We start from the raw sequence: 71,084 nt of genomic DNA on the forward strand, positions 1-71,084 counted from the left end.
GAGTTCATATTGTAACATCAACTTTTTATAACTATATGTAATTTGATAAAATCTGCATGGTCAAGCACATCCAAATTATATTTTTCTCTCGAGCTTCTACTCAAGTGAGAAAAACTATTTGAACTCCAAAGGAATTGATTACAAGGAAGAAATTGAAGGTTGGCTTTTGTCATATTGCCATTGTTACTTATCCCTTCTTCTTAAATAAGTTTAACGGATGATTATCTTCTCATCATCTCAACCATTTAAAAAATAGTAGGACCCCAAAATGACTAACACTCTTGTAGTCTGAAATTTTACGTGTGTTTGACTATATTTTTAACTCATCGTGTTGTAATACCACTGAGTTGGCTAAACTCGATTGGATTTGAAGTGACTCACCCACCCAACCTGATGTAATAAACTTTTTGAGCCAATTAGTATGAGTTGGTTCCCTCTTATTCGACTCAATGGAGATCTAACTTGAATGGAGTTATGAGTTTTAAAAAATGGGAAAATTTTTTAGAGACTCTGGCAGAGGGATTTTTTTCTAAATTACTTAAAAACTGTATCTGATTGATTGTTTATAGTAAGTAGTAATTATATAAGAGTTATGCTGGGGTGACATTAGATTTACTACGATATTTACACTTCTGACATAGCCTACACACATAACTATAGACGCATTTCCTCGAGACACAAGTAAAAGTATCTACAATTATGTGGGCGCCTTGACGTCAAAAATGTAAAAAATCATAGTAAATCCAATGTCACCCCAGCATTAGTGAGCATATAACTACATTGAAAAGGTAAAATTGTCTTTTACTCATTTCTTATGGAAAATACTTTTTTTGAAGTAAATGGCCATTAGTCTTTTTGTAGGCAACTGGACCGTAGCACCCATGAGTTTGATAATTGGGAAAATGATGGTGAGCTGACACATCATCCTATTCATTTTCACTTGTATTGATTATACTTAAGAAGATTTCTTGTAAAATATCGGTGATATCTACTGTGTCTAGAATTTGACACTTTTCCATGCAAATCTTCTTGGTTTATTTTTCTTACAAAGTTGAGAGTTATTGATATGGTTGGATTTAAAAGGTTGATCAGAATATGAAACATTTTTATGTATCGTTTTCAGTGGTCGTCTTCTCTCTTCCTTGTCGTGCCAAACTACTACAAAGCCTCACATTTTTGTTCTAAACTGAAGAATTTGATGCACCAAGAGAAGCTATAGAGGTGAAAATTAAGGACTTGGAGGCATTAAATAGAGGCTGAAAAATACTAATCTGAAACTTCTAAACCCATCAAAAGTGATTTACAAATTATTGGTAAAAAATCAACAGTCCACATTCTAAATCACTTTTGATGGGGTTAGAAGTTTTAGGTTGAGCTGATTTTGAGGATGATCTCTATGATGAGAAGATCATCCTTAAAAAAATCAGCCCAATCTGAAACTTTTAACCCCATCAAAAGTGATTTAAAATGTAGACCATCGATTTTTTACCAATAATTTGCAAACTACTTTTGATGGATTTAGAAGTTTCAGATTGGCTGATTTTTTGTGAGGATGATCTTCTCATCATAGAGATCATCCTCACAAAAAATCAGCTCAATCCAAAACTTCTCATCATACGTATGTTTTTACTTAAGTCCCATGATCCACCCCCATATATATATCATGAGGAATTGGTGTATAAATCAAAGCAGTCTTTAAGTGCTTTAGGCCAGTTCACGATGTAGGGAATGGGAGAAGAGTAAGAAATGCACCAATCCTGTAATAAAATGAAAAATTACAAATGTTTAAGATATTGTATGTTTCGAATATTTTAGTATTGTTTCGGATTCTCAAGAAATCAAAACGAGATTTTAAATTATGAACAAGACCCATTTTAGTATAATCTAAACCTTCCATTCCAATCATGAATGTTGTTCAGACCCACAATATTTAACAAGGATCATTTTTTTCAATAGATCCTATGATAGGGATGTACATTTTACCTGAAACTCAAACAGAAAGATGGACTGAATCGAAATCGATAAATATCAGGTTGAGTCTGGGTTTGCCCCTCCAAAACCAGATTGAATCTGCTCTAAGGACTGAAACCCAAATCTAGAACCGATTTATTATATTAGGTTTATTTTTACTAGTTTTAACACAAACTAGTGCTTGGCGAGTTGGTAAGACACGGTGGCCATACCACATCCAAGGTTTGACTTCACTAAATCCCATTTTATTTAAAAATATTCAATACAAACCTTTGAGATTTGGTTCTACCTGGACCAAACCCAAACCTTAAAAATCCCAAAAAAAATTGGTTCGGTTTTGACCTTTAATATTTGAACCTAGACCGAAACCGAGATTTTCGGGTTGGTCTTGGTTTTAGCCATACCCAGACCGAACTCGAAAATTCGGTTCAGTCCGGTTTGGATTTACCCAAATGTACATCCCTATCCTATGATGCTGTGTTTGGTTACATGGACATGGATGTCCAACTCTAGGATGAAGGCCTGTCAACAATTAGAACTATGTAACGGACACTTATAAGGCCATGAAAATCCCTGAAAGGTCCAATTGTTTCCACTCTAAAGATATTTGAGGAATTCGCATATCTTTTTTGCGCGTAGCAAATCCCTGGTCGCCATTGAATCCTAAGATATCTTTTCTTCCTCAAAAAGAGCTTGCCCGTCTTATCCATGCACCCCTCTCCATCTAATTGTCTTGTCTCGTATCCTTTCACGAGACTTGGCATGGATTTCCCATTGAGATTAACTCCCAATTTATGATCTTAGATTACTCACTCCAAAACGGCTTCGATATCAACCAACCCCCACGAACATAGCAACCCCTTCCCCTCAAATGCAGTTCAGTCCCAAAACCCCCCTCAAACGGAGTTTAGTCCCAAAATTTGAATGAAACAAGGCCCATGTTAAGCTTTTACCATCCCTAAACCATATTATAATTATAATTAGCTGCTAAGGTAAACGATTTGGACTTAGAATTGGGGCAGGGGCCGCGCGAACGCGTACCCCCACAGCAACAAATAATGACGTAGACTCTCCCACTTGGGGAGATCTTAGGCGAGCACCCCTCCTAAGTGCAATGGAGGTCACTAACCTAGGCCATGGACCTTCTTGATCGCCCATTGACCCCGTCCAGGTAAGTATGTTTTACTGGTCGTCTTTAATTCTATTTTATACATCACCATATGCTTCTCTTTCCTCCTGTGTTAACGATGTGGGACTAAAACTAAAGCACCTACAACCTTTAACAAACCCCCAGTCACTCGCCACAACCGTAGGGTGTGATAAAAGAGAGCTGTTATAGGCACCCCACGTTTTACTGATTACAACCCGATTTGTTAAGTTATTTATCACAGGCCATTCCATTATTATAAAGTTTTGGCTTAAATTATTATCTCGTCATTATAAAACATTATGACACTCCTTCAAACCACTTTTGTAGTTGTTTATAAGTATGATTAGGCTAATATAAAATCTTAAACCCAAAAAATATAAGTCTAGAAAGAAAAAAAAAACTAGAGAGCTTATATATTTTAGACCATGAACTCTAGAGGATTGAGGTGAGATTTATGATATAGCTAAGTTCCCCATCTTTACAATAAATTAAAGAGTCGTGGTGACTTAGGGATTTTCAGCGATTCTCACATTTTTGACGTGGGGTATGCAAATAACCTTGTTTCCTCTAGATACTAGTAAAAAGCATCTACGGTTACGTGTGCACCTCCAAGTCAGAAATTTGATAATCGCAATAAATCCAATGTCACCCCAACATTAGTGTAAATTAAATTTTCATTAATGGTTTTCCTAACTTAATTCCCCATCTTTTGCATTAAAAATAAATTGTCATTATGGGTTTTAGTTGTTATATCTATCACTATTTTGTGTGTTAAAATTGGATAGGGGCCGCGTAAGTTGGCTTACTAGAAAATTTCCTAATATTATGTTATAGTCAGGTTAGAAATGCTGAAATGGGATCGGATTAGCTTAGTACATCTTTAAATGGATAGTTATCTTAATCTGGAATTTTACTTTTTTTTCACTTGTTCATAAACTTGAAACTCGGCTGAGTTGACAAAACTCGATTGGGTCAGGTTAGAAATGATGAAATCGGATTGGACTAGCTAAGTACAAGTTTAAATGGATAGTTATCTTAGTCTGTTTGTTTAACTGGAGATGTACATAATGACTGACAACCTTAAAATCTAGAACTTTATTTTTTTCACTCGTTCATGTACTAGAAACTCGGCTGAGTTGACTAAACTCAATTGGGCATGGAATGGACCCAAAACTTGATGAATTTACAAACTCTAAGTTAACTCATCTGAGTTAGTTAGAAAACTTAACCGAGCTATTTGGTTTTATAAAATATTTTTTATGGTGAACAAGAGATAAACTAATATATTTTTTGTTAGTTGATTAAAGAGTTTTTTTATTTGACTCAACTCATTGGATATTCTACTTAATATCACAATAAATTATAGAATGTTGATTTTATAACTCAACTTGACAGGGTGACTCAAAAACTCACCGACGTGGCATGGGCAAAGAACCATAGATTCTTTCCCTCGGGATACACAACCGACCTGACTAGGGATGTCAATGGATTGGTTCCGACTCAGTTCTAAAGGAACTTAGAACAATAACCATTATATTAGTTTGGTTCCAATTCTTATCAGTTCCAAAATAAATGGAACTAGAACTGGAACCGCACATCTTTTTCTTGTGTGTCCCGATGTAAACTATCTATGGTTATGTGCCTTTGCCACGTCAGCCGTACCCAACCATGTACCAAGACCACGTGCATTCATCACAACTCATAGTTTTAGGCAGCTTCATACAGTCAACATTTTCAATTGTTGCATAGGCACACAGCCCAGCCCACCTCTAAAACCATTCTCTAACATTCGCTTTTAAGATGTAAAATGAATTTTTAGCAATCTAAGCATCCAAGAAATAGTCAAGAAAAATGAGAAAAAAAAAAGAAATCCATACCACTTCACTTCACACATATAAAAAGTCTGTACATAACTTTACTTCAAAATGAAGGTCATTTTTTAAATGTTGGATTCCTTTGCATGGATTAGACACAAGATTTGAACTGATTTACTAATTAATTGAGAGGAGCTATTCTGCAATTTGTTGCGACGTATCCTGCAAGGATCTATCGACAATAAGACAACATGAAATTTCAGATTTCTCCAATCATTTAACAATAACACTATCCCCCTCAAGATGGAACAAGTTCACAAACAGACTAAACTAGAAATGGAATGAAACTAATAAAAATGTTCATGTTAATATTTTTCTTTCTAATGTTTCACCGAATTATAATATAAAGTTTGAGAATAAACAAAAAAAAAACAGAGAACTGTTTGCAAAGCGACAAGTTAGGGTTCTTGTTTAGGGTTTAGTAATCTTGTCTTGACAATTATGATGTTATTGCCGGTTCTTATCCTAACCAAGGTTGTCAAACAAAAAGGTGATTGATGAATATTAGAGATACCCCTCACTTCTTCAAATTGATAACATAACTTCCCTTGACTGTTGCTTCATCTAGTCTTTTGCTCCACAATTTATAATATTTGGAGGGAAAGAAATATGAGAATTTTCGATAATAAGAAGAGACCTTATTAGGTGTTTATGGAAGTAATTCAATCGGAGATTCATCGTCTTTAATGAAGTTGAGGGAAGTGCTGTTAGCAAGGTTTAATTTGGTTCTTGTATTTCGCCGGATTTTCAGATTATTGACGTATCTAATGTTCCTCGTGAACTTTCTCTAATTTTATTAGAGGATGGACATTGTAATTTCCTGGGGCATTAGCCTCCTTAATACATAGGGTGGGGCCCTTCATAGCCCCTGTTTAGCGATCAAAAACAATAATAATAATAATTTAGGAGAATCTGACTATCAGGATGGAAGACACCTGTCTTCCAAACTTAAGTATTTCTATACCCGTATGCACTATAGAATCTCACCTCTTTATACTAGGGTTGCAACTTGGTTCAGTTTGAGGCCAAATCGGAATCGAACCAACCTAGATAGGTTCCATTAAATGAGAATCGGAATCGAATCAAATTGCCATAAAATCCAATCAACCCGAACCGAGCTAAAGTCGATTTGGTTCAGCTCAATTCTATAGATTGCCAATATCTTAAAAATCTAATTAAATCAACATATTTTTAATAAAAATAAATAGATAATGAATTTGAAATCTCATATAATAAATCATTTATCTATCCATCAATAATAAAAAATCATGCATCCATTAAAAAAAGGGTTAATAATTTTTTCATCAATTAAAGAAAGTCACTAATACCATCTATCAAAATATATATATATATATATATATATCATTAATCTATCTATAAAATAAAAAAATCAATTTATCGATAAAAAATGGATTTAATTTATTAAATAGATTAATAATAATTATTTAGAATTTTTTTAATATAAAGGTTTGGTTCTCGATTTGATTCGATTCTTATAAAACATAAACCAAGAACCGAGCCAAATTGGTCGGTTCTCTATTCTGTTAGGTTCTCGGTTGAACCAGACCAAGTTGCTCCCCTACTTTATACTACGAACCAAGAAAACTGGATTAAATAAATTTCGTCCTCAAACACAACAAGAGAGAGAGAGAGAGTGAGCAATGGCTTTGCAACTCTCTCTCTATTCTCCTAGCAAGATAGTTTGTATCAGACGAGTCTATCTTACACATTTTTCCGGTGATCGGAAAGAGAGCTCTCCAAACATAATTTCTACGCAGGGGATATCTCCGGCTGAGGAATTCGGGCCATTAGCGTCAGTATTCCGGCGAAGATTTCTTGTTGGTGTCGGATCAGCTTCTCTGGTTGCTCTTGGTGCGAATTTCGCAGGAATCACAAGCTTCCTACTTGGATTCTCACCACAATTTGGTCGAAATCTGAAACTAGATGTTCTATATCCGATTGGAGGTTTCAATCGTTGCTTAGAAACAAACGAAGGATTTGGTGAGTCTTGAGTTACTTTTTTTTTTATTATTAAAATCTTCGAATAGATGATTTAGGTTTCGAAATTCGGACTAGTCATTGATGATGATGTTGTTGTTGTTGATGAAAAAACAGAATTGATTTATCCTGTAAATTGGGTGAGAGATCAAACAGTGTTTTATAGATCGGTTGGAAAAGCGGAGGCAGAGAGATCTTTGGATCTACCTCCATTGAAGAAGAACGAAGAGAACCGCCTTCGTCGCAATTTTAGTGACCCAGTTGTTGCATTTGGGCCTCCTGCCTCTAACGGAGAACTTAATGTTAGCGTTATTGTTTCTCCAGTTCCCGTCGATTTTTCGTTAGTTCCTCTCACTATTGCGCTATTTTTCTTACTTCTTTACTCGTATTTGTCCACTATAATACAACTTATCTAATATGAAAAATCACTTTTTAAAAATTAAATGAGATTATACTATTTATCCACACAAAAAAAAAAAAAAAAAAATTAAATGAGATTAATCTGAATGAATTTGGGAATAAAATGTATCGGATTTTACCCAATCCAAGTGATTTGAAATCCAAATTTAACGGGTTTAAACCTTTGGAGAAGGTCTGAATAAAACATGGATTGAATATGATTTAATGTCTTTTGATCTGAGAGGAATCTGAATCCATCCATTTATCCTCCAAGATCCGAATGATATATTATTTTAAAAATTATATTTATAAGTAATTTTCAAAATATCTTTTAATATAATATGAAATATTATAAAATAAAAAAATTATAATGATAAAACAAAATATAACTATTATATAGTAGAAAAAATGTTGAATGGTAAGGAATTATTCAACCTGACCTAAATCAACTAGTTTAGTCAAGTTTGATCAAGATCAAATAAAAGTAAAATGATTCGGATATGTATTATTTAGTAGGATTCAAGTCAAATTCGGATCCAGATAAATAAATAAAAAATCGGATCTAAATATGAATATACTCAAATCCAACTCGAGTTCGACCCATTTGCCCTAGAATAGTAGAATGAATTGTGCATTAATTCTCATTTTTTAATCTGTTTTGGTTAGAATTGAAGCTTTTGGAGGACCAAAGGAAGTGGGAGAAGCTGTGGTTAGAACAATTACAGGGTCTGGGCGACGACCGGATGTGAAGGCAACTCTAATAGAATCGACAATGAGGGAAGACAAAAACAAGAATCTGAATTACTATGAATTGGAATTTGAAGTGCAAAGCCCCTCGTTTCATCGTCACAATGTAGCTATTTGTTGCGCTCGTGGTGGGCGTTTATTTACGTTAAATGCACAGGCTCCGGAATCAGTCTGGCCGGCTATGAAGCAGGACTTCTATAAGATTGCTAATTCTTTCAATCTTACTTCATAATCTTGTAGAGAAACAGGTCTCATTATCAGCATTTATATGGGAACTTCATACTTTCAAGCTTTAACATAGTAGAGACAATATTGGGGTAGCGTTTGGATGTTTCCACAGAAGCCTTTAAAAGTTTCTAAAGTTAGAATTTTTGGTTTACCATCGAATGCAAAAGTTGAAAATGGATCATAAGCATAAAAATTTTAAATTTAAAAAAAAAAAAAAAAAACTATTTGAGACTTTTAAGACATGGTTCTCTAATACAAGAATTGCTGTACTTTTTTAAATGAATAATTTAAAGACAATGCAGTTTATTTAAGTGTATATTTGATTGCATGAAAAACCAAATTTCATCGAATTTAAATTCAAGGGAAAAAATGGGTGCTATCGATTCCATTGGTAGGGGAAAAAATGATTCCAAAAATAAACACTTCCGCTAGACGAACTGTGCTGCATTCCAAACGAGGCCATGCATTTAACAAGATAGCCAAGCCAAACCAAACCTAGGCAACCCAAGCTGGGGCTTGGGTTAAGTGTTATCTTGGGTTGAGCTTCGATTAAATATCTCACGCATGAGTTTACACTAGAGTGGGCAGTGATCTGAAATATAACCGGTGTCCAAATCAGTTCGAACCGTTCTGATCCAAAAACATGAAAATTGGCTTTGGGTGTACCCTAATCCGATCCGAACATATTTTTAATAATTATTTTATAATTATTATCATATAGACTCATATAGATAAAACATTTGTCTTTTTAGTTTCCCTCTATAATTGTAGTTGGAAAATAGATTTTTTTTTTAATTTTTCAATCATTGATAAATTGATAATAAGGCATGTGTTCGGATCATATCGATTTTGGATTAAGGATTAAATGAAATGAATCAGATTCAGTTCACATATTCATTAATCTGATCAGATCGAGTACCTACTTTAAAAAAATCCAGATAGGTATTGAAGTGGTGTTGATCCAGTACCGAACCGAACTGTTGCCAGCCCTAGACTTTAGGCTAGGCTTCCATCCTACTCAAGTTGCACAGCTCGTCAAAGATCTGCTATCAACTTTGTTGGATTGGACGATCGTTTTGGATACAAGCCATGTAGGATAATTCTCATCTCAAAGACTTGCAACACAATTACTGTGTCATTTTGAAATACTGATGTAGATACTCCGACATGAGGAGATCTTAGGCAAGCACCCCTCCTAGTGCAATGAAGGTCACCAACGTAGGCCATGGACCTTCTTGATCATCCATTGTCTCATTTTCTGATGTGGGACTAAAATAAAAGTATTTATAGTTAGGTATACCATTTAATCAAAATCAGAATCAAGAATCCCAGTTATGGTTCATTTTTTATTAGAACCTATTAGAGCCGGATTTAAAATGGAACTCAATTTTTCATTTTTTTTAATACTGTAGATAATTTAGTGTTTTCTTTCATTTTAAAGTTAATACATGTTATATAAAGCTCTTTAATTTTTCATATAAACAATGCATGGATCAAAATAGTATGGGTCATCTCTTCTAAAAATTTATACTTATAAAGAAAGTTATAAAAGGACTGGAGGACTTGATATACAAACAAAATCCATCAACAAAAGATGTATGTATCTTATTTTGCCTCTCATGCATGAGGACTTGATACATTACAAATCATACAGTGCATTCAATGTTTTTATTGTATCATCTTCGCTAGATATATTACAGTTTCATTAATTTTAGGACTCAAAAACAGTCAACCTTATAAACAAACAAACAAACCTAAAGCATAAGAAAATGAAATTTATAATTAAGACCAGTGTTTTCAAATCAAGACCGTTCAACTAATCAGGTGGACCAATGAACCTATCCTCAAAATGGTCCAGGTGTCAACTAGACCAAATCAATGGCCTAACCGAAAATGCTATTCAAAATAACTTATAACCAATTAAGTATGCCAATCTGCAACTTATGAGAGTCATCTATTAACATTGCCCAACTCTTTTATTTTCCTTTTTAGGTAGTAACAATATGTTATCAAGAATATATGACAAATAATTCTGAAAAAAGACGTCATACTCTTTCAAACACATAAAATAAAATAAAAACAAGATACATATATCGCAAACATGAAACATGGAAATAAAAGATAATAATATAAGAGATTATTTTTTAGCTCAAGTATGGTAATTGGAGACTCATCAAAGGTATCTCGAATTCGGGAAACACTCTTCACTATGTGTGCAGCTATACTCTACTAATAAACTTGAAAAGAGATCGACGACTTGGCTGCAATTTTTTTTTTTTTTTTTTTTACATTTTTCGTGTTTGTTGTACAGACCTCTGATGAGAAAACAATGTCATTGGAGATAAAAAAATCACAATTTACATGTTTCATCAAGAATGCCTACATCCATGTGCGTATCCAATCTACTTCAATATAAAATTTTGAATACGCTACAAGAAAAAAAAGAAAAAATCCCAAACCCAAACCTTAAACCCTTGTACACCCTCTCTCCCTGTCTCACACTCAACCCACAGTACACGTACACATAAAAAAAATTGCTCGTGTGTAATAAATATTTGTTACTTATTCTTCTTCGTGAGACCTTTAGCTCTTTTCGAATCTCGTTTTCTCACCTCTTCTTCACCTACAAAGCATGGCATGAAACAAGTCCATCAATAACATATAATTTCATTAATTTCATGATTAAAAAAACAGTTCCAATAATGAAACAATTATTCTTAATTATAAAATTGAAAAACCTAAAGCATAAGAAAATGAAAGTATTTACTATAATCTAAACGAATTGAATGTTTTGAAACCCAAACCGGCCATCTCAACAGGTGAACCAAACATATCATCAAAATGGTCCAGGTGCCGACTACGCTAGCCAGTTCAATGGCCAATCTAGTTTTGCAGACATTGACTAAATCAATTGAAATTAACATATAATCAGTTAAACTCACTATCATTTGAACATGCCGTGGTCCCTGTCCGTTGCCGTACTCTCTTGGTTGCCCTTTCCGGTAAGAGCAACAAACTATCCGGAAGAGGTGATAATAAACCACCAACCGGCAAGGACGTCGTATTCTGTCCAACACATAAACAAAATAGAGAAAACAGACAACATCAATAGGTATCCATCAATCACAAACATTGAAAGAAAAAAAAAAATAAGAATAATAATAAGAAAGTATGAAATGGTTTACCTGAATTATTATTGTAGGAGATTCATTATGCATATCTTCCGTTAATGATGATGGTGAGAGATCAAGTCCCAAACTGCGGTAAATTTCAGCATTTTTTATATTTTTCGACATCTTTTGCGGAGACTTTTTTTTAGAAGAACAATTTTGTCCACATTTTACTCCTGAAAAAAATAAATAAATTCCCGAATTGTCACATCCAATGTACTAAAAAACAATTATGTTGTTTGTCTAAGTTTAAATATACATAGGTTAATCATAAACCACATACCCAAATTCTTCGTAGAAATACCGCCTTCAAAATCTTTTTGAAAATGACCCAATAGGTTTTGAACATTTTGATCCTAAAAGATACATGAAACAGATACTCATTAGTCTAATTTATAGCATTGACTATAAAAGTATAAAGAACAAAAAATGCTGGGTATCACTACTTACTATATGAACAAGATGAACATCTGGATTAAATGTGTAAGAAACTTTCTTGGTCAATTTTAAATGAGAAGAAGGCCTCTTATAAGCCGGCAAAAACGATCCATATTCTCCAAATTTTGGCCCTAAAAATACAAATAAATTTCAAAACTGTCACATCGTCGTGTATTAAAAATACAATATTATATCAAAGTCTGAGTTATAAATCGTGTACCCAAATTCTCCATAGTAAGTGGACCTTCGAAATCTTTTCGAAAATGACCCAGTAAATCATCAACCTTTTGATCCTAAATCAAATAGAAAATAAACCCTTATTAGTCTGTAATATAATAAAATGTATGAAGAAAATTAAAAATGCATGTATAAAGATACTCAAAGTAACATATACTACTTACTATATAAGCAAGATCAACATCTGGATCGACATCAAAACTAGTATATTTTCTGTCATGATGATGATGATGATCTTGATCAAAATATCCAATCTCCCCTTCTTCAAGTTCCATCTTATTATCTCCTCCGCAGCAAATTAATCCTGAACTCCTTTCTCCTCGCATCATTACTTCTTCTTCTTCACCACACAAATATTATTACAGTCAGTCAAAAATAACTTTTTCTTTAAGAATTAAAAACAGTCATAAAGAAAATACTATATATACAATGCAAATGTAAGAGTTTAGGTGGTGAGGAAATTATCTAATGAATCTGCATAGACTTTCTTTCGAAATACCAAACTTTTTCTCTCCTTAAGATTAATGCATCCATGCGTAGTGACTGGTCAGATCAGGTGAACCTATATTTATATGTAAATATTTTTGAGAACTTTTCGTAGTAATTATTCTTGACCGTTCATTTCATGTGATTATCTTAATTTTTCATACGTGTCTCTCTTTAAAATTTCCTAATATTATATAACAGTCAAGTTATAAATGCTGGAATGGGATTGGATTGGCTTAGTACAAGTTTAAATGGATAGTTATCTTAATCTGGAATTTTACTTTTTTCACTCGTTCATATACTTGAAACTCAGCTGAGTTGACTAAACTCGATTGGGCCAAGTTAGAAATGTTGAAATGGGATCGGATTGGCTAAGTACAAGTTTAAATGGATAGTTATCTTAATCTGTTTGTTTAACTAGAGATGTACATAATGACTGACAACCTTAAAATCAGGAATTTTACTTTTTTCACTCGTTCATGTACTTGAAACTAGGCTGAGTTGACTAAACTCGATTGGATCAGGTTAGAAATGCTGAAATGGGATCGGATTGCTATGTACAAGTTTAAATGGATAGTTGTCTTAGGCAGTGTTTGTTTGCGCTATTTTTCAGCGCTTATTGCTGAAAAAAATTAAATTCAGCACTTTTTGTCAAAATAGCGTGTTTGTTTACTTATATTTTTAGCACTTATTGCTAAAAATAAGTGAAAAAAATTCAGCACTATTTTGATGCTGAAAAAAAGTGTTGAAACGGTAAGCACTTCGTTTTTTTCGATACGGACAAGTATGTCTTTCGTTTTTTTGTACATGGACAAGTATACCCTTATTCTTAAAAGGATATTATCTCTTATATCCAATGGATAAGTATATAAGCACCCCACAAATTAATAAATCCACACCATGACTAAATTATTTTGTCTTATATGGGTTAAAAGTTTTGGAATGAATTGATTTTTGGTGAGGATGATCTCCTCATTAGTATATAAGCACTCCACAAATTAATAAACCCACACCATGGCTAAATTATTTTGTTTTATATGGGTTAAAAGTTTTGGAATAAGTTGGTTTTTGATGAGAATGATCTCTACAATAAGGAGATCATCCTCACCAAAAATCAACACATCCTGAAACTTCTAACCCTATCAAAACAAGTTCAAGAACCATAAATCATCCCTTTTTAAAAAAAAAAAAAAAAATTATTTTTGACGAATTAGAAGTTTCAAAATGGACTGATTTTTGGTGAGGATGATCTCTAGACCATATAGACCATCCTCACTAAAAATTTGCTCATTCCAAAAACTTTAACCCCTATAAATAAATAAAAATTGGCTATGGTGTGGGTTGCCCTTATTAATTTATATGGTGCTTTTATAATTACACATCCTTCATTTCCATTAAAAAAATTTCATCCAAAATTAAGTTATTTTAATGTTGATTTTGAATTTTAGTGACTTGTATGACATTATTATTTTTAATTTGAAATTTGTGGGCTTTTATAAATAGAAATTATTATTTATAAATTGAAGATTTGAGTATTATTTATTATTTAAAAATGAATTGTATTTTAATTTTATAAGAAATAATATAATTTATTGTGTTTGATAAGAAATAGGCATTTGAAACATGCAAACAATGTATAATATGATTGTAAGGGTAACAAAGACAATTTACCAGCTTCAGCAATGTGTAACAAATATAATTCAGCATCTAAACAAACAACTTTTTCAGCATTTAAATTCAGCACTTATAAGTTTCAGTGCTTAATGCTATTCAACACTTATTTTTTTCAGTTTAACAAACAACACCTTAATCTGTTTGTTTAACTGGAGATGTACATAATGACTGACAACCTTAAAATCTGGAATTTTACCTTTTTTCACTTGTTCATGTACTTGAAACTCGGCTGAGTTGACTAAACTCGATAGGGTATGGAATGGACCCAAAATTTGATGAATTTATAAACTCCAAGTTAACGCATCTGAGTCAGTTAGAAAACTTACCCGAGCTATTTGGTTTTATAAATTATTTTTAATGGTGAACAAGAGATAAATTAATACATTTTTTTTAGTTGATTAAAGAGTTTTTTTGTTTGACTCAACTCATTGGATATTCTACTTAGGTTGACAATAAATTATAGTGTTGATTTTATAACTCGACCTAACAGGGTGACTCAAAAACTCACCAACATGGCATGGGCAAAGAACCGTAGATTCTTTCCCTCGGGATACACAACTGACCTAACTAGGGGTGTCAATAGATCGGTTCCGGTTCAGTTCCTAAAGGAACTTAGAATAATAACCATTACATTAGTTTGGTTCCGATTCTTGTCGGTTCCAAAATAAATGGAACCGAAACTGGAACAGCCAAAAATCACGGGTACCCATCGGTTCCGATTCTCAAGAATCGACTGAGAAAAAAGTATTTCAAATCGTTATCAAAAAATTTTGAAGAATTAACAAAATAAATTTGTTAAAAGTAATAATTTTTTATAAGAGTAACTCATTTTAAGTTTCAATCATTAATTTATATGAAAAATTGAAGAATTTTATATAACATGCATTTATTTTTTAAATAAAAAATACCTTAAATCATCTATAGTATGGAAAGAAATGAAAAAATAAATCGGTTTTGGATACCCACGGGTACCCATTGGATAGAACCTAACGATTCCGGTTCCTATCGGTTCGGTTCCATTTTAGGCCCGGCTCTAATCGGTTCCAATAAAAAAAGGATCCCGAACCGGGGGTATTTTCTTTCAATTCTGATTCGGTTTCGGTTAAATGGGTACCCATTGACACTCCTAGACCTGATCGACTGCCATCTGCAGTTGTGTGTGCTTGCCACGTCGGTGAGATTGTGAGTCACACTATTTCATTGAGTTACAAAATCATTACTTTAAATTATATTGTCCTCTTAAGAGCTTCTATTGCAATACCAAATTTTACTAAGAGCACCGAAAGATGTGTGCTAATTCTTTGATGATTTCATATGAATTAAGGTGCTCATGGCAAAAGTTAGAATGGCAATAAAATCTCTCTATTTTAATTAGAAACCAACTAGTTCCACATCAACTAAAACCGATTGCACTCCAATCTTAAAAATTGCTTATTTTTGCCTATAAAACAGAGAGACAAAGAAGATGTTATTCATATAATCAGAGAGGGGACAGAATAGAGAAGCACATAAAAATAGTTTTTGAATAATGATGAATGCACGCGGTCTTGGTACGTGGATGACGTAGCAAGTGCACAGAACCGGACATCTTTTTCTTGTATATCCTGATGAAAACGATCTATGGTTTTGTGCCCTTGCCACTTCAGCCACGTATCCAACCGTGTACCATGACCACGTGCATTCATCACGACTCCTAGTTTTAGGCAACTTCATATAGTCAACATTTTCAATTGTTGCATAGACACACAGCCCAGCCCACCGCTAAAACTATTCTCTAACATTCGCTTTTAAGATGCTTAACTAATTTTCAGCAATCTAACCATCCAAGAAATAGACAAAAGAAAATTAAGAAAAAAAGAAAAGAAATCCATACCACTTCACTTCACACATATAAAAAGTCCGTACCTATCGTTACTACAAAACGAAGGTCAGTTTTCAAATGTTGGATCCCTTTGCCTGGATAAGACACAAGATTTGAACTGATTTGCTAATTAATTGAGAGGAGCTATTCTGCAACTTGTTATGATGTATCCTCCAAGGATCTATCGACAATAAGACAATATGAAATTTCAGATTTCTCCAATCATTTAACAATAACACTATCCCCCTAAAGATGGAACAAGTTCGCAACAAGACTAAATTAGAAATTGAATGAAACTAATAAAAATGTTCATGTTAGTATTTTTCTTTCTGATGTTTCACCGAATTATAATATAAAGTTTGAGAATAAACAAAAAAAAAAAACAGAGAAATTGTTATTTAAGATTCTACTCTATTACCATCATAGAAATCTAAAAAATAACATAACCCTTTAATTACTAAGGGGGGGAATTAAAATACACTTGTTTCCATGAACTATATAGATCGTTAAGACTTTTGACAATGTCATACAATTGTTAGAGAAGTTACAAGTTAGGGTTCCTGTTTAGGGTTGAGTAATCTTGTATTGAGAATTATGATGTTATTGCTGGTTCTTATCCTAACCAAGGTTGTCAAACAATAGGTGATTGATGAATATCAGAGATACCCCTCACTTCTTCAAATTGGTAACATTCATTCCCTTGTAGAGCTCCAAGCAATTGAGGAGGGAATGAAGGTTGCAGCTGCTGAAGGTCATCAAGGTTGTTGATTTCAGCGGGTTCCTTATATGCAATTCAAATCATTAACTGTAAGATCTCAGCTTCATGGAAGCATGTTGAGATTCAATGGCAGAGCTAGTAAGGAGCTGGAGGGGGCAATTGCCCCCACAGAACTTTGAGACACCACACTATATTTTCAACTAATTACATACCCCATTTGTCCCCACTCTCTCACCTCTCTCCCCATTTGCCCCTACATCCTCATCTCCCTCTAATTTTTGCCCTCACACCCTCACCTCCCTCCAATCGTATTTATCAGCACAAATAACTTTCCCACCATTCAAATTCTTCAACTATACAACTAACCATAGTTTGCCCCCACTACAAGAAAATCCTGATTCCACCCCTAGATTCAATGCTTTGAGAAATCGTTTTGTGAACATCTCTTTCGAACTCTATTGAAGAGAAACAAATAGGACGACTAATTGGCTAGCTAGATCTGATTCTTGTATTTTGCCGGATTTTCAGATTATCGATGTATCTAATGTTCGAACTTTCTCTAATTTTATTGAGGATGAACATTATAATTTCTTGGGGGCATTAGTCTCCTGAATGCATAGGGTGGGGCCCTTCATAGCCCCTGCTTAGCATAAAAAATAATAAATATAATAATTTAGGAGAATCTGACTATCAGGATGGAGGGCACTTGTCAACCAACTCGGGTGTTTCTATACCCGTATGCACTACAGAATCTCACCTCTTTATACTAGGGGTGCAACTTGGCTCGATTTGGTTTGATTCAATTTGAGGTTAAATCGAAATCGAACTGACCTAAATCGATTCCATTAAATGAGAATCGGAATCAAATCAAATTGTCATAAAATCAAACCAACCCAAACCAATCTAAGGTCAGTTTGGTATGGTTCAGTTCTATGGATTGCCAATATTTTAAAAACTTAATTAAATCAACATATTTTTAATAAAAATAAATAAATATGAATATAAAATCTCAGTCAGTCATTTATCTATCCATCAATAAAAAAATCATATATCCGTTAAAAAAAAAAAATCAATAGTTTTTTCATGAATTCAGAAAGTCATTAATACCATCCTTCCAAAAAAAATGTCGTTATTCTATCCATAAAAAAAATAATAGTAATAATCAATTTATCCATAAAAACTGGATATACTTTATTAAATAGATTAATAATATTTATTTATAATTTTTTTAATATAAGGATTTGGTTCTCGATTTGGTTCGATTCTTATAAGACATGAACCAAGAACCGAACCAAAATGATGGGTCCTCTATTTTGTTAATCTAAAACCCAACCAAACCAATCTAAAGCTCTCGATTTGGCCGAAATCTGAAACTAGATGTTCTGTATCTGATTGGAGGTTTCAATCGTTTCTTAGAAGCAAACGAAGGATTTGATGAGTCTTGAGTTACTTTTTTATTTATTAAAATCTTCGAATAGATGATTTAGATTTCGAAATTCGGACGGGTCATTGATGATGTTGTTGTTGTTGTTGATTAAAAAACAAAATTGATTTATTCAGCAAATTGGGTGAGAGATCAAACTGTGTTTTATAGATCGGTTGGAAAAGTGGAGAGAGAGAGATCTTTGGATCCAAGAGAGCCGCCTTCGTCGCAATTTTAGTGAACCTGTTGTTGCATTTGGGCCTCCTGCCTCTAACGGAGAACTTAACGTTAGCGTTATTGTTTCTCCAGTTATCGTCGATTTTTCGTTAGTTCCTCTCACCATTGCGCTATTTTTCTTACTTCTTTACTCGTATTTGTCCGCTATAATACAACTTATCTAATATGAAAAAGGAAAATGCTGGAATGACTAAGGGCATTTATTGCGATTCTCACAATTCTGACGTGGGATGTGCACATAACCATAGATGTGTTTCCTCCCGATACGAGTAAAAATCATCTACGGTTATGTATGAGAAATCACTTTTTTAAAATTAAATGAGATTAATCTGAATGAATTTGGGCATAAAATGTGTCGGATTTTTCCCAATCCAAGTGATTTGAAATCCAAATTTAACAGTTTGGGCCCTTCAAGAAGGTCTGAATAAAAAATGGATTGAATATGATTTAATTTCTCTTGATCCGAGTGGAATCCGAATCCATCTCTTTATCTTTCAAGATCCGAATGATATATTACTTTGAAAATTATATTTATAAGTAATTTTCAAAATATCTTTTAATATAACATTGAAATATTATATTATAAGATAAAAGGATTATAATGGTAAAATAAAATATAACTATTATGTAGTAGAAAAAATGTTGAATGGCACGGAATTATTCAACTTGACCTGAATCAAGCAGTTTAGTCAAGTTTGATCTTGATCAAATAAAAGCAAAATGATTCAGATATGTTTTATTTAGTGGGATCCGAGTCACATTCGGATGATAAATAAATAAAAAATAGGATCTAAATATGGATATACTTAAATCCAACTCGAGTTCGACCCATTTTAAGCCCTAGAATAATAGAATCAATTGTGCATTAATTCTCTCTCTTTTTTTTCTTTTTTTAATCTGTTTTTGTTAGAATTGAAGCTTTTGGAGGACCAAAGGAAGTAGGAGAAGCTGTGGTTAGAACAATTACTGGGTATGGGCGACGACCGGATGTGAAGGCCACTCTAATAAAATCAACAATGAGGGAAGACAAAAACAAGAATCTGAATTACTATGAATTGGAATTTGAAGTGCAAAGCCCCTCGTTTCATCGTCACAATGTAGCTATTTGTTGCACTCATAGCGGGTGTTTATTTACGTTAAATGCACAGGCTCCGGAATCAAGACTTCTATAAGATTGCTAGTTCTTTCAATCTTAATTCATAATCTTGAAGAGAAAGATGTCTCACTATAAGCATTTATATGGGAACTTCATACTTTCAAGCTTTAACATAGTAGAGGCAATATTGGGGTAGCGTTTGGAAGTTTCCACAGAAGCCTTTAAAAGTTTCTGGAGTAAGAATTTTGGGTTTACCATCAAATGCAAAAGTTGAAAATGGACCATAAGCATAAAAATTATAATAATAATAAATAAATAACTATTTGAGACTTTTAATTCATGGTTCTCTGATACAAGAATTGCTGAACTTTTTTAAATGAATGATTGAAAGACACCATATAGTGTATTTAAGTGTTCATTTGATTGCATGAAAAATCAAATTTCATCTATTTTAAATTCAATGGAAAAAATGGGCACTATTGATTCCACTGTTAGGGGAAAAAACGATTCCAAAAATAAACACTTCCACTAGACGTACCGTTCTACATTCCAAACGAAGCCATGCATTTAACGAGACAGCCAAACCAACCCTAGGCAACCCGAGCTGGGCTTGGGTTTAGTCTTATCTTGGGTTGAACTTCGATTAAATATCTCAAGCATGAGTTTACACTAGAGTTGGCAATAATCTGAAATATAGCTGGTGTCCGAATCAGTCCAAACCGATCTGATCCGAAAAATATGAAAATTGGCTTTGGGTGTATCTTAATCCGATCCAAACATATTTTTTATAATTTTTTATTATTATTATTATCATATACACTCGTATAGATAAAACATTTGTCTTTTTGATTTCCCTCTATGACTGTAGTTGGAAAGTAGATTTTTTTTTAATTTTATATTTTTTAAAATTTTTCAAACATTGATAAATTGATAATAAAGCATGTGTTCAGATCAGATGGGTTTCGGATTAAGAATTAAATGAAACGGATCAGATTCAGTTCACATATTCATTAATCTGATCAGAGTACCTACTTAAAAAAAATCCGGATAGGTATTAAAATGGTATTGATCCAATACCGAACCGTTCCGTTGCCAGCCCTAGACTTTTGGCTAGGTTTCCATCCCGCTCAAGTTGCACAGCTCATCAAAGATCTTCTATCAACTTTGTTGGATTGGAAGATCGTTTTGGATACAAGCCATGTAGGATAAAATCTCATAAAAAAGACTTGCAACACAATTATTGTGTGATTTTGATATACCCTCCAAAATTGATGAAAATTAGAAATAACCCCATCTTTTTAACCGATGAAATGTCCCTCAACTTCATTCCCCCTACGAGTAATTAGAAAAATTAGAAGAAAAAAAAATCATCTTCAACTTATTACACCATCAAAAACGAAAATCAAAATGTAATCAAATAAATTATGAAGGCTTGCTTCTCCAAAGGAGAAGGTCCAGGGTCAACCTCAAGAACATTTTTCCCCTTTTTTTAACAGAGAGATCAGTATTTAAATCCCAGTACTTCCAAGGGTAGTTCTGAAATATTCTCACAGTTAAGTCCTTTCTCATAAAAAATAGAGGCAGACATTTGAAAAGCTGGTAAGTTTGGTTAGTTCTCCTTTTTTCAGGTCAGAAATATCTCCACCTCTCTAACACCCTTAAAAAAAATGGATTCAAAATGAATAATCACAGCTCTTTTGCTCTACTATGATGACCAATGAATAATATACACTCAGTGCCTTCGGTCACGCCACCTTCTACTCTCGTAGGACCTATAATCTCTACGGCCAGAATCCCATCTCCTTGATCGATCACTTCTAGAATTCTGACCAGAATCCTTTCTTGATTCTGGAAAATTCCGTCCATATCGGTAGTCCGGAGACCTCTCTCGACTCCTCTCTGGACTCCACGTTTCAAACTCTGGCTCACGTACAGACTCCTTTTTCTCCCAATGAGAATGAGCCCGCACCGCTCCTCCAGGCAAATTATTGAAGTTCTGGTTATCCTGGGACCAGGTATTTGAGACACAACCCTCATGGACCTGTCTACTACTACCACTACTGGAATCAAACAATGGGTTCTGTCTTCCAGTACAAATTCTGTTCCATTGTGTATTGGAGTGCAAAGGTTGTAACAAAGGAGGGTCAGGTAAAAGAGGTGGTTCTGGCCTTAATGGGTACGAGGGCAATGTAATCGAGGATCCATCATTCGGGAGATTCAGAACAATTGATACAGGCGCAGGTTTCACATTTTGAGTTCGTCCGAAATTTCTTGTTTCTGTCTGCAGTGACATAAGCCCCGCAGGCAGAATACTTTGTTGCAATGGACTAATGGATGGTGAAGATTGATTTGCAGCATAATGTATTCTTTCTGGGAAAGAAGGGGCCACCATTGAAGGTGGATTCAATCCTGTAGGAAGGATTTCTGAGTTGATGATTAGATGCGGTTGAGTCAAGGTGACATTGGCTGGTAAATGTGGTGGCAAAGCATAGCTGGCTGTCAGTGTTTGAGGTTGCACCAAACCAGTTGCAGGAAGCTTTTCTTGCAAAAGTGGGTGTTCTCCATTGCCAACTGAGAATGGCTGCGAAAATGAGTCCTTGGCAACTTCTGCTCTCCATCCATTCTGCAAATTATGAGATTCTTCGTTAAAGCGAGACCAAAATTTATTTTAATGAAAATGAACAAAATTGGGACGATTTGATATCAAATGTACCCATCCATTTTTCAGAATTATTTGATATCAAATTTAAATTACACACCATTACGGGTTCGGATGGAGTTGGTGATGGTAGAGATGTCATCACTTCGGTGCTCTTGATATTGCCCTCCACCCGATTTAAACTGATCCCACTAGTCTTGATCATATCAAGCAGTCTCACTGTCTCAGCGCTCATTAAGTTACTACCTTGGCCAGAAGTTAAAGCGAAAACTAGTTCCGGGTTCTTGAGAAGCACAGCCAACAACTCAAGATCTGGTTCAGGGGCATTATCACTACTAACAACAGCTGGGGTAGCAAGGGGAGTATGTGCAGTATTTTCAGTATTACGAGGGGAAGACAATGTCTCGGTACGATCAGCATCGGACGGTTGTTGAGTTGGAATCTCTGGGGTCAAGGTGTCATCATAGTCCATCTCAAGGTCCCACGGTTCCTTGGGATTGGATGGGATGGCTTCTATTCTCTGATAGGTGGTTTCCTTCTCCCTTTGTATCCTCCTTGTCTGAATTTCAACTTCTTTGCTCTTCTCACCCACACCAACTCTCCAATGACCATCAATTTTAATTTCTGCAGAATGGAGTACGGACAGAAAAAGTTGGAAACCCTCAAGAGATTATAAATTGAAATTTACTTTATATAACAAAAATAAGAATGAAATTGCAAAAGAGAAAGAACACAAGCAAATTAACATTCAAGAAGTAAAGCAAAATTGGATCCCTTATCCATCATCACGTTATAACAGTCCAGACTTGAACTGGACTCTGCCAGGATAGCAAGCTTTTTTAATATTTGATGTTCATTTTATACCATCCAGCTATGTTTGATTTCTGAAAAAAGGCATATTTTCCAATGGGGAATCTCCAAATAATTGATTGAGTTTTAAATTTACCCAAGCATTTGTGCTAAATATAAAAAACACATCCGAATTCTTAATGGCAATAAAACTCATCAACATAGTCACGAATGGTTTGATATTTAGTTTCATCTCTGAAAACCTTGCCCAGGATTTTAAAAAATCAAGTTATGTCGCCGATTAGTTCAAAAGTTCGTATTGATAGAGACTTACAAGTTTTCCCACTAACCAAGATAATGCCTCGAGACGACATTTTAAACCATGATCAAGCCTGCCTATTAGGCTCATGTAACCTGACCGCTCTTCGTGTTAATAGTCACAATTTTGCTGAACAATGGACACAAGGCTAGCATTTCTGCACATTGGACACCTTATGAAATTGCATCATTGAACTTTTAGATATATGATACTTCAAAACTGTATCTTCTGTGCTCAAGTTCCCAACTTCCATACCGAAAGACCCAGAGGAAAATAAGCAGATATTAACGATTCCAAGAACGCAAATTTAGATTGTTATTTGCTATCTGATACCCAATGTATCTTCCATTGCTCAAGGTAGACTGTCTTAAACAAAACTTCTTGCTGACATAGGGGTTACTCGATGTCTAATATAATGGCAACAAAGTCTACTTCCACGATTTATACTAAGGTCAAGTCGTTCACATTCCTGATCTTAGACCTGACCCATCTTTATGATTAATACATACATGTCATACACGCAGAAAGATTGGACTCACAATTAAATTGCAGCCATTTAGGAATGCCTTCTAAGCGGGAAAAAAAAAAAAAAAAGAAATTTGTCCTCGGATAATTTTACCAATAAATTTGATGGTTAAAAAATTAGAGGAAGCAATCCAAAAGCCTACTGCTCAAATTGAAATTTTACAAGTTCCATGTACAACACAAGTTTTGCTGGGATGCAGAAACCCTGACAACAGCATTCCTCCAAGTTTGTATTTCTGGAAACAATATTTTTAATGATAAATTAATGAGATCTGTATACTAATTCAGGAAACAAAATAGGTTCAATTTTTTGTGCCGAATATTTTTTTTTTTTTTTAATTCAATTGGTCTCCAAGATTTTCACTGGAAATACATCATATTGCAATGTGCCCAATTTTGAATGACCGGACATTTTAAATTCTGGAAGAAAAAAACATCCAAAACTGAAATATTTATTAAAAGATCAATATTTTCTCTACAACAATATCATTTGACAAAAAGCAAAATGAACTAACAGGTAAAACAACTGTACCTGGTGCCATCTGCCATGGGATTTGATCCATCTTCAACTTCTCCCATGACGGTTCAGGGGGACCAGGGCTTGGCTTTAAATCCATTGAAGCTTCTGGCAGAGAAGGAGAAGCTTCTGAGGTAAATACCATAGGTTTTTTGTCTTTGTCAATTTTCGGCAAAACAGGCATTTTAGACATCGGAAGTAAATTGTTTCTCCGAGAAGCAGAGGATTTGTTTTGATCTTCTGGCTTCTGCAGTTTACTTTCAGTAGATGATCCTCCAGGTTTACCATACTTGTTCTGCATGAATATTGCACGCATCTTTGCTTTCTGGATATCATCGACCGACATTGGACGGCCTTGGTTTGAAGGCATGGCTCTTCCAACCTGATGGTTTCTGCGGGAAGTATTCTGGCCTGGCTGTTCCACCAGGAGAATCTTTCTACGCTCTTTGGTTTCTGTAACCAGCTAAGGAATAGAACTCCATGACTTGGCAAACATGTTTAAAAGAATTCTGTAATACTTCCAAACCAACAAGAATACACTTTTTATCATTTAGCTTTGCCATAATTAATGTCGAATTTCCAAAATTCCTTTTTCAGACATAAAAGCAAAAGAGGTCATTGGAAGCCCTGCGCACAGAGCACACAATATAAAAGCTGCTAAACCCTTCTCAGAAGTGATATTGAAAAAGGAATAAAAAATTGCAACAATTTTGCATCCCAAGAAAATGGGGAATTGCTAATATCTATACCTATCTTGGTGATGCAAACTGTAGAATTATTTACGGAATAGCTATAATTATGCATTATAGGGCTTGTCAAGGACTGAAATATTGGATAACATCTACCACAAAACAAAGAAGAAATGCAGACCCGTGCAAAGATACTATAAAGGTTCAAATTTGTCTGAATGGATGACAAAATGAACTTTAGACCTCAATCCATTATATCCAAATTTAGAACTTGCAAGCTTTCCATTAACACCAAAAGCATAATTTTCTCAAGGTGCTCCCTGTCAAAAGAAAGGCGGATCGAGTATGATTTCTTGACTGCCCACAAGTTTTTAAACACTTTCCCAAGACTATGCAGAAAAAAATATTCTTCTCAATGTGTATATTGAGAAATCATTCATGAATGAAATGGTAAAAGAAGTTGATTAACATAAATCATTTTCAATACCATTGTGAGATCTCGAAACCTCATATTGGTAATTGGAGATTCTAATAGGCTTCTGTAATTTAAGTAATTTATCTGATTCTCATACCCTTCATAAAATATACTTACTAATCACATAGAACCAAAGTATTCCCTTACAAAAAGAAACAAAGAAGTTCCATCCTTATGGCTTATTGTAATTTCAGTTGATTTTCATCCTCATAATGCAATATCTTAACTTACCAAAATAAGGGGCAATCCCAGCACAAAGATTAAAAAGGAGAATTATTCGTGAGGCATTCAAGCAAATATCCCAATGTATAATTTTTTAAAGAGTTATCCCCTCCAGTAGATTTGAAAGTATTTCCTCTCAGACAGAGCATTTGAAGGGTAGAAGAGTAGAAGGATACGAGGTGAAGACACGCCACGATGATGCTTTTTATTTGAATCATCTGCGGATGCTGGGAGAAGGATTAAATTCTGTGAAGATTCGGATTTCCTGAAGAAAGATTAGAGTTTCAAAATTCTGAACAGATAAGAGAAAAAATATTCAAGCTTATAAGCCTAAACAACCACGGTACTTAAAACCGAGGATGTATCCAAGGGCCTGTCTGGATGTGCTTTTACCAAAAATGTCTCATTCACTTTCTGTTTCAATTAATGGGTAACAAAGGAAAGAATTAACTTTTCCTTGGCCCCCGGGAACATTAATGTGTTACTATTTTTTCTATTTTGGAACACAAAGGCACCATCGAGATTCATGCCAAGGCCTTTTTTGCAGAAAATTCACCAACACAGCACACCAACCAAGCCCTAGTGACCTTGATAAGGGAATTAATACCTGCAATATTCTGAATTTTCAAAACTGAGAGCAGAATTCTCTTCCTGTGCAGCAAAAACCAAGGTAAGAAACCCTTCACAAAATGGAAATGTTCCTTGCAGGAACTATTGATTTCCACAAAGCACTTACAGGTAGATCAATTTTCGCAAGCCAATCATTGCTGAGCATTTCACTGGTCCTGCATAAAAATAAAACATGTTTTAAAGAAATGGATTGGAAAGAGAATTCATGTATATGGGTTGAAGAGATGGGTATACCTCTGGCCGAAGAATTTATCTTTCTGCGCATAATTAGTAGAATTTGTAAAAGAAGTTTTCTTCAGAGCCTGACTTCTAACAAATAGTTTGCTCCATCTTGATAATAGAACCTTTGCCCTGTTTGATATGTCTGATCTTCAAATCAGATAAATAAGTTTCAAAAGGACATCATGAAAAATGGGATAAAAAATAGGTACAACAAAAACTGACATTCCTAAGTCAGTCCGCAAGATATAGAAATATGTTTCAAATGGAAAATTTGTTGCCCGCAAAATCATCCCTTAATACCACTAAGTGAGTTGACAGGTTGTGTGGATTATTTCCCAGGTGGTTCCAGTTTTCATGTCTGAACAATTATGAGGATGATGATTAATTGGCCAAAAAGCGAGAAACAACGCTAACAGTGTATAGGAAGCATCCAATGGCATCTTTTCGGGGCAATAGAGTTTTCCTCTTTACAAATTCCAATATTAAATAAACGATGAAAAAACCTTTCAAGTCATTTGTGTCAAAAACTAACTGAAAGTAGGTAGGATGAACTAACTCTTAATTAAGCTTGAACTTAAAATCCAATCCAAAACTATTAACATTTTTCACTGCAGAACAGGGACTTTCAAAGACACAAACTTACTTCAGAGAAGTACGCCCACTGACGTCTCTTAACTGCAAACACAAAAAAGAATTTCCGCATTATGGAAAGCTGTAATGTTGTCTCTCATTATTTACCATCAATGTTTTGGCTCCATTTTGTGGAGACCATTGCTTTTCGAGGGAAAACAAATGGATGTGTTAACCATGGTTGGTGCTACTCTAAGTGGTACTAATCATGCCTCTGGTCCAAGGAGAATTGCCATTGACAGTTCTAAAAAGTTATGCCAAAATAAATATTTAAATTTCAATCTTGGTTTCTAAGTGCTTCTAGAAGAGAGATTTGGATGGAATCAATCCTATTTGCAGTTAGTTGGAAGGAGAGAAACAGAAATGAACGATTCATCGAGGGTTAGAAGCAATCAGTGTAGGGGGTCATCAGTGTTCTAACAATCACTATTGGTGTAAGCACTTCCAAGAATTTAACAGTTTTTTTCCTTTGAGGACTTCTTTAGGTGGGGACTCGTGAATAGGGAGGTTGTGCAGTATATATTTTTGCTAATTTTTCTCTACTGTATTGTTCATTGGTTTGCATTCTGTTTTGTTAGGCAGGTCTCCTTTCTTCCTCCAAAAAATGATATTGTATTTATCCAAAAAAAAAAAAGCTCAGTTAGACAACATTTTTTAATAGGTAACATGATTCAATAAAATTATCGCCATTCATCATTCTGATAGAATTTCGTACAGCCACACCATTCATACAACCAATGAAAAGCATAAGAGTTGATCAAAGAGCGTGCACTTAAACTTTTTTTTTATAATGGGGAGGACACACGATGAGCTTTTTTCATTTCTTACGATCTAATAAAACTTTTTATTAATGAAAAAATAATAAATAATTTATCTTAGTACCCTCCAAGAAAATCCAAATTATATTAGTATCTCCCACAACACTTTATCGTGAATGTCTACGTCATGTGAAAAAAAGATGCATAAAGATAATTTATCTTGTTACCACCCAAAAAAATCCATGGTATATTAGTATATCCAACAGCACTATATCATGAATGTCTATGTCATGTGAAAAAAAAGATGCATAAACTGTAGACAGAGAGAGAGAGAGAGAATGGTAATCAAGAAAATAGACAATAATATTTATAATAAACCCACCTGGTATTCGGTAGAACCGCAACCTGTTCACAGTTTGCAATATAGCAGACATCTGTACCGGCAGAACTTTATGTAATGGAAGATGACAAAGAACCTGCGTAATAGTGATTACAGCTAGTGTAAGGTTTGATTGAACAAAGCATATGGTGAACAAACACCATGCACTAAGATAAACACCTTAAGAATGGCAAGAAGAACAGTTGTCTGTTCTTCAAGAGCTGCTTGGCTCAACCATGCCGCTAAAATCATTACACCGCCTTTGGTTAAAAACCTGAAATATATATTAGAGAATGTCTGTCAGGTAATGAAACTGCCTTCCAACATTGTCTTCCCAAGCTCAAAAAAATGGCATGATGAGTACCAATATAATACTGAAGGATTTTGTATTTCCAGGATCCATTCGATCAGCTTCACCTGCCCAGAAAATGTTTCTTCTTTCCTCATCAAAATGAAAATATTCTCAAGAAAATTTTTATCTGAATCATCTATTCCAGGAATTGTTTCCTCCTTCAATGAGTTCGAGAGCACTTCTTCAACGGTCTTCAGGTCCACAGAGTTCAAAGGAGCTTGATCAATAACAGGCATGACAAGATCAGAGCTAGTGGAGCACCCATCCTGAGATGTCTTGCATGAATCAGACTTAATTGCCTTATCTCTCGATAAACGAATAAGTTTCCTCACTCTTGAGCGCTGACCAGCAAAGTACTCTCGAACCTGCCATCAAGAAATATTTGATTGTAAGCAATATATTTATCTAAGATACAACTCAAACTCCTGAAATATTTTGCCAGCTGAGGAAATGATGCTATCCCAGAGATAGATTTCCTCATCAAGGTATTGGATCCATATCACACTTTAGAAATGAGCCATGGCTTAGACCAGGGTTACCCAATTCATTAAAGAGGTATCGAACCGTGAACCGGTTCGATCCAAACCAGTTCCCGGTACAATTTTCTTTGGGTACGTTAAACCTAACAAACCAAACAAATTACTTTATTTTGCCTTGATTTCTTCACACCCCCTCCACATGTTGATATATTAAGATATCCTCCTAAATTTTTAACTTGATAGAATACCCCTTTGACCTTGGTCTTTATTAATAAACTGATGAAAAACAACCAAATACCTTTCATCTTTTTTACCCTATTCATCACTTCAACCTCCAAATGACTTCATCTCTGCCTACCTCTACGAACCACGTTCGTTCTCAAGTGGTGAACCACAAACTGTGACCTCGTCTTTGTCTACCCCTACGAAACGGATTCATTCTCAAGTGGTGAACCACGAACCCAAATTTGAACTGAGTGAACCCACGAATCAGGAAACATAGGTTTAGACAACTCATACCTCCAAAACCTAAACACACCAATGAAGTTTCAATTTCACTTCTATCATGAAATAAGACCAAATATGTGGAGTTATATTCCTAGTTTTCCTTCTTTCTAAACAAAAATTTATATGAAAAAGATTTAAGAAAAACTGGGTCTGTTGGTGTGTAGTACATTTCTTAGGGAATAAAAGGGACATCAAATGATATCAATGCACAAACGACATAATAGACGGCGTGTGAGGAAGTAAAGAACCTGTGTAACTGTAACACCACAAAGAGCACTAATTTCACGGGATTCTTTCTTGCTAACTGTATCTTTGATAGAGAAGACCGATTGCATATACTTTACTGCCTTGGGATTTAACAAATCCCTTGGTCTTTTTCCTGCATAACATAACATTAGTGAACTAAATATCCGAATAACATGTGAAAACCATCAAAAAACAAAAAAAAGTAACAGCACAAGTGTATCTTTCGACAATGAAATTACATTCTTTTTGTTCTTTCTTTTTTTTTATGAGTAGGCACCAGTAAAGCTGTGGTTTTAAAACTCATTTTGATGTCTCGTCTTGTCCATGAACGTGAGCGAGTTGTCTCGGATGAGTTTTCTGAGAGTCGACTCGTTCAACAATGCTGACAAATGAACCATGGTTTTAAATCTCGTCTGATACGTTTGACTTGTCTATCCGTCTCATTGGTGGACGATACCAAGACGTATCGGATGAGTCGTCTCGGTCTGGAACGAGATTTAAAACCATGGGTAAAGGTGGGGTTTGAGGTTCCGCCAAAAAGAACCTAAAAGCGTTTCTGGAAACAATTTTGAACCTCTAAATACACTTAAAATGTATAGAATGTGGCACCTAGAAAACAAATCTTCAAAATAATCCAGTTCTTTTAAGCTCCCTATATGGACTAGAAGAAATCAAGAATTAATGAAATCATGATCAACCAATTACATGAAAAGGAATCAAATGACTCACCTATGGTTATTGATAGTGCACCAGCCGCCTGTATAGATACCAAAATAAATAATAAATAAATAAAAATGGATGAGTTAAATTGTTCTACACCCAATAATAGAATTAAAAGTACCTCATTTCCAATGAATTACTCAAGAAAACTATAAATAAATAAATAAAAATATAATTTCTTTGATAGTCATAAAAAGTATTGAAATTTTCAAGAGATATTCTACGAATTAAAGTATCAAAATGCAGAAAAGCCCTAACAAAACAAAAGAAGTACCATTTCTTGTGAGAGAGGGTTCACTCCTGTGAGCTTGCATTGGGTGACAACGACCTTCTGAAGCTGATCGATCTGAATGTGAAAGAGATCCTTCTGCGACTCTAATAATCTCTTAATAGACTCAACAGAATTTCCAATATCGAGTTCCATGGGAATAATCATGGATTTCTCTTTCGAGATCTCCATTACTGACCCAAACCAAATCCACGAAAATGCTTGCAGTCCAACATTACAGATCGATGACACATTAATGGGATTAGGGCTTGAAGAGTGGTAGCAGAAACCCCTATATCGAATTTGAACCTTCTAATAACCTTTGATTAGAGAATGAATGTTACGGTTAATGTTCCCTCCTAATTGAATTAGAGAAAAATGTTACGGTTAGGGTTTTGCATTCGTTTTCGTAACTCGGTTGCTTCAGAGAAAATGAGGGGGTGAGCTCGATGGAGGAGTAGCTGCGAAGTAAGAACCCACGATAGTGCCGCACGTACGGAAATTTGTACATCGATTCTCACATCGCTGACGTGGATGTACGTACTAAATCATAGATGCTTTTCATCGAGATACGAGTGAAAAGCAGCTATGTTCACCTCCACACGAATAATGTGAGAATTGGCTACTTCCACAGGTGTGTTTGGAAATGAAAGTTGGTGGGAGTTCGAGTTACAAATCCCACCTCAAAATTCTTGTTGTATAGAGTTTCAGCTTCTAGAAGGTTTTCAAAGCCCTTTTTTAAAGAATTGCAATTCTCATTTGAGTCATTTTTTGAAATTTACAACTCGAAACTCAAATCTTTAATCTCAAAAATCAAGTTGACTCATTTGAATCATCTAATATATATAAATCATTCAATACCGATATTTTTGTCACGTTAATCAATTGATTCCAAGATGTCTTGCCATGACTATCTTGGACAATTTTCAAAATCATATTTAGAAATAGGTTATAAGTCGCTCAACAACCAATAAAAAATAGTTTAACCCTATCAACTAGCGTATTTTTTTTCTTTTACTTTGACAAATCATCACACATATCAACTATTATATACATGTACAACAATTAAATATAATCACTTTATATGAAAGAGCATATAACCACTTTAATATTTAAATGATTATAATCTCTCTTAAATAACAAAAGGGTATTAATATAAGGGTCAGGATCAAAGGACATGTGAAAAAATATATGTAAAAACAATGTAACATTAATAAATTTTCAAAATATAGATTAGAAGTTTTGAATTGAACTGATTTTTTTGTGAGGATGATCTTTATGATGGGAAGATCATCCAGAAAAACAAATCAATCCAATCTGAAACTTCTAACCCCATTAAAAGTGATTTAGAATGTGGATCATCGATTTTTTGTCAATAATTTGTAAATCACTTTTGATGGATTTAGAAATTTCAGATTAAGCTGATTTTTTGTGAGAATGATCTTCTCATCATAGTGATCATCCTCACAAAAAATCAGCTCAATCCAAAACCTCTAACCCATATTTTGAAAAACCATTGTTTGTACATATGTCCCTTGAACCGCCCCCTTAATATAAAATGTAGCATTAATTCTGGTAAATAAGATAAATATTTGGTGCTAAGTGTTTTATAATTTCAAATAATATAATAATATTAAAAAATATATATGAAAGTACAGTTTTAGAGAGAGAGAGCTGGACCATTTAACAGGTCGATGTCAAGAAAGAGGGAGAAAATGACGTTAAGAAGTTGAAATGAATTAGATTGTCTAACCAGCAAGAGAAGATATAACGGAAAACTATTTGTAATAAAGGCCCTGATATAACAATCTAGTATCTGAAGTAGCTTAGATCAATTACAATTAGTAGATTTATCTCAAATAATGACCTTTAATATATCAAATTATAATTTAATAAATGGACCCAATAGCAGTTTTCGGGAAGGGACGAATCCTGGTACCACGGGACCTGAATCAGATGGTGGACTGAATCCTGTATCGAATGAAACTTTAGAAATGGAATATATATAAATGATTTCCTATATTGAAATGCTACAATATTATACACTTTCAAACACAAGTGATCCGCCTTCGTTTAATCTTCTCCAAGTTTTCAGACACCATCGCAGTTAAGTTAGGATCCTCGAATCCAAGTTCCACTCCAACTCTGCAAAAGATCACAAAACAAGAGGGGTTACATTTATACTCTGAAAAATTCACCTTGGAGTGTGACAGACAACAATCTTTATAATGTAGAAATTATTCTAACATTAGCAGTTGCGTTAAGCTGTGTTTGGATTGGGGGAAATGGAAAGAAAAGAAAAACTGTGAGTTTCTCTCCATTTCTCTTGTTTGGATTGTTAAGTGAGGAGAAAAAGAAAAAAAAAAAGTAACGAAGAGAAATGGAGAGAAAAAAGGGTATGTTTTTTCTCTCCCGATCAGAAAGAAAAGAAATGCTCATGATTAAAAAGAGCACTAAAAATTATAACTCTATCCTTTTTTTCTCTCCAAATTTAAGTTTTTCTATTGCTAAACCAAACAATATGGAAAGAAACTAGATTTCTTCTCTCTTTCTTTTCTTTTCTTTTCTTTAATGAGTTTTCTTTTCTCTTCATTTCTCTCAATCCAAACAAAGCGTTAAGGTCAGCGATTCGGTCACAGCTACTCGATGTGACAAGTCTAACAGAGAAAATCCGCTAACTCAAAAAATCCGAAACATCAGAAGATTGTCTACAATCATCCATCTTTTTTCGGAGGGTCATGACCTCTTCATATGGTGGATCTGCCCCCCCCCCCCTGTATGTGCACCAAGAATATGCACAAAGATGAGGTTCTATTCTTTTCTTTTTTGTCAAAAAGGGAATTAAGTCTTTAATTTGTTTATAAAAAAAGTGAGGAGCCAAAGCCCATTTAAGTTGCTTACTTTGGATCAAGTACCAGCTTTTGAACTTCTCTAATGGCCGAACTAGCTGCATATAGTGACATCTTCCCCACCTGCAATGAAAGCCATTTGTACAAATTAAAGACCTTTTATGGAAAAAAAAAAAAAAAGGGATTTATCACTTTAGAGATTTCCTTTGCTGACCTCCAACATCTGAAGCTTCGCTTCATGCACATTTGGAAGACAGCGGATTTCTTCAGCCAACCTTACAGACTCCCCTAAGCTTTCGGGAGATAAAAAATCAAAGGCCAACTGAACCGAAGACTGGAAATTTATTCAGGGAAAAACAATCAGTAGACATGTAATAAATTGATCACCAGAATAAGCATTTAAGAAAATATGCACAAATTAGACTCTGTTTCAAAAAACACCACTCAAGGCACACTTGGATACAGAGAGATTCCAGAAGGAAAACTCCTGACATGGATTAAAACAGAAGTGAACCTTAAATAAAACATATATATATATATGGGAAAAGGTTGCATGGACCGAGGTCCACATTTGACCCATGTGGACTGCCACGTTGGTCCAAATGACACCTCATCCCTCTTCATATAGTCTAGATTGGATTTGAAAAAAAAAATCCTGAAAAAAAAAAAATTTGGTCTAGATCTTGATTTGAAAATGGATGGACATTGAAGTCCCAGATTTAAAATTTAAATCCAACAGTGAAAAAATCTCTTTTTTCAATTTTTTTATGGAAGTTCATAAAATTTCATGCTCTGCATACATGTGGCACCTGATGGGGGTTTTGGGTGTCACGTTGGCATGTTGTCCATATAACCCCATTATACATTTATGGGTCGGGTTCAAGAGCCAATAAGATAAGCTAAAGTGTTTTTTCTTATATGGGCTAGATTTTTCGGAATGAGCTGATTTGTTGTGAGGGTGATCTTTCTGGTGAGTAAAATCAGCCCATTCCGAACCTTCTAACCACGGTTTACAAGTTGAAGAATGAGGGACAAAACACTTTGGCTAGATTTTTCGGAATGAGCTGATTTGTTGAGAGGGTGATCTTTATGGTGAGTAGATCATCCTCACAAAAAATCAGCCCATTCCGAAACTTTTAGCCATATAGAACAAAACTTTGGCTCCCAAAGTTTTGGCTGCCGAACGCTACCCTATATATATATATATAGACCAGAGTCGGGTAAGTCTAAAGAACTTGGTTAAGCTACTAATGCTACAGGTTGTATCCGCTATCCAATTATAACAAGTAATACTAGACAGACATTTATCCACCCACTACCACTGCAAAGGTCTTTTGTATGCAGAGACATACTCTTGTAAGATTCCATCATATCCAAGCCGGGCATCATCTAAAATCCTAATGACTTATGACTTTTACAATGATCTACGGAAAATTGCTCAAATATATTCCTGTGAGATATTAGATAATTTTGATCCTAGAATTTTCTTAGATATATTTCCGGATAACAGTCAACTCCATCTTATGTTGTTGTATCTGTCGAGATCTATTATGTTCGATATTCCAATTTTGGAAGCTATCAACAAAGTTGACCTCACCTGAAGATTCCTAATTTGGAAAGGGCATCCAGCAGGTATGAAGACAGCTTCCCCTAGGTGTTGCTCAAATGTCCATGGCTCTATTTCTGAGAAAGAATGGCATTGTTAGTTTGATTTTGAGCAAGCATTTGGCAGATTATCAGAAAATAGGTATGTTCTCATCTACAAAAGAAGGCCAAAAAGCATCAAAAAAATGAGGAATACTCGAGGGTGGCAGGACAAGAATAAAGTGTCCTCTCATATCTGTACTATATACATGGTGTGCATTCAATCACACCTAAAAGACCTCATAGGCCTAAGTCTGTCCTGATAGATGATCCTAAGTTCCTAACAATGTGATTGATAGACATTTTTTTCTTCAGTCAATCTATAGATATGTCTTACCCAATCAATAATGTTGTTATACATCAGGTGCATTGTATAGATAGGGAGGACAGCCTTCTGCTATCCTTCTCACTAACTCTAGAATATTCCTCAATATTAAAAGATTGTTAGGTTTTGCTCTTACTGAATTCTTCCTTCAATTTTCGTTTATGATCTCTATTGAGAAAAACTGCTTTATCATGTAGAGGATGAATGACCTGAAACCCAAGCACTTAAAGGTCAGTCAGCTAAATCTATAGCCTGCAATTTACAGGAACGAAAAAAAAAAATTGAAAAAACTTACTGAATCATTTGGGAGACTAGCAGGCTTCTTAAATTCCTCCCAATGAAATGTCAAATACTGAATCAACTTCGGAACATCCTGCCGACGGAAAACATCCCAAACAGCTCCCACTTTAGTTTTTTCCATTAAAAAATCTCCACTATCTTTGTCTGACCGCCCAGAATCAACTTCCTTCCTTTCACTACCAGAACTAGATTCCGTCCCGGTGTACAATTGGTCCTCCATGATCTCGTCCTCACTTGCATTCAACACTGGACCACATTCATTTTGTTTACCATGTTCATTAGGTAACATATCAGGTGACTTATGCCCCTCATCCAAATTTATCGGTGCATCCCCAAGTGATTCTTTCACATTGGACTCCCTAAAAATTTTCTGTATTTTTTCAATCTTTGTCCGCTGCCAACCTTTTAGTTTCACTTCATATGTATGCATCAACAGGTATACCTATACATGATTCAATAAATACCAAAACTTATTAACCATTTGCTTTGCTGAATTTATGTGTATCTCAAAGGTAATCATGAAATAGACAAGTAAAACTTGAGTAATCGGAACTAATTTGTTTCCTTCTTTCACCAGATCAGGCACATGCACAAATATGTGAGAAGGCTGTGTTCAATGAAAAAAATAGATGATTGTAACCATCCAATGTATTGGTTCATTATTCATAAACCATTCGGAAATTGTCACTGTCCAAGATACATGATCAAATCATTATGGCATTAAAATTGTTCATAAAAAACTGAACATGGGTCATCTTTTCAGGATTAAGAATCTTAACTCCATGGTAGTTGTTGGAATGTATTAAGTTCAAGGCTTAAGGACTTATGTGCTACCTTTTTGAGACTACTCAGATCAAAACTCATTATCCAATGCAGTAACAAAAGTTTTAGCTACAAAATGTCAAGACAAGTAACAAAAATGAACCTACCATGTCAGGCATATTGATGTGGAGGTTGGTAACGGAATCACCTCTGCCAAGTTCCTCATACGTACCATAAGAAATAAAAAATTTGGGTCCCACGTCATTCTGTAGGGAATAATGGGGCAGCTTTGCAGAGACATTTAAAAGACCCCACTTGAAATGGATATACTCGAGCAATGGGATCTTACTCATAAATTCAGGTCTTTGGTACAATAAAAACTCTTCCGCGGCACTAGGAGATGGCCAATCCTTCAACTTCAACATCTCAGGCCAACCATTTTCATGGATTCGCCCCTCTGTGTATCCTTTGATGAACTGACCAAGTTCAATATCAACCTGCAGTCACATCAAACCACTATTAGAGTAAGGTTCAAGACGTTTAAGATAGGGTGGCAATTTTGCCCCGCCCCAACCCACGCCCATAGGGTCGGGTTGTCACACCTTTAAACAGTTTTGGTGCAGTTTTGAAAATTTGACTCGGATTCGGGGTGGGGACAGTGTTGATATACCCCGCCCTGATTTATATATATACCCCCTCAGGAGAGTTTATAGAAATATCATTAGGGATGTGCATCTTCGAAAATCTTATTAGGATTGCTTTAATTAAAAAAATTGGGGATTTCCCAATTTGATTAAGAAAAAAGGAAAAAAAAATTTGTATCAAAGGATGAGTGGGGGCAGGTCGGGTTTTAGAAATACTATTAGGAGCGAGGATGGTTTAAAAAATTTAGCCCCGAGTAGGAATCGGCACAGATTCAGGGTGAACAACATTAATCGGGTCCAGGGCCGGGTTAAGCCAAACCCACCCGTTGCCATCCCTATTTAAAGATGGATGCAAGCAAGTGGGGTGAGTAAACCACGGTGTTTTTAAGAAAAGTTGTTGTGGCAATGAATACTTTATAAAATATAAAGATCCAAAACAAACGATACAGTTCAGTGTAAAGTGAGGTCAATGAAAATTTATTGTTCCTCGATGAATAGTGTGCTATTGAAGTGTACCTCAGACCAGTTCAAGCAATCTATGGCCTTCACATATCTGTTGTCATCTTTTGTTTTCTCATCTGTAGTCTCCCGAATCCCTCGCCATATAGCCATTGGATCCCAGCTAGAAGTTGATGCTAAATCGCATACCTGCTTAAGAATAACCGGTTCACCTCTGTTCCAGTGTTTTTGGAAATAATAAATGCCTTCTCGTTTGACATCCTGAGATGCTGGGCAATACAGCAAATTATCATTGCTGTCCTCTCTATGGGAGAATTGGCGAAGATTAGAGTTACTTAACCCATTAGATTGCAAACTATCCACGTCATATACCTTACAACCATTAACCATTTCCTCGACATTTTTCACCAGTTTTGCAACCCAATTCATCTTGAATATGCGCCTTAGGCTTAATGATTGGCAACCACAGCCACCGGACTCCTTTGGTGGGCATGGGATACCTCCATCACTGTTGGCTCTCCAATCAGGAAACTTATCTGCTAAATTCATTCTTATTTCGGACGATTTCAGTTGCTTGGTCTCAGATATTCCATCCTGGCTTCTCTCAGAAATCTGATTTTCTTCTAATTCTCCATTGACTTCGAGCATAGATTCTTGCCGAAGATCCCGACAACATGTGAGACATAGATCATACAAGCAATTTGCACAGTGCCGATGATAATCAATGATGGGCATCCTACAGCAATTGCTGCACACACATCGTTACGAACAGATTAATCGTCTTCAAAATATGGAGCATGTCTATGACAATGGGTCCCACCTAAAAGACTCCAACATTAGAAATTAACCTGATCAAAATCATTCAAACAGAACACTTCTTTGCCCCACATTTTGCAAGTTATTTTTTATTGTTTAGAAGAATGTGAAGAAAAGAGGATTCTTATTTGATTCATAAGATCTTCTAGGTGAGGACCACCCTTTCTAATACAAAATCAATACAAACATCCAATGGATTTAGATTTACTAGGGTTGGTAAGTGCTTAGAAATGTTACCAACACATCTGCTCATCCACATTCAACTTTGCCCTGGGAATATCTTCTTTGGTTCCTGGAGAGACAGCACAGATTAGACATACCATCATGTACAAATGTCTCATGCAGAGAAAAGAGGTTCTATCTGCATTCTCATCATACCGTGAAGCCTGGTTTCCAGCTCCAGTTCTAAACACTGGTCAGAGTGGATCTGCTTGATTACAGGAAGAATCGAAGACATGAGACAGTAAAGATATTGCACCTTATCTGACACAGCTATCTCCCGTATCCTAACCTGCAACTCAAGAGACAATAGCAGTAATTATTAATTGATGGGCAAGTCTGCCTAAGGAAACTAAGAGAGAAACTTTCATTAAGTCAAGCTTAAGGAAAATAGTTTCTTGTATACCTTTATCATATTATCTCCACGTAAGCACACCTTGCAATTACAAATCCCACGGCATGCAGGGCAGACGTCCCGGATCTCCTCTAGTGGGATGTCGGAGTACCTGATAAATTAAGTATGTAATCAAGACTGTTAGAAAGTTGACTAAACTGATGGAAATCCAAGAAATTCAATTTATTTAACCACATAATGGAGTGCAAACTTGCCATTTAGAAATACAGCTGTCACAATATCCACTCCTGTCGCATCTCAGACACCAAACAACTCTACCTCTGTCATTCCTCCGACACTGATGGCAAGTTAGCCCACCAGCTTCATCGGAAGAATCTGTGGTTCCATCAGAGTCTTCTTCCTGGGAGAGCACCACACATTCAGTCAAGTGAGCCACAAAATAGATGAGGCAAAGAAAAAAGGCTAACAACACAATACAAAAGAAGGTGAGATGTCACTCACCACCAGAACATTAGCATCAAAGTTCCTCTGATTTCTGTTTCTCGATGATTCCATGGCAGACGGAGGTGGCGTCTTATATGAAGATTTTAAGTTCTCGTCAAACTGTGCACTCTCTCTTTGTGTGTCATCATTATGTTTTTGAGGCTTGCGAATTGACAAACTCCTCAATGGAGGTGACTCGGGAGAATACAAACTCCTCAAGGGAGGTGACTCGGGAGAATATTTTCCCTGACTTTTGGAAATTTTCTCCTTATACTTCTTACCAGAGACGGATGCAGAGAATTCTCCACTCTTTGTGTTCATGAGAGGTGTATCCACTTCATCGTTCTTACTCTCCAAGTAAACATCACTTTCACCAAATGATTTTCTCTTGGCCTTCTTTATACTGGCTCTTAATGCAGAATTAGCTGCTCTCTTCTTTGCCTGGATGTAGTGTTTCTCGCATACAGTCTTGTCTGGCATGGACATTGCACTGCACCTCCATTGCTTTCCATCTGACCTCTTACAACGCAAATCCTCTGGAATCCCTACATTATCCTCACCGTTCCCCGACGTTGATCGTGAATGATCCATTATAATCCAATTCCTATAATTTGTTTAACTGCAATAGGGATAGAAACAACTGTTTGCTATATCAGCCTGTCAATAGGCATCAAAAAAGATATCATTCAAGAGCATACGACAAAAAACAACTGATATCAGCACATGTGAATCAATCAACAAACAAAAAGTTAACAATGAGCACAAGACACCCTAAGAGAATAGTATAAGAACATTGAGTCGATAACTAAGCATAATATGAAGAGTTGATAGGATGTCTAAGGAGATGTTGGCTAGAAGTAAGGAAAGTAAGGATGGTCGAGCATATAGTTGAGACATGCCACACATGCATGGGAAGGGGCCATAACATTGCCCCCCTCCCCCAAATAGATTTCCTAGAGGTAAATTGATACTGTTAGCTGATCCAAACCATTGATAGAGAGGCTTCATTCAGCCCATCCCAGATACAGGGAGTAAGTCTTCAATGATGATGATCTGAAATATATATTCTATGAATTATTACTTTTTTGGACAATCGAGAGGGAGGGAGTTTAAGTGTTTATATTTTGTATCATTGTACAAGTAGATCATTGTTCTTTAGACTATGAAGGGTATAATAGTCATTTAACAAAAATAATTTCTCTTCTCTTATGAATGCTAATAAAACAAGAGAAACTTGGTTCTTTCTCTTCTCTTCTCTTAATGAGTTTCTCTTCTCTTCTCTCAATCCAAACACAGCCTTAGGTTTAAGAAAAATAAAAAAATAAAAGTAAAAAAAAGTGAAGAAGGAAAAGAGAGGATAACGTTATCAAGCTTTTTAACCTATTCCTCGTTTGGAGTCTCTTGAAAACGTTAAAGTTTGTTTAATGAAAAAATTACTTGGAGGATCCTGACGGAGGCATTTCTTTTCAAATAGTCCTTGAATTTTGGGCAGAAACTTAGTAGTTATTGTGGAGCTCACCACTTTTTATTCATTGTTGAGGTCAACATTTTTATCGCCGAACTCGTCACTTTTTATTTATTGCCCTTCTCGCCACTTTTTATTGTCTCATTCGACATTTTTTTATTGTCAAACTTGACACTGGTAAAACCCATCTATTTTCATTTTTTAAGATTTTTCGACTAAAATGATCAAGTTGATTTTACATTCAAATGTGCGTATATCTCTCTACACTTTAATCGTTTATCGTTAATTTCTTCGTTTATGCATCGTTAATGGAGACAAGATAGAATTGTTGAAAGAGCTAGGGTTTCTCTTCAATTTCAGTTATCCATAGTGCTTCTGTTTCATTTCAGCTCAACGCCGTTATGGATTTATACATAATTGTTTCTTTTGCATCTCTGATTCGTTAGGGTTTTTACAGCATAAAACCAGTCCCAAAATCCAATTTTTTGTTATACCAAAACAAGTCGTAAAATCCATTTTTCTTTTAGCATCCAAGACTGGTCTGAAAAAATTGTTTAAAAGTGTAAAAGCAAGCATCAATGATGAAGATTTACACCACTAAAACAGTCCCACAAAACCAGTTTTTTACACATCTAAACAGTCCTCAAATCTTGGGTTTTAAACATCAGAACAATCCTACCAAAACCCTAACTCAAAAAATTGCAGAGATCAAAAGGAAATATTTGAGATTAGGTTGGTGTGTCCTTACCTGTAGATTCCGATGCCGGACGTGAGGCCGTGACCGTGAGGGGCTGAGGTCGTGAGGCGAGGCGAGGCGAGGCGAGGCAGTGAGGGCTGAGGTCTTGCTAAGGAGACTCTCTGTCTCTCGAGGACTTGAATGGGAAAAGCTAGTCGCTAGCCCAAAAGAAAAAAATTACAGTCATTTTAAAATAAAAATAAAATAATATTTATTTATTTTCGACTTCAAAATTTGAATAGGACTATGACTTCGAGGACGAGTTGGAGATGCCCAAACATGATTTTTAAACTCGGTATTTCGTCTCGTCTCGTTCAGCTCCGATATTGAGTCGTCTCGAATGAGTTTTTCAATACGTTTGAGACATCTTGTGAGACAAATTAATAAATTGCTCTGTGACTCACAAATCTCGATCAAAAAATGACTTTGTGAGTTGATCTCGTTCAGCTCAGATATCGAGTTAACTCGAATGATGCATCTCGGTCTCGGACGAGTTTAAAAACCATGTGCCCCAAGCCTCATCCATAAACAATTCTTTGAAGTCTTATTTTACATGTCTTGGGATCTTTATGATGGTGGATGAGGGTTAGTAAGGACTTTTTCCTCACTATGTTGATCTTTTACTTATTACACCCAAATTTCTTAAATTATTTATCACACTTTAATTAAGATTTAAACCACATCATTCAAAGATTACAAAAATTTGATTCAAATTATTATCTCACCATTATTTTTTATTTTTTATTATAATAAGAGTATAATAGGTAAAAGTATTGGTGCCAGTAACAGGTCTCTAAAATAATAATCAGAGTCGTGATGGAGTAACATTAAAATGGACATCGGTATGCACGTAACCATAAATGCTTCTCAACCATTTCTCGACGAAAAGCATTTATGGATCCATACACATATCCACGCCAACAATGTGTGAAACGATGTCAATTCCAATCTTACTTCAACATTTCCTAATAATAATACTAAACGGAAATAAAATTTGGGAGAGTCACTTTTATAACTAACCCAAAAATAACATAGAATTTTTACGGGCAAAAATTTAATTCTAGAATCCATACCAAACACATAGTCCACCTCTTCATTGCCAATACTCGGTCACGTGCAGTCCTCTCCCCACACATGCATTAGATAATTTATGGGATAATCCCTGAGGTTATTTTCTACGGGGAAGATTCAAACTCAAAAGTGCTTACTTGACACTTTCACTTCTTGAGACGTGGTCTTGGCCATTAGACCATCTCCACCAATCCTTTGAGGTTAACTTTCCAATGACTTGGGTCACATAAACAAGTATTCTCCTAATTGACTTAAGTTTGTTTAATTTGCAAAATATAAATGTTTGATGTCGCCATGGGCTTGATCCAACTCAAAATAAGATACATGCAGGGCGGGCCTTAACCTTATCATACTATCAAGTCAACATTTGATGGACCACTTGGGAGAATTCTCTAGAGAGACGATCTGAACATGTAGTCGCAAAATCCAATCATCTAAACCATGCTACTACTTTAACATTAATAATTAAAAAATAACATACTCGATAGCCCTTTCTATCATGGGCTCTTCGATGTGCCACTAACTGGATATAGAAAGGGTTACGGATACCAAATGGTTGAAGTGAAGTTGTCACGTTGTGGGGTGAAATAATAAAGAGAAGTGTGAAACTTAGTCCCACATCGAACAAGAAAACGTTTAAATATTGGTCTATAAGGATAAACCAACCCTACATAATGCAATGTGTGTTTAAGGTTGTGCAAGCTTCGGCTCAAATCAAACAATACTGTACTATTATAGGTTTGGGACGTTACAAATAGTATCAAAGCCGAAAATGATTCTTTCTGTTTGGTGGGGAGGTTGTCAGGGCCTCACTAGTACGCCACTAGTTAGATGTGAAAAGGTTTACGAAGACCAAGCGGTTGAAGTGGAGCCGTCACGTTGCAAGATGGAATGACAAGGAGGAGTGTAAAACTAAGTCCCACATCGAACATAAGACCGTTTAGATCATGTGGACTTTGACACAAAACAGACAATATTGTACTATTATGGGTATGGGGAGTTACAATTTATAAGATATGAAAAATATTAGAAAATAAATATTTGTACTCAAAGAATTGAGTGATAATCATACTCATAGTATTTTCTCAATCTTTGTGAATTATGTCACATAAATAAAATCAACCAGAGGTGATTTATAAGTAAGTCAACCTTCGCCTTCTAATTGTTAAAAAGAGAGAGACTCCAAAAGTCTAGCTTCACCATCCGCTTCAAGCAGAACTAACTCTTGTTGTTGAACCTCACTCTCTAAGCTGGCAAGTATAGCATGCATTTGTCTCCAATCTTCAAAAGCAACAACAATCATATCATATCGAGCCTTTAACCAACCATCATTGTTGGCTCTTCAATCTCGAAACTTATCTGGTAAATTTATTATTATTTCAAATGATTTTAGTTCCTTTGTCTTGTATGCTCCATCCTGACTTCTCTCAAAAAATCTGATTTTTCTTTTAATTTTCCATTAACTCTATAGATTCTTGCCGAAGATCCTGATAACTTGTGAGGCATAGATCATACAAGTAACTTGCACAGCGCCGATGATAATCAATGATGGGGATCCTATAACAATTGCTGCACACACATCAGTTACGACAAATTAAATATTCTCCAAACCATGGAGCATGTCTATCACAACAGGTCCCACCTAGAAGATCTCCAACATTAGAGATCAACTCGATCGTGTATTTTAGTCAAAAAATCGAAAAAAATGAAAATAGATGGGTTTTACCAATGCAAGTTTGACAATAAAAAAATGTCGAATGCAACAATAAAAAGTATTGAACACAACAACAAATAAAAAGTGGCGAGTTCGACAATAAAAATATTAACCTCAACAATGAAAAAAAAGTGGTGAGCTTCACAATAACTACTAAGTTACCGCCTAAAATTCAAGGACTATTTAAAAAGAAATCCTTCCATCAGGATCTTCTAAGTAATTTTTTCATTAAACAAACTTTAACGTTTTCAAGAGACTTCAAACGAGATAGAATAGGTTAAAAAACTTGATAATGTTATCCTCTCTTTTCCTTCTTCACTTTTTTCTTTTTTACTTTTTATTTTTTTATTTTTCTTGAACCTAAATGTGGTTGAAGATATGCACATTTGATTAGTATTCCAAACTGGACCAAGGTCAAGGTATACACCATAAGAAAATACAGGAGGGGTGTTTCAAATATTCCCAAAACTTGGAGGGGCATGACTTAATCACTCAAAATAAAAAGTGCCCAAATAAAAACGATAACGGAGGCACTTCAGTTCATACAAACCGAACTTGTATGTTCGCACTCCGCACCCCGCCATTATAAATCGCTACGCGCCGAGATATTCAAGCGTTTTTATTTCATCCGACTTTTCTTTCTTTCTCTGCAGAAATGTCGATGTCGAGAGCCAGCTCTGGCCTCGCTTATCCAGATAGATTCCATGCTGCTGCATCGTACGCCGGTTTTGGTGGATCTACTAACTCTTCAGAAGGCGCGATCTCGAAATTCCAAAACGAAGCAGCGCTGTTGCTTTACGGATTGTATCAGCAGGTAAGCTTGGAATATTTATAAATGTTGTTGTTTATCGAAGTTTTCTCCTGGATCCAATGTTCTTATTCTTGAATTGTTAGTTCTTTTGGTTGTTTTCGTGTCGATCTATGTTAGAATTTTGGATTTATTGCTCTGGCGTAAGAAATTGTATTATTTGTGTCGATTAGGGTTGTGTATGTTAAAATTCTGGTAGATCTGGGATTTTGAATCGAGATATTTAAATGAATTTGGAGATTTAAGTTGATTAGGGTTGTCGGTGGATGTTGATCCGATTGGAGTGAATGAAGATTGAGAAAGTTTTCGTTTTGAGATTGGGACTTTGTGTACGTCCAACAAGATTTTCATTAGCATATTGGTTTGGGATGATTTATTGGTTAAATTAGTGAAAATAAGGAATTTACATGTCTCTTAATAAAATTATCGTTTGCATGTTGGTTTGGGATCATTTATTGTATCTGTACAAAGCTAAGTCTTCTGTTAGGGATGACTTGTTGTGCAATTCAGGTAAAAAGGAATCCTGTTCGTTTCCTTTGTTGTTCCTCAGTGAAATTTGAAACCAAATGGGCTAATTTTTGTAGGACTTGAGAGATCTGACTATTGAAAAGCTCTTGAAACCGTTGAATTTTCTCGAAATGGTTTTGATTATGTTAGTACCTCATTGCAGGCAACTGTAGGACCCTGTAACATTCCGAAACCTCGAGCTTGGAATCCCGTGGAGCAAAACAAATGGACAAGGTTCATATTCATAAGCAGAACTGGAATAATTTATTTCTATTTTTAGTTCTGATCACGGTTTTAAAACTCGTTTTGACGTCTCGTCTCGTCCAGGAATGAGACCGAGTTGTCTCGGATGAGTTTTCTGATACGTTTGACATTTTCTATCCATCTCGTTGGAGGACGATGCCAAGACGTATCGGACGAGTTGTCTCGGTCTCGGACGAGATTTAAAACCATGGTTCGGATACCCTGTTTTTAATTTTTCGGCGTGTGTTTAGACAAAATTTTAAGATAAATTGTACTTCTTACAAAGTTATAGTACGTGCTCTAGGTTGAGAGTTGAGACTTGTTGAAAAACTTGAGAACAAGGTTCATTTTCTAAGCATTTGGTGTTAAACATTAATTCTGTTGTATTTAATGCATTATTTCTTCTCTTCTATCTCCAATTGCGATTGATTCTGAGATGCCTTTGATCGTTAAGATATATGATACTCTTTATTTTATGATAAAAAAACCAGGTCGTTAAAAGAATAATTTGTTGCATTGTTAGATGTCAAATAGCTGATCTAGGTTGGATGGAATTTTTTTAGAAAACTGACATAATGATCATTCTGTAACATGAAAAATCAATTAAATACTGTATTTATTATGACAAGGGAGCTATCTTGTGAGAGTCAAAATTGGCTTTGATAATCATGGTGCAATTTTCTTCAGGTTTTACTGCGGGATTTTCAAATAAACAGTCTAAAAATAAAAGCATGCCACAGCACAATTTTTTATGTCGTAGAACCCCAAATTTGTTGAAAGCATCCATGGTATAATGGTCTTCACCCTAAAGAAGTTCACTAGATTTATACAAATAAAATAAAGAAATCTGGACACATAATAGGTACATCCGTAAATGAAATCCAGCAAAGCTTCAAGGCAAGCAAGAGAAACTACCAGTGTAAATGAGCCTGGCGTGGGCGTAGCTTTTCATAGCTATTGATCAGACTGAAGCTGAGGCCTACATGAGTGCCATTTTTATTTTTATTTCTTTATAAGTATAGATGGGTTTATTAAAAAAGCAGAAGGAAGGAGGTCGAGGTGACCATCACAAATACTAGATTACATGGCACAAAACAATCCGACAGCAACTACACCATCACAAAAAAGACACTACCCTACAGATAAATTACAAACCCTTTCCCATATAATAAGGAAGTCCCCAATAATATTCCTTTGAACTCAGATTATACTTCTGTTGTTACTGTCTCAAGTATTTCTCATAAATTATATTTTTATTTCTGCAGTTGGCATGGGCTTGGAAACATGGCTTCAGCAGAAGCAATGCGCCTTTTTGTTAAAATCTTGGAGGTGCATACAGAGTGAACAATTGAGACATTTTGTTTTGATGTAATTTATGAATTAAGTTAGTTGATTATGGTGGTCTTGTTTGTGTAGGAAGAAGATCCGGCATGGTATTCAAGAGTGCCCGAGTCTGTCATCAAACCTGTTGTGGATGTGGAAATGAATGTGAGTCATTGAAACTTATTAATATTGGATTTCATGTACTGTGTCAATTATGCATTTCATTGTTATATAATAGAGCATGATTAATCAGCACTTTGTTGCAAGGGCATTAGGCATCTAGTGTTCTCAATTGTGCGGGTGGGGTGGTCTCCTCGACTTCCCTGTTTTTTTTCTTTTTATAAGATTTATAGTCTATAAATGAAACCCCTAGCATTATAGATCTTTCCTAAGGAGTAGCTAGTCCGATCAGAGGAAATGTTAGTTGTCTCAACCGAACATGCACATACAGGTCCACTCATATGTCTGTATAAAAGTGATGTTATTAATATGTTTCAGATTGCCATTGTAGTGGTGCATCACATGTGTTATACTATAAGCATTACATTGTTTATAACATTTTTTTCCAAAATCGAAACAATCAGAAAAAGGAAAAAAAGATCTACAATCTGCTATCGTTATCATCATTAGCAACACCTTATTCCAATTATTTGAGATTGCTAACATGATTCTTGTTTCGTGGTTCAATTCTTTTTAGAGTTGTATCCTCTGTTAACATGCCTGTTTACAAATCCTTACACACTATCTCAATTGTATAATTTGTAGGCCTTGCTTTCACTCTTTACAGCTTTCAACCCCCAGTGAAGTGATCCTTCTTATAGTTGGTGTTATTGGTCTCTGTGCATGCTCAAACCATTTCCCCTTCTTTTTTGATAATTGGACCTGAACCTGATAACAAAAATGGTCAGTCTAGGTTATTTACTGCAGATCCATCGTAACTAACACCTTGTAACTTTGTGTGTCCTTTACTAAAGCTGCACTACATGTGCAAAAAGAACCAAAATCTGCCAAAAAAGCAGAAGATTTTATTGAGGCTAATAATTATGTTTTCAATTGAAGTTTGTTACAAAGGTTTATCATGTAGTTTATTTCTGTAAACCTGAGCCAAATTTTATCAGTTTTTTATGATTTGTCGCAAAATCTGAAAGTTGAATAAAGGTTTATCATGTAGTTTATTTCTGTAAACTTGAGTCGATATTTGATCAGTTTTTTATATGATTAGTTGCAGAATCTGAAAGTTGAGTCAGTCACTACAAATGGGAACTATTTTCCTGAGCCAAAGACTATTTCCACTGAAAATGGGATCCTACTGGAGACTCAGGATAAGGATGTTGTCTTGGAAGGCCTTGGCTCAGTTGGTGTCTATGATCAATGGGTTGCACCTTCAGTATCTGGCCAGCGCCCAAAGGCTCGCTATGAGGTATAAATCCTGTTCTTGTGACTAAAAATTATTGTGTTATTCCTGGTACTTTTGACTACATCAATCTTTTGAATGTAATTTTTTTCTGTGCCTTTTCAATCCCTTGCAGCATGGGACAGCAATTGTTCAAGATAAAATGTATATTTTTGGTGGAAACCACAATGGTCGTTACCTTAATGATCTTCAGGTATGCTATCTTAGATTACCAGTGGGTAGTCTCCTCCCACACTATTGGCCGAGAAACAATAATTGATATGAAAACTTTTTTTTTCTTTTTTTCTTTTTTCAAATATACACACACACACACACACACACACACATTAGTGATTAAACTTACTCTATCTTGTAATCTGAGAATGCTGTAATCCCCTCCAAAAATATTATACACCAGACTAGAGTTAAGTTCTAGAGAAATTTTGAAATCGTATTCTGTAGTAATTCCACAGGCCTGGGACCAAAACCACACTTTCACATTTACGCCTACCCAAAAAATAAAAAATCTTCAATGAAATCCCAAAAGAAAATGTTTATTCCACAATTTTTTTGGGTAAGTATAAAGATTCATTAAAAGGAGGTCAAGGAGACCAGCTGAAAGAAGAAAACATAAAAAAGAAACAAGAAAACCATAAAGACAGATACACATGGTAAACCGATCCTCCCAGGCTAGGAAACAAAGCCCACAAAAAGATGCCATTAAATTCTTTGAAAACCTTGCCCCAAAGGACTCCATAGTCAAAATAGAGATGATAACACCACGGCAGTTTTCTCTGAATTTTCAAAAACACAATTATTGCTCTCCTTCATAGACTCCAACAAATTGTGAAAGGCAAGATACTCCACAACAACCTCTTTGCTGCCACAAAATGGACCCCAAGGCCTCTCCAACCCTCGAAAAGAGTAGCAATGGATCTTGAGAGACAACTTCTAATAACTAACAGACCGAGGAAATAACCCACACAGAAGATGCTACGCTGCAATGCAGGAGGAGATGATGCGTTGTCTCCTCATCACGTTTACACTTGACCCAAACTAAAACCCAGACTCCGTGCATTGAGATTTACAGTATTTGCTTGTATTTTTTCCTGGACAACATTAGATTTACTCACTTTAACTGCGCATCAAGGTGGCTCAATGCATGAATTTTCTTTAACTCTGGGAACATTGCAGGTCCTGGATTTGAGAAGTTTGACATGGTCCAAAGTAGAGGTTAAGGGTGGGACAGAGTCTTTGGAATTTCCAGTGCCTTTAGCTCCCTGTGCCGGTCATTCCTTGGTTAGTATAGAACGAGCTTTTGATTTAGTCTTGCTTTTAGTAGCAATTTTCTGTAAAGAACTATTTCAAGTTTCATTAGGTCATTTAAATGTCCTCTTTCCAAGACATCATGTGTTCAACTGTTTTATTTATAGGTACCTTGGGAAAATAAGCTCCTATCTATTGCTGGTCATACGAAAGATCCTTCCGAGACTGTGACAGGTTGGATTTGCTTTCTGTTGCCATATTTTGACTTATCCCTATGATGGCTTAACTTTTACTTTGTATTTATTATTTTATTTTCTCATGACAGTGAAGGCATTCGATCTGCAGACTTTTACTTGGTCAACCTTGAAGACTTATGGGAAATCACCGGTATTTAGTGTGCATATTTCTTTAAGGAAATAATTAAGATGGTAGTTTTTTTATTTTTAAAATCAGACTACCTTGATTTATTAATATCGCCTGAATGTCTGACATCCTTCGTGTATAGGATTGTTTGGTAATTTGTCCTCTTTGTGATGAATGATCAGATCACCTGGTTTTGGGAAATTCCTGAACCGCTAAGGGCATTTTACCTATCGCTTAAATTAGATGTGTTAGGATTTCTGCATTGTATCTTCCTGCTTTCTGCATTTGAAATGTTCTCACACATTGGTTTTTGTTTTGCAGGCCTCACGTGGAGGTCAGACAGTAACCCTTGTTGGATCAAGTTTAGTCATGTTTGGTGGTGAAGATGCAAAGAGAACTCTCTTAAATGATTTGCACATCCTTGACCTTGAAACCATGACCTGGGATGACATAGATGCTGTGTAAGAGGCTTGCTAGAATTTTCGAAGCACATATTTTTTAGCTTTGAATTTTCTTGGTAGGATCGGTTGTGAGTGTGGAATAGGAAAGGATTTAGGGAAACCATCCAAAGAGACAAGAAACCATCATCATCACTGAATAACTTACATTATAGTTTACTTAGCAAAAAGAGAAAAAAGAAAAAGAAAAAAACTTAATCATAGTTTTTTCCATCTGATTCTTTATTTTCTCTTCTTTAAAATTGCCCTCTCCCATGGGATTCATTATGGTATGGGAACTTGGACTATTTTCCTTTCTTAGCAAAACATTGTTTGGCTGAGACCCTCGTCACTTCCTCGTAACAGTGACGGTGATCTTAGATGTATTTTCTTTATTATCCTGACAACCCATATTTAGGAACTTTTTAGGTGGGAGATTTCATTGTCTCTTGCATAATTCACTACTTAAGAAACTATGATGTTATTTTATGCTTATAAAAACAGGACTCACATTAGAGTTACTTTATGTTGGTTGGCAATGGAATCTTATCTGCTCTATTATTTTGTAGGGGAGTGCCTCCTTCTCCCAGGTCTGACCATACTGCTGCAGTTCATGCTGAGCGATACCTTCTTATTTTTGGTGGGGGTTCACATGCTACATGCTTCAATGATCTGCATGTCCTTGATTTACAGACTGTAAGAGAGCTTTTTTTTTTTTTTCCTTTCCCGAGAAGCGTCTAGTTCTGATCAAAGAGACACCCTCATTAATGTTTTTTATTTTTATGATTGTCGCAGATGGAATGGTCAAGACCAACACAACAGGGCGAGATACCGACACCACGGGCTGGGCATGCAGGTGTAACAGTAGGGGAGAATTGGTTTATTGTTGGTGGAGGTGATAATAAGAGTGGTATGTAGTTTGAAGCTTTAGTTTTCTAAATTTGAAAATGGTATATACTTTAACATCTTACCTGGACCCATGGGTGTTTGCTTGGTCCCAACTATAAGTACAAAAAAATTGGAGATTGTAAGGAGAAAATAACATCAAGCTACAAAGTAACTTTTTAAGGAGTCAAAGTCCACTGTTTAGTTTACTGAATGGTTGGAAATGGGTTTCATTGTATGGTTTTTTTACTTACCTGATCTGGCCATCGCAGTCTGACTATCATAGTCGTTGTATGAGTTTACCGAATGGTTGGGAATAGGTTCCCATGTATATGGATTTTACTAACCTTTATTGATCATAGCAGCCTTGGTGTCAGTCACTAATTTGGTTTTCCCAGGTGAATATGTATGTGGAGGCCTCATTCAATACACAACCTGCATGATGAAGAATAGAAAGGATTACCTGACCCTCTATTTTGAAGTCTATCTAAAACAGAGCTCCAAAAGGGGAACTACAAGACCATCATTGCAGGATATGAAACCTACCACACCCCTATGTAAACCAGACACACTTTATCTTCTCTCATTTCCTGATAAGGGGATGCCGGGACGACCTTAATTTTATCTATCAAGTCTTCTACTAGATGTACACCATGGCTGTGTATAAAAAATCCTTTTGTAGGCGAAATAGACCCTTCTTCGGCATAGTTATTTTCTTTTGTTAATTACGGCAAAAGAGAAAACCCGATTTTGTAAAACTGCACCATTCCTGTTTTTCCACTAACACTGTTCAGTACCAGGAAAATGCAGCTTCATATGCTTAAAACAGCACTAGAAACTGACCTACCATGGGATTGGATGGCACTACTTTTCTTTATAGAAAATCTGGGATATAAATGTTTCTGGAGAAGATATCTGTAATTTTTTTGTTTTTTATATCAATCATATTGTTGATCTGATCGAAGTTGGTGTGTTTTGCTGCTTCAGAGATTCATGCTTTTTGTATTTTTTGGCAGGTGTCTCAGAAACTGTTGTTCTCAACATGTCCACGCTTGTTTGGTCGGTTGTAACCACTGTCCAAGGACGTGTTCCTCTTGCTAGTGAGGTATGGTATATTTTTGTTGAGAGTTGGAGTAAGAGATGAAATCATACATAATTGAGAACCTATGAACGAAAAGTTACTAGCTCAGATGATCCTCATCTCTAAAAAAGGAATCTGCATTATCTATGGCCCTCTTCATTTTACTAACATACCTACCTAAGAAACACGTAGGTGGTGTAGGAGTCCCTAGCAAGATCCTTTTTTTTGGGCAAGGGAATACATATTGATGTATCTATATGAAATAATTACCAATTAGTACATAAAATCTTGTGATTTTAAGACCTGAGGTCATCTGGTTTGGGTATCTTTGGATACAATTTATGTGATAAGAGAATGTTAAAAAAATGCAAGGGACTATTGTACTGCCTTTTTTCGATCCCGTAAGTGAAACGAATCTCTTGGCTACTGTAAAACAATCCTACACGTTTTCTCTGTTCCCATAATTTTGGTCTTGTAAATTGACGGGCTGAGAAGAAATGGGACAATACATGGTTATCTAAATAAGCATCGCCTTAAATTTGGAATATAAAATAGTGTGAAAGATCTTTTTGTCAGCATGGTTTAATCTCAGAAAGGTTGAAACCACAAATGATTACTTCCTAAGGATTATAACTTGCCTTCATATTAAATTATAAACGTTGATCATCTATTTATCTACAAAACCTGAATTATTTACATTTTCATTAGAGGATCAATTTTTAATTTTTAATTTTTGGACCTGTAAGGATAAAATACTGCAGTTGGCCAGAATTGTTGAATACCTTATTTTCCATTCTAATGGACTAGAAAATGGTTATTTCTGATTGGCTGCCAATATCTCCTACTGCAGGGCCTGAGTTTGGTTGTGAGCTCCTGCAATGGTGAAGATATTCTTGTTTCTTTTGGAGGATACAATGGGCGGTACAGCAACGAGGTTAAGAATAATTGTGATTGTTTTCTTTATTGTTTCTTTTAACCTCAATTTGTTCTCTTAATTTTGTTTATTGCTCGTTAGGTTAATGTTCTTAAACCGAGTCACAAGTCGACGTTGCAACAAAATATGATGGAAAGGCATGTGCCTGATAGTGTTACTGCCCTGCATAATGTTACAAATGCTACCAGGGATGTAGAGTCTGAGTTTGAAGCAGGTCAAGATGGAAAAATAAGGGAAATCGTCATGGACAATGTTGACCAAGAACCCACGGTAATGTAAAATTGTAAATGACAGATTCAGGCAAAAACAGATGCAGAAATTCATGCGTGCATAGTTAAAAAGAAAAAGAAAATTCTTACCTCATATTTGCTACAGTTAATTTCATTGATCAAGTCTTAATGGTTCTTGTATATCAGTACTGTTTTGGTTCAACCAGGATTGGGTTTTCATTCTAAATCCTAGGAATCTTTTGTGCAGAATGTCAAAAAGGAGGAAATTAGTGAACGAATTATAGCTGCCATCAAGGCAGAAAAAGAAGAATTAGAAGCAGCACTCACCAAAGAGCAGTTGCAAACCCTCCAACTGAGGCAAGATTTAGCTGAGGCAGAGACCCAAAATGCAGACCTTACCAAGGCAAGGGTACTACCTTTCTTACTAAAATTTCTGTAGATGCGAGGGTAAACCACAAATAAAAAAGAAGGGTAAACCTGTGGTTAATGGTTTCAGTGAATTTTTCTGGTTCTGATCATACTCCTCAAACTTTTACTCTTTTTAACAAAATATTATGGTGACATGTGTGTTTGAGGACAAAATTCCATATTTTTAATAAAAAAATTTTGTTTCTCTGAAGGAAGAAAAACGACACACATAATTGTCCATCAAATCTCCTGAATTTCATTGTTTTTTGGACTTTGTAGGAGCTTCAATCTGTCCGTAGTCAGCTTGCTTCTGAGCAGTCGAGGTGTTTTAAGCTTGAGGTATGTGCTCATCATTCAAAGTTTATTGAAGTTTGTTTTTTTCTTGATTCTAATGTACTAGTAAATTCTATGCCGAGATTCCTCCGTAGTTTCAGTTCTTATCAAAGAAGCATGCTCTTTTCTTTCTTAGGTTCCAATATGAGGGCTATATACCATGTGTTCTTTTACATAAATTGTTTATCCAATCTGGAGCGATGTTGATATACACCAAAGATAATTCATCAAGAAGTATAGAAGTCCGAACTTGACAATTCACCCAATGAAAGAATAGATCTTCAGAAATCAGGAAGTTGAAGTTATCATCTTTTTCCCTTGAAACGTCAAAATTTTCTTACACACAAGTCAACAATGTGAGTCAACTAGGGACAAGTGGGCACATTTCTCGTTGAGACCTAGAAAAACTACAGAGTTGTGTAAAACAAGTTCATCCTGTTCAATTTCTGTTAACCTTGACTCCTAGTGGTTGAACATTTTAAGTGTTTCATCTCCTCTTGCTGTAAAGTTTTACTTGTAAAAAAGAATAATAAGGATGGGCTTGCTACTAACTACCTACTCTTTTAAAACAACAGGTTGACGTTGCAGAGCTACGGCAGAAGCTACAAACAATGGAAACTTTACAAAAGGAACTTGAGCTCCTTCAACGACAAAAGGCTGCTTCTGAACAGGCAGCCTTAAATGCCAAACAGAGGCAGAGCTCGGGTGGTGTTTGGGGTTGGCTTGCAGGATCCCCCCCTGACCAGAAGACTGACGATGCTTGAAATTCCTCCAAACTGAGTTGTGTGGTACTCACTTGGTAGTTTTGATTTTTCTCTATTTCCTTTCTCTTTTTACAAATCTTTTTCCCTCCTAAATATTGTTCTTTGTTAACTTGTTCTTTCCGGCAATAAGATAGTGTGTTTCTCTATTGACAGACAGGAAAGCTACTAGCGACTTCGCTGGAGTCATATTTTGTAATTCCAGATATAGTTGTCATTGTGATTTGGGTCAGTATTATATTTTTGTCCAAGTTGTATCCAGGGTAAGAGTACTTAAAAAGTGAGATTTCTACATTTTGATAGGTTTCATTATGTATTGGGGGGTATCATCCAGCCCAAACCCTTCAAGTTTAATACCAAACTACATTTTGTTTGGTCCGAGTGGCTTAGAATTAGATTGTTGCATCGAATTTCATCGAGCTTTATAAAAGATTTAACATTAACATAAATTGCAAAACACGGCTGTAACATGGGAGTCCACTGTCCACACATCAATGCAAGATTTTTTTAAAAAAATATTGGCTTTTCGAAATCTCCAGTGTAAATATTGTTTAAAATGATCCTCAATTGCACAAGGCAGCTAAAACATGGAGTCCTACGTGGGTCCATGCAAGATATTAGAGAACAAATTTTGGTAGTGTCATGCGATTGCTTATGATAGAGGGTTTTGATTTTTTATTTTTTTTCAAACATTTGTTGGGGTTGTTAGATTTGGGAGAGAAATTTGGCTAGGTTTTAAGAAGGAAATATTATTTATTGGGATCAAGGATGTGATTTGGGACTACGTTCATGGTTAAGTATTGTTTGTCACTTTGTCTTGATTGCTTTTGTAATTTTCAATTGATGTAGTTTTTATTTTTATTTTTTTGGTTTGTCTTATGTGAACCGAACTTGACTTTGAAGGGAGTGGAGCAAATTTCAATAAGGCAAGAAGATCGGTTTTATGGGAATTGAATTTTATTTTGAGGAGAGTAAAGTAAATTTTTTATCAGGTAAGAAGGTCGGTTCTATGTGAATTGAGCTTCACTCTAAGGAGAGAAATAATTTTTTTATACGGTAATAAGGTCGGTTCTATGTGAATCGAGCTTCACTTTAATGGGAAGTGAAGCAAATTTCAATAAGCAAGAAAGTCGATTCTATTTGAACCAAATCTCAGTCCAAAAGGAAAGTGGAACAAAAGTTTCATAAAGTAAAAATGGTCAGTTTCAGGTAAATCCACCCTTACTCTATGAGAAAGAATAAAGTTGAAAGATGGATTAACAAAAATTTTATAGCAATAAAGAAGAATATAGAAAACACACTTTCATTAATATGGAAAAGAAGTTACATCAACAAAAAATTTCTTTACAAAGTTACCTTACCACCCCAAGGTCAACATACGTAACTAAAGCAAGAGAAGGGTTGGTTGTGAAGGTGATTGGAGTAGCATCAAAAAGTGTCGAAGGAGGAGGATTAGAGCTGGTCATGACTAGGGTAGTAGCCTTCTGGAGTTCGAGGATGGTGGTATTGAGCCTGGTCATGAGCTTCCACTCTTTTTTCAGGGCTACCTCCCATTCCTTAACATTTTCATCTAGCTGACGTTGAAAGTCAACTTTCTGTTCCTCAAGAGCCTTGTTTTTCAACTCGTCATTTTCCTCCATCTCCTTTTTCAACCGGTCCAACCAACCTTCAAAAACCAAAGAGCTTTGGGTCAGTTGGTCTAATAAGGTTGTTTTCAACTTCTCCTGTAAAGTTCTGACTTGACCTCTGAGCTCGAAGACTTCCTTATCCTTTGCCTACAAAGAAGAATGGGAGGAGTGGGCACTTCTGAGCGCATCCGACCTTCCTCTAGCAAGAACGAACAATTTGTGCTAAGCTTGAAAGAACAACACTGATTTAGAGAGTAGTAAAGACAAAACAAAAGTTCAAAGAAGGGAAAAGTGAAAAAGGAAAAAGTACCATGGCTAGGTGGCTGCAAAGATCGTCCAAGAAGGACACTAAATCCTTCTCAAGAAGGTTGGTGGTCACCTTTTTGTCAGTAGAAAGAAAGTTTTCTTCTAGTAACCCCCAGGGAACTTTGGGGTCAGATAGCGTCGAAGCCCCTAGGGGGATCCTTATTGTGAGGATGTTATCCTTAAGAGGGACCTCCTGAGGAAGAGATCCCTCGGATTTACGGACCCTCTCAGTAGAGACCAGGAGAACATCATGATCCTTAAAGAAAGATGCCTTCTTCAGTCTAGTGCTCTACTGATCAGAACTAGTACGGGTGACTTGGTCGACCTGGTCACCGCTTCTCGATTGGGAACTTGTTTGGGAAAGAAGGATATAGGAAGAAGGATCAGTAGGGGACAAGACAGAGAGGGGAGTAGGGGTGGCTTTGGGAAGAGGGTGCTTTCGCACAAAAGGTTTTCAGGTTATGAGATGGGAAGATATGCCTTCTTTAGACTCAGAATTGGAATGCCAGAGGTCGAAGTAAGAGGAAGTGGTAAAAGAGATAATGGCTGTCTGACAGGGACGAGACAAGCTCTTTTCCTGAAGAAGAAGGGTGGTAAGAGGGAGAACGGGGAAGAGGTAGTGAGCTTTTGCCTGAATTTCTTATCCTTAAGGATATACTCTAGGACTGGAATGGGGGAAGGGCTCTTATTATTCACACCTGCATTAGGTAAAGACAAACAATTAGATAAACAACTATAATATAAGGTCGAGTATACAAGTAAGAAATGCTTATGTGCTTGTACATATAGCCTACTCGTCCAGTTGAAGTTGTGGTTTTTTAGGGCAGGCGTGGGCTGCCCCTTGACGTATTCCCAAGAGCTAGTGAGTCTCATTGGGTATAAGAACTACTTTTTGTCAGTCTCTAAGGGTTGCAACAACACATCCCGACCTTATTTCTTTAGTAGGTAGAAAAACCTGGGCTGCTTGGGGGCATTAGAGAGCTTGTACTGGGCCTAAATGTTTACAAGATCGAGTTTTTGACCTTTAGGAAAACGGGAGTTCATCAGTTCGAGCATGAAGATCAGGCAGTAGAAGTTCCTTGTCATTTGCCTAGGAGCCTTGTGGTAGAAATTCAAGATTGCATGGGTTAGGGGGGGACAAGGGAACCCTGAGGTCAGCCTTAAACTAACCCCAGAGGGCGACAGTCGTGTCTTTCTCCCAAGTTTTGTCAGGACCTGGGGAGTTGTACCATTCCATAGCTACGAACTTTGGAACATAGTACGTAGCTTGGATTTCCTCCATGGATGGTCTCGTAGGGACATAGGGTTTCTTGCTCATGGTGTTTTAGGATTTTTTAATTGAAAAATGTGAAGAAAATCGATAAAACAGAGAGGGCACCTTGAGCAAGAAGAGAGAAAGGGAACATGGATGGAGCTTTGGCTGGAAAGATTGAACGGAGAAAATCTTGGATAAAAATCGACAATAGTTCAACATGAAAAATGGAGAAAAGTGGAAATGGGGAAGAAAGGAAAGATACTTATAGGGAAAATATCCTTGAGATATGTAGAATATCGAACAGTCAGGACTGTCTTGGATAAAAAGCACATAAATGGTAGTCTCTACCATTATTATGTTTAAAGAACGAGACGACCAAATGCCATGCGTCCCAAACCCAACCAATGGGGATGTGCCACATGGAACAAACCAACTGTTGGAGAGTTCAAACGAGAACAATAAATGCATCCTAATAAATAAGTGATGGCTCAATACTGCAAACCAACTAGAAGAAGACACATGGGACAACTATTTAATGCGTGTATTGGGAACCATACTTGAATTAGTTCGAGTTGTTTCAAAGAATGAAAGCCGGAGAACTCATCTATTAGTGATAAGGCGTTATGAGTTCTCGAAAGGCCAGGATGCTCCTGACCTCCTGAGAGGGGGCATTGTGGAGGGGTAAATTTTTCGACCTGTAAGAGAATGCCATGTATCATCTTCAAATAATATGGTTCGCTATTCATTCTCTTTCGACAATACTTGATAAGTGGATAAGAATTTCAACGATAGTATGGGGATCAGGAGTTCGGAAGTTCGTGAATGAAAATAATCTAATCCTTGAGATTGCGAGATTTGGTCATTAGAGTCAAAGAAATTCCTAGAAAAAAGATTTGGTATGAATCGAATCCATTGGAAAAAAGAGATATGGTTCAAACTCTTTATTTATAAATAGAATGAATCTCCATAAAAAAAAGGTATGCAACTCTATTTTTGTAAAGATTTATATTAAATCTAACTTAAGCATCGGAGGTTCTGTGTAACATGGAACAAAGGAGTTTTTTGAGAATATCAGGCATTATACGAAAATGGAGCAATCTAGAGGAAATCACAAATTCGACCTCTATACTTTTTTTATTAAATTCTTACAAATTTCAAATCTTAATTCACCCGTGGAAAATTTTCTTTCTATTATTTTTAAAATTTTCTTAAACTATTTAATTTACATTATGTGACATTGGATCATGTTTTTGAAGGTGAAGTTACTTGAGTTTGGGAAGAAATAAAAAATATTTGCTTCCTATTTCATTTATTGGATCCATCAAATTGACCCGACGGTCGGACCGTTTTGAACCGACCCGATAGTCTTAAGTGTAAACAACCAGTACGATTTTCAGAACATTGATCACGGGTGACGTTTGCTCGTAACCCAAGAAAAGGAATAAACATTTTTACGGACGAAACTTTCATATTTTCCGTCTGTAATGACAATAATATCCTTACTTCTTAAATTGATTGACTAATATGCCCTCGAATTCATAGATACAAAGGGCATATATTCAATTACTATTTTGACTTATTTACGAAGTTTCTCTCTCTTCTCGATCGGTACTTGAAACTCTTGACATCTCAAGCTTCGTATATTACTCTCTCTCTCTCTCTCTGGTCGATGGTTCGAAATTACCCTTGACAACCTCCAAAATTCCATCTTAAATCCTTCCATGGCGACTCTGTCCGCCTGTTCTTCTCCTCCATGGCCAATTCCCGAATCAAACAGTAACCCTAATCCCAACCCTAATTCGAACTTCCTCTCGGTTCCTCAACACGAAAATGCAATCTCTTCAGATCAATCTCCGATCTGTGAAGAATTTTCTTCACCTATGCAACACGGAATGGCCGAATACGAAGAACACGAAGAAGTTGGAGAATCTGAATCTTCCACAAATTTCAACCCCCCTTCTTCGACCTCTCCCTTTATCCGAAACCCTAACCCTACCTCAAACCCTAATCTTCAAGATAACCTCTCTCCAACGCAATCTTCGATTCCTACTCTACTCCATATCTCCTTCAATCAGGATCATGGGTGCTTTGCTGCAGGAACAGATCATGGATTCAGAATCTACAATTGCGATCCCTTTCGCGAGATCTTTCGAAGAGATCAAGGAGGTGGTATTGGTGTTGTTGAGATGCTCTTTCGATGTAATATTCTTGCCCTAGTTGGTGGCGGACCCGATCCTCAGTACCCGCATAACAAGGTCATGATTTGGGATGATCATCAAAGCCGTTGCATTGGAGAACTGTCGTTTAGGTCTGAGGTTCGGGCAGTTCGATTGCGACGTGACCGAATAATTGTTGTTCTTGAGCAGAAGATCTTTGTCTATAATTTCGCGGATTTGAAACTGTTGCATCAGATTGAGACGATTGCAAACCCTAAGGGTCTTTGTGCAGTGTCGCAGGTGTCAGGATCGCTCGTGCTGGTTTGCCCTGGGTTGCAAAAGGGACAGGTTAGGGTTGAACATTACGGGTCGAAGCGAACGAAGTTCATCTTGGCTCATGATTCGAGAATTGCGTGTTTTGCCCTATCGCAGGATGGGCAGCTGCTTGCCACAGCCAGCACTAAGGGGACTTTGGTTAGGATTTATAACACAATGGATGGAACTCTACTGCAAGAGGTATGTGTAATTTACAACAAATTTCTATTTTTTTCTTCCTTACAGTTTTGATTCTTGTTTTATCATTCCTTGTGCATTATGGTACTTTGGTCTGTGAATTGGCAATCTTAGAGGTCTTTCTTGTTTCAGTTATTTTCTCTCTGAATCTATGTTTCTTTTGATCGTCTCTGACCCTTAATTACATTCTTAACAGATCACTGATAAGGAATATCATTTTTTTAGCTAGAGAATGTGTAAATCCAGAGAAACGATAATTGCATAAAAGAGTGATTAGGGCAAGAAGATTAATGTAAGAAACAATTGTATCGGATAATCAATGTGACTTGCAAAATTATATAAAAGAGTTCCTAGAAGTGTTACTGGGATGTTATAGAAACATGGACACAGGCATTTACAATTAAAAAACTGAAGTGTTTGTGATGTATACTGTACCCAATATGAAGTGTTCCATTCATTGAGCAATAGAGAATTAATCTGGTGGGTATTAAGGGATGGAGTAATGAATGAACTATATAAAATTATTGAGGACATGTATGCTGGAGAGAACACTAATCTGAGAATAGATGGTGCAAGACAAATGGGTTTTCAATTACCAAAACGAAGTTATTCATAGCATGGTATTAGGAAATCTCATTCAATTTTTCAAACAAGCACGAAACATATGCTTGCATTTATGCCAGGGATCAACCTTAGAACCTTTTGTTGTTATAGTTTTGGATGAATTAACTTCCAATGCCAGGGGAATTCCATTATTTATACACTTTCTAGATAAAATGTTGGCTGATGAGACTAGGTAATGCAAGTCTAACATTATTGAGTGATATAGTAGAAACCAAGGTTTTTAAATAAATAGATATCAAACACCTTACAACTTTAGTGAGAGCAACTCCAACGCATCTTCCATTTCCCTCAACTGCCATCTTGGAGTGCATAATCCACTAGAGGGGTCTCCATCACAGTCTTCCAAAACCTCTTCCATTTTGGAATTTGAAGTTTTCTAACTCCAAAATGGAAGACATTTAGAGCTATTCCATTTTTTGGCTCCAAATTTTTGACAGTTGGTAGGGTTTTCGTAGGATTTTCATCTTGGATTAAATGAAAAAATATATTAAAATATTTCTGGATCACCATTTTGGAAGACACAGTTGGAGTGCAAACGCCATAAACATCCAAAATGGGTGATACATAATGCTCACATCCTCCATTATGGAATATCAAAATGGAGTTTTCCCTTGGAGTTGCTCTAAGGATACTCATGGACTATCTTTAAAAAAAAGGGATTTTTTTTTTATCAATAAAAAAAAGGGATATTGATAGGGACATCAAAGCTTGAAGAGTAGATTTTAGTTTTTATTTAGATTTCTGTTTAGGATTTTATTTTTATGTTTTTTGGGCTTATTTTTATGTTTTATTGGCCCATGATCTTAGTATAATATTTATGGGTAGTTTAGTAACTTTAACATGTCATTTATGTAAGTTTGCTAGAGTTGAAAAATTAGGAGAGAGAAAATTACGAAATTAGGTCATTTATTTGGTATTTTAGTTTGATTAGGATTCTTGGATTTATTTTCTTTATATATAGATTGTATTAGTTCTTTTTTTTTAACAAAGAATTTTGATGAATAAAGAATGAGTTTCTTTCATAGTGTAAAGTGAGTTCTCCACCATTTTTTGTGTGATTCCAAAAAACCCTTGGTGTGATTCCAAAGTATCTTTTCTATCATCTTCTCATATTTCCATTTGTTTTTAATTTTTTCTTGATTTTCTTGAAATCTTGAATCCATCATCCTCTTTTGATTTTCTTTTAATCCTCGTTGTTCTTGATTCTTGATTCTTAAAACCTATAAACCTCAACCCTTAATCCTTATCCATTCTCTTAACCTTTAATCATGACCTTATAAACCTTAACCTTTAACCATTTTCATTTAGTCTTGTATTTTTGGTCATTGAGATTGTGGTCATACTTACAATGATGTTGGATGAAGTAACTAATTGTATCAAAAGAGTAATTAAAAAGGTTCATATGTGGTGGTGTAGACACCTCATTTTTGCATTCGCTTGATTCATCAACTTGTCAACCCGATTGCTGCAGTTCCTAATGGTGGACAAATGTTCTAAAGGTTTTTATTTGTCACTAGATGTATTTCCAGAACTCATATGAGTTATTCCATGCAAACAATCATTAGAAACCATAGTACAATAGGAAAATATGACAAAAAACATAGAGATCATCATTTTGGACTAAGAGTAGTTTTAGGAGAAAAATTGATCAAATTTCCAAACTACCCCTGATGCTAGAATCCCTAGAGACTACATAACGTTTAGAAAAATCTTTTCAAATGCAAAATTTGACAAAATTACCAAAATATCCCTATTGGATTCACACCCATTTCACGTAAAATAACCATAAATGACAAACCGACATTATCAGTGAATTCTTTGCAAAAAATTGATTTCGAATCATCCCAAGACGTTAAAAAATGACATCCCAACGCAAAAGCCTTCTTTGAGGGCAAAATGGTTAATTTTTAACAATTAAATTTAAAAATCTAAATCAATAATTAAAAATCTTGATAAATGTAAATTGAAATCATAATAAATCAAATTATATTAAAATTGTAAACAAATAAATGCAATTAACTAAGCCTATGAGCCCAATTTCAAGTAGCAACCTATTTATTCAAGTGAGGCCCACTAGATATTTAATTAAAGAACCTTGCACCAAGGGTCTCAAAGAATATTAAATAATTAAATAAAGAACCATCCATGGGGGTTCTACAAAATCAAAACCACTTGAAATATTATCAAACCACCTGAAGATAGGTTAGAAATGGACTCTATCTAAAAGAGATCTAATCAAACTAAAATCTTATCAATAACTTTTTTAAAAAGACAACCAAACCATCAAATCTCGATGTCTTCAGGAAGCTTAGAAAAATAGGTCAAAATCTTCTCAGAACTCTCCCAAAATCCAAAATCTGAAGTCCCAACTAAATACCTAATCCTCATGCCTTGATTTTCAACCTGAAAAACATCAAAAAATCCTAAAAGACTTGAAAAAAATTCAGAAAAACATTTGGATCTAACAAAAAATTTCTCATCTTGGAATTCGAGAGAAGATTTATAAGTGGATATAGACTGAGAAAATTCGCACGAGAAACGTTCACCACCAGTTTTTGAGGGAACTAATCGTCACAAATACCTAGGTAAAACATGTAAAGTTTTTAATCTTTATTTTAGATTTAGGCCATTTTTGCAATGTAGATCTTTGGTAAGAGTAGAGATTGGTTTTTGTCGGGTGGGATTGGTGCCTAACACCTTCTAATCCCATAACCTGATCCCTGTATTTGTAATCTCTTCGTAGATTTATGCTTTTATCTGTTTAGAGTCATTTTTGGTTCTTAGACCGTAAAATTTGGTGGACGACTCCATAAAATCTAATAAAAAAGATTTTTTCCCAAAAATTTTAAAGCGAATCCGCACACGCGGATCGAGGGTGCTTTCAATGACGACTCCACTAGGGACATTTGAGGAATAAACTCAAAATTCTTAACAATTGTTGCATTGGGAAATTAACTTAAATCTTTTTTGCTTATTTGGCTTTAGTTCCTTTTGTAGATGATAGTATTGGTAGGCCTTTCTTTGATTATTTGTCTATTTTGGGCATGTTGATGGAGCCTTAGGGTGTTTAGGCATATTTATTTTTTTATGGATTTTGATCCTACCCAAGGGTCAAGGGTCAACTGTCAACAAAGTTCGACCCAAAACAATCCAAGATTTAAGGTTCAAGAAAATGTGAAGTGTTATTTTTAGGGGCCATGCTTAAGTGTTTGAGATTGCGAATAATCAGTTGTGGTTTTGGATGAAAGAGTAAAAAATTGTGAGAAGGAAGGTTGCCTTTAGAAGATGAAGAAAAAATTACAGTAACAGGGTGAGAGTCTTGGTTTCGTACTGCTAATAGGTTGGAGTAAAAAAAGTAAAGAGGAAAAAGAGAGGGTGCACTATGGATGTGTGCAGAGAGGAGATCAGAGCAAAAAAAAAATTAAACAAGAGGTGGCTAGTTTGTTGGGAGCGCTAGTGTGGAATAATTTTTTTTTAAAGAGGGCTAGCTGCTCGCGTGAAGAAGAGCAACACTATAAAAGGCAAGAAAAAAAGAAAGGGTGCAATAGATTTGTACTTCATTGAGGGGGAGGTCTTTTGAGAGGGGGGAGAGAGAGAGCTTCTGTGGATCCCTAGCTGTTGTAACCAAAAAAGAAACAAAGAAGAAAGTTTGAGAGAAGCAAGTAGTGAAAAAGAAAGAAAGAAAGAAGAGAACCTAAAAAAAAAAAAAATGCAGCAAGGAGGTTCCCATTCATAGAAAATATGAGAGAAGACTCTTTTGTCCAATGAAAGTGCCCTCGATCTGCTTTAAAATTTTTGGGAAACAAAATAATTTTTATGGGATTTTATGGTGTCGTCACCAAATTTTACCGTCTAGGAATCGAAAATGATTTTAAACAGATAAAAACCTAAATCTATGAAAAGATTACGGATACGGAGATCAGGTTACGAGATTGGAAGGTGTTAGGCACCAATCCAGCCCGGTGAAAGTCGATCTTTACTATTATCAAAGATCTACAACTAAAATAAAGATAAAAAATTATATGTTTTACCTGGGTGATTGCGACGATTGGTTCCCTAAAAAATTGGTGGTGAACGTTTTTCGTGCGAATTTTCTCGGTCTATATCCGTTCTTAGATTTGCTCTTGAACTCTAAGATGAGAAAATCTTTTATTAGATCTAAATGTTTTTTTGACTTTTCTAGGTGTTTTTTAGGGTTTCTAAGTGTTGCTCAAGTTGAAAATCAAGGCATGAGGTTAGGTATTGAGTTGAGACTTCAGATTTAGGATTTTGAGAGAATTCTATGGATATTTTGACTTATTTTTCCTAGGCGTCCTGAAGGCATACAATATTTGGTGGTTTAGTTGCCTTTTTAAAGAAGTTATTGATAAGGTTTCAGTCGGATTAGGTCTCTTTTAGATAGAGTTCATTTTTAACTTATCTTCAGATGGTTTAGATAAGGTTTCAAGTGGTTTTGGTTTTAATGCGGTTTATTTGACTTATGGAGAATTAAATCTTTTAATTTTTGGAGAACTCCCCATGGAGGATTCTCTATTTAATCATTTGATATTCTTTGAGACCCCTGATGACAGGTTCTTAAATTAAATGTTTAGTGGGCCCCACTTGAATAAATGGACCGTCACTTGAAATTGGGCCCATAGGCTTAATTAATTGCATTTATTTGTTTAAAATTTTAATTTATTATGATTTCAATTTACATTTATTTAGATTTTTAATTATTGGTTTTAGATTTTCGAATGTAAGGGTTGGAAAGTTATTGTTTTGCCTTCAAAGATGGCTTTTGCGTTGGTTTGTCGTTTTTTGACTTCTGGGATGTTTCGGAATCAGTTTTTTTCTAGGAATTCGTTGAAAATGTCGGTTTGTATCATTTATAGTTGTGTTTACGTGAAATGAGTGTGGGCCCCACGAGGGGCATTTTGTGAAAATTGGCGAAATAGTTTATTTGGTTTCTTGTTGTCATTTTGTGTCTAGGGGTGTTCTGGCATCAAGGGTATATAGGTAATTTTGGCAATTTTTCTCATGTAGTTTATGTTAGTCTCAAAATGGTGATTTCTATGTTTCTGATTATACTTTCTTAGCGTAGTGTGGTTTCTAAGGTTTGTTTGTGTGGAATATCTCATATGAATTCAGAAAATACAACTAATGACAAATGAAAACCTTTAGAATATTTGTCCATCATTAGGAACCGCAGCAATTGGATTGACAAGTTGATGAATCAAGTGAGTGAAAAAATGGGGTGTCTATGAGAAAAAAATCACACGAAAGGAAATGTGGTTGTGAAATGTTGAAGTTTAAAAGGTCAGTAGAGAAAAGGGTATCTATCGAAAGTCTTGGAAAATAAATAGAAACAAAGTAAACTTCGATATTACACTTCTAAAAAAGAAGCAAAGAAAGTGGTCAATGAAGCTAAACAATAAGGCATATAATGATTTGTATGAAGGATCCCCTTTTTTACGTCCCCATGTCCTTCTCGTGTGGCAACATGGGGGAGCAAAAAGGAAAGAGAAGGATGGGGTTTCTCTTGCTTTTGGCATAGCGGGCCCCCCCAATGGGAGGACTGCACGACGGGCTATAAGCTCAGTGGTAGAGCGTGCCCACAATCTATTGGTTTTGAGGAGTAGTTTTTTTTTTTTGATAAATATAAATTTTATTAATGAAAGAAAAAGGATAAGAGGAGGCTGAGATAGCCCCCAAACAACAAAACCATAAAAACAAGAAAAAAAAAAAAAAAAAAACACGCCCAACGGGAGGCTATGGTTCACAAACCATATCCCAATTAAAAATAAAATCTTGGAAGCTCAATCCCTCAAAATCTTTACTCATCTTTGACCAGAAGAAAAGAAATCCCAGAGTCTCTAAAATCACCGTATGAGGCAAGCTTTCCTTGCTATGGAACACCCTGTTGTTACGCTCTTTCCAAAGACCCCAAGCAATGGCGAATGGAAGGATAGTCCAAAGATGCCTCTTTCTAGCAGAGAAGATATTGAAACTCCAACCCTCTAAAAGCCCAAAGATAGAAAATGGAAGAACCCAATCCACCTGGAAACGAGATAAGAAGAACATCCAAATAATACGGGTGAAAGAACAATGAATAAGAATGTGGTTGGTTGACTCCCCATCCCTCAAACAAAGATGGCAGAAGTTTGGGGTAATCCACCCCCGATAGATCAAATTATCCAAAGTTAAGATTCTACCCAAAGAAGCAAGCCATAAAAAGAAAGACACCTTAGAAGGAACAAGAGTTGACCAAATGATAGATGGAGAAAAAGATACCCCATGCAACGGAAGCAAACAATCATAGAAAGACTTAACAGAAAATTTCTTATCCTTAGCCTTGAACCATTCTCTTCTGTCCTGCTCGTTCTCTCTGAATTGAATCGAATTAAGGAGATCTAGAAGAGATGTGACCTCCGTCAATTCCCAATCATTGAAATTCCTCCTTAATCCCAGATCCCAAGAATTCGTGTTCTCGTCTCGAATCAGACACTGCTGGACTGAGTTATTTTTTTTCAAAGAGCAAGCGTACAAAGATGGAAATTGGATAGACAGAGATGAAGTTCCACACCAAAGATCCTCCCAAAATCTAACCTTATCTCCCAACCCAACTTTGAATCTAATCTCCCTATCAAACTTATCAACACCCTTCATAATACCTCTCCACACACTACACCCGTAAGATCCTCTAGCCTCCTTACTATACCAACCAAACCTCTTCTCTCCATATTTAGCCCGAACCACCTTCCTCCACAAGTTGTCTCTTTCTTCCCCGAACCGCCAAAGCCACTTGCCCAAGAGAGCTTTATTTGTTAGTCTTAGCCCTCTAATCCCCAAGCCTCCATTCTTCTTTGGGGTGCAAACCATTTTCCAATTCACCAAATGATACTTTCTACCACCGTTATTATCATTCCACAAAAAATTCTTCATGAGTCTTTCAATCTTAACTTCCACCGACTTAGGCAACGAAAAAAGGGATAAGAAGTAAATCGGAATACCCGTTAAAGTACTTTTGATCAATGTAACCTTACCCCCTTTGGAGAGATATTTTGCCTTCCAAGTACTCAATTTCTGTTCCATTTTCTCGATCACTCCCTCCCAAATATTTTTACTACAATACGGAGCTCCTAAAGGTAAACTTAAATAGGAAGAAGGAAGCGTATCACTGCTGCACCCCAAAGTAGCTGCTAAGACTGGCAGGTTAACAACCTCACCAACCCCAAACAACTTACTTTTCTGCAAATTGACATGAAGTCCTGAAATTGCTTCAAAACAGCACAATAAAACCCGAAGGACTTTAAATTGCTTCATTGAGGAGTAGTTTTACTTCTAGTTTTGAGATACCTTGGCACCTGAAGCATAGGACTTGTGAAGCTCATGGCTGGCTTCCTGCATCCGACTGTACTCACTCAGAGTCTTCCCGCCATGTAGTACCGTCACTGGACTGGACTTCAGCTTTCCTTGGGCAGGTCTAGTTCCCAACCCGAATCTGAAAGTGCAAGGCATATAATGATTTGTATGAAATGTTGGGTAGTAGAAAATGTGAGAAATATATCTATGGGTGGCACAATTAGATAAAGATAAATTAAAGAGTTGGGTAATATTTGGTGCACTCAGATTATAATAGGTGCATTTAGAATTTTTTAATAAAAATCTGCAAGGAACTTAAGACTAGGGGGAGACAGGTGTTATGTAGAAGTAAAAAATACAATGCTAGCAAAGATGAATATAAGTAAGGATTTAGGATTGGATGTTATTTTGATTAAAGTATGGAAATGGGTGGAATATATTAATTTCTTCTGCCTAACTAAGTTGTTTGATGATACTTCGAAAGCCAAAAAGACGTTGAATATTTAAATCAGAAGTGTCCGACTGATGCCTTGAAGAGGTCTGTAACACAAACCCATCCATAGTCTCTATCCATATGAATTAATATTTAAATCATAAGTTTTGCATGCATGAAAGGAATGTATGAAAAGTAAGAGAACATTTATACAGAATAATAGAGCTATCCAATAACTTGATAAATTGTAAGTAGCCCTAGAGACTATTAAAACAGTGTTAGTTGGTTAACAATTGAATAAAAGTGTATGGAGGATGAAATACACTAGCTCTCTTTTTAAAAGTCGTCTGTTATGGAAAATGATTGGAATGAAGGGTGATATTGCCATACATGGCAGGATATATCTGGATGTATGAACACATTTGTATCAGGTTGATCAAGGTTTCACCAACCTAGAAGGGTATAATATGGTTCCCTCCTTCAGATACTTTGTTCACCTTGGGCTCAATATGCAATGACAAGACTACTACAAAGAATTTCTCTACTATCCTTGGGTATTACAAGGGCATGCAGCATATATGGTATTTATTTTTTGGTCTTGGAAACTATGTCGAGCGGGAGAATCAAGGAAGAGTACTTATGGTCTAGAAAGATTGTCTTTGTAGTTGGCAGTGCGAAAACAATCCTAGCTAGTTAGCTATTAGTTGGCAATTTGTGAAGATTCTCTAGAACTTGGAACTTGTTATTGGCCACGTGTTTCCAAGTAAGATAATGGTGATGGTTAGTTTGCTTGGGGAGTTTTTATTATTATTAAGAATAATCATTTGATTGCATTATATTGTTTTGTTTTTTTTTTTTTTTAATGCATCATTTAGACATAAGAGTGTATGAACGACAGTCAGCTGCTCCAGTTCTATA

At 35.7% G+C, this 71,084-nt stretch overlaps 5 protein-coding genes, 1 non-coding gene and 1 pseudogene across 11 annotated transcripts in view; 4 read left to right on the top strand and 3 right to left on the bottom strand.

Moving 5' to 3' along the window:
- Window positions 1-2,990: 2,990 nt before the first annotated feature.
- LOC147402426 (U1 spliceosomal RNA) lies at window positions 2,991-3,150 on the bottom strand. Its single transcript, XR_015178983.1, has one exon. It is a non-coding gene; the product is annotated as a U1 spliceosomal RNA (small nuclear RNA).
- A 3,456-nt stretch (window positions 3,151-6,606) lies between these two features.
- LOC147402427 (psbP domain-containing protein 7, chloroplastic-like) lies at window positions 6,607-8,435 on the top strand. The gene is made up of 3 exons (XM_086444079.1): window positions 6,607-6,996; window positions 7,111-7,333; window positions 8,059-8,435. The coding sequence occupies exons 1-3, from the start codon at window positions 6,657-6,659 to the stop codon at window positions 8,369-8,371; spliced, it is 876 nt and encodes a 291-aa protein (XP_086300205.1). The 5' UTR covers window positions 6,607-6,656; the 3' UTR covers window positions 8,372-8,435.
- Window positions 8,436-12,744: 4,309 nt separating this feature from the next.
- LOC147402428 (psbP domain-containing protein 7, chloroplastic-like) lies at window positions 12,745-19,814 on the top strand (annotated as a pseudogene).
- Window positions 19,815-20,899: 1,085 nt separating this feature from the next.
- LOC147402429 (homeobox protein LUMINIDEPENDENS-like) lies at window positions 20,900-31,852 on the bottom strand. The gene is made up of 13 exons (XM_086444080.1): window positions 31,100-31,852; window positions 30,835-30,862; window positions 30,108-30,238; window positions 28,886-29,238; window positions 28,702-28,795; window positions 28,525-28,618; window positions 26,767-26,896; window positions 26,639-26,687; window positions 26,510-26,553; window positions 26,079-26,167; window positions 24,532-24,969; window positions 22,467-22,990; window positions 20,900-22,330 (listed from the first exon to the last, which is right to left on the bottom strand). Exons 1-13 carry the CDS (start codon window positions 31,283-31,285, stop codon window positions 21,440-21,442), a joined length of 3,051 nt encoding a protein of 1,016 aa, XP_086300206.1. The 5' UTR covers window positions 31,286-31,852; the 3' UTR covers window positions 20,900-21,439.
- A 1,009-nt stretch (window positions 31,853-32,861) lies between these two features.
- Window positions 32,862-42,322, bottom strand: LOC147402430 (JmjC domain protein JMJ24). Of its 3 annotated transcripts, none has more exons than XM_086444084.1 (14): window positions 42,163-42,322; window positions 39,971-40,568; window positions 39,721-39,866; window positions 39,518-39,617; window positions 39,271-39,403; window positions 39,130-39,184; window positions 38,134-38,824; window positions 37,141-37,470; window positions 36,207-36,653; window positions 36,048-36,120; window positions 35,540-35,625; window positions 34,157-34,276; window positions 33,995-34,065; window positions 32,862-33,238 (listed from the first exon to the last, which is right to left on the bottom strand). In XM_086444084.1, the coding sequence occupies exons 2-14, from the start codon at window positions 40,538-40,540 to the stop codon at window positions 33,142-33,144; spliced, it is 2,919 nt and encodes a 972-aa protein (XP_086300210.1). In that variant the 5' UTR covers window positions 40,541-40,568; window positions 42,163-42,322; the 3' UTR covers window positions 32,862-33,141. The 3 variants fall into 3 exon arrangements, with proteins under 3 accessions (XP_086300210.1, XP_086300207.1, XP_086300208.1); XM_086444081.1 differs by having other exon boundaries at window positions 39,968-40,568; XM_086444082.1 differs by having other exon boundaries at window positions 39,968-40,606; window positions 42,163-42,308.
- Window positions 42,323-45,472: 3,150 nt separating this feature from the next.
- On the top strand, window positions 45,473-56,285 carry LOC147402431 (acyl-CoA-binding domain-containing protein 4-like). Of its 4 annotated transcripts, none has more exons than XM_086444086.1 (19): window positions 45,473-45,749; window positions 46,414-46,484; window positions 47,759-47,822; window positions 47,910-47,981; window positions 49,039-49,236; window positions 49,346-49,423; window positions 50,404-50,508; window positions 50,643-50,709; window positions 50,801-50,862; window positions 51,160-51,299; window positions 51,845-51,971; window positions 52,071-52,185; window positions 53,177-53,265; window positions 54,092-54,175; window positions 54,257-54,445; window positions 54,653-54,808; window positions 55,093-55,152; window positions 55,722-55,945; window positions 56,064-56,285. In XM_086444086.1, the coding sequence occupies exons 1-18, from the start codon at window positions 45,591-45,593 to the stop codon at window positions 55,908-55,910; spliced, it is 2,025 nt and encodes a 674-aa protein (XP_086300212.1). In that variant the 5' UTR covers window positions 45,473-45,590; the 3' UTR covers window positions 55,911-55,945; window positions 56,064-56,285. The 4 variants fall into 4 exon arrangements, with proteins under 4 accessions (XP_086300212.1, XP_086300213.1, XP_086300211.1 ...); XM_086444087.1 differs by having other exon boundaries at window positions 55,722-55,929; XM_086444085.1 differs by having other exon boundaries at window positions 55,722-56,285.
- Window positions 56,286-60,679: 4,394 nt separating this feature from the next.
- Window positions 60,680-71,084, top strand: part of ATATG18A (Transducin/WD40 repeat-like superfamily protein) — an 11,638-nt gene continuing 1,233 nt past the window's right edge. The window contains exon 1 of the mRNA XM_086444089.1: window positions 60,680-61,768. Coding sequence (XP_086300215.1) covers window positions 60,818-61,768 — 951 coding nt within the window. The 5' untranslated portion in view covers window positions 60,680-60,817. The remainder of the gene's footprint in view (window positions 61,769-71,084) is intronic.

The sequence above is a fragment of the Akebia trifoliata genome, chromosome 5 (genome assembly GCF_017979445.1).
Source record: "Akebia trifoliata isolate Shusen 1 chromosome 5, ASM1797944v1, whole genome shotgun sequence".
Lineage (NCBI taxonomy): Eukaryota > Viridiplantae > Streptophyta > Magnoliopsida > Ranunculales > Lardizabalaceae > Akebia > Akebia trifoliata.

Bases quoted from the DNA above. Each gene is read 5' to 3' on its own strand.
- LOC147402427 (XM_086444079.1), top strand. From the start codon at position 6,657: ATGGCTTTGCAACTCTCTCTCTATTCTCCTAGCAAGATAGTTTGTATC. The intron at 6,997-7,110 runs GTGAGTCTTGAG...ATGAAAAAACAG, and splicing joins AGAAACAAACGAAGGATTTG to AATTGATTTATCCTGTAAAT. The intron at 7,334-8,058 runs GTTAGTTCCTCT...TGTTTTGGTTAG, and splicing joins CCAGTTCCCGTCGATTTTTC to AATTGAAGCTTTTGGAGGAC.
- LOC147402429 (XM_086444080.1), bottom strand. From the start codon at position 31,285: ATGGAGATCTCGAAAGAGAAATCCATGATTATTCCCATGGAACTCGAT. The intron at 26,554-26,638 runs GTAAGTGCTTTG...TTTGCTGCACAG, and splicing joins TTGCGAAAATTGATCTACCT to GAAGAGAATTCTGCTCTCAG. The intron at 22,331-22,466 runs GTGTGTAATTTA...CATAATTTGCAG, and splicing joins CTCCATCCGAACCCGTAATG to AATGGATGGAGAGCAGAAGT.
- LOC147402430 (XM_086444081.1), bottom strand. From the start codon at position 40,540: ATGGATCATTCACGATCAACGTCGGGGAACGGTGAGGATAATGTAGGG. The intron at 39,867-39,967 runs GTGAGTGACATC...GTGCTCTCCCAG, and splicing joins TTGATGCTAATGTTCTGGTG to GAAGAAGACTCTGATGGAAC. The intron at 34,277-35,539 runs GTGAGGTCAACT...ATAAATTTCCAG, and splicing joins TCCAAATTAGGAATCTTCAG to TCTTCGGTTCAGTTGGCCTT.
- LOC147402431 (XM_086444085.1), top strand. From the start codon at position 45,591: ATGTCGATGTCGAGAGCCAGCTCTGGCCTCGCTTATCCAGATAGATTC. The intron at 50,509-50,642 runs GTTAGTATAGAA...TTTTATTTATAG, and splicing joins CCTGTGCCGGTCATTCCTTG to GTACCTTGGGAAAATAAGCT. The intron at 50,710-50,800 runs GTTGGATTTGCT...TTCTCATGACAG, and splicing joins TCCTTCCGAGACTGTGACAG to TGAAGGCATTCGATCTGCAG.